The sequence below is a fragment of the Dama dama genome, unplaced genomic scaffold, assembly GCF_033118175.1.
Source record: "Dama dama isolate Ldn47 unplaced genomic scaffold, ASM3311817v1 ptg000082l, whole genome shotgun sequence".
Lineage (NCBI taxonomy): Eukaryota > Metazoa > Chordata > Mammalia > Artiodactyla > Cervidae > Dama > Dama dama.
Window position 1 is genome coordinate 1,476,231 of NW_026870900.1, and position 72,089 is coordinate 1,548,319.

Consider the following 72,089-nt stretch of genomic DNA (forward strand, 5'->3'; position numbering starts at 1 on the left):
CTTCATATTTTTCACACCTTTTCAGGCTCTTCATGTTTTTGAACACCATTTCATGCTCTTCCTATTTTTCAGACCGTTTAATGCTCCTCATATTTTTGACACCTTTTGAAGCTCTTCATATTTTTCACACCTTTTCAGACTCTTCATAATTTTCAACACCGCTTCATGCTCCTCCTATTTTTCTGACCGTTTCATGCTCATCTCATTTTTGACTCCTTTTGAAGCTCTTCATATTTTTCACACCTTTTGAAGCTCTTCTTATATTTCACACCTTTTCAGGCTCTTCATGTTTTTGAACAAAACTTCTTGCTTCTCCTATTTGTCAGACCGCTTAATGCTCCTCATGTATTTCACACCTTTTGAAGCTCTTCATATTTTTCACACCTTTTCAGGCTTTTCATGTTTTTGAACAGCGCTTCATGCTCCTCCTATTTTTCAGAAGGTTTCATGCTCATCTCACTTTTGACACCTTTTGAAGCTCTTCATGTTTTTCACACCTTTTCAGGCTCTTCATGTTTTTCAACACCGCTACATGAACCTCCTATTTTTCAGACCGTTTCCTGCTCCTCATATTTTTGACACCTTTTGAAGCTCTTCATATATTTCACACCGTTTCAGTTCTTCATGTTTTTCAACACCTCTTCATGCTTCTCCTATTTTTCAGACCGTTTCATGATGCTCATATTTTTGACACCTTTTGACGCTCTTCATATTTTTCACACCTTTTGAGGCTCTTCATGTTTTTGAACACCGCTTCATGCTCCTCCTATTTTTCAGACCATTCATTCTCCTCATGTAATTCACACCTTTTGATGCTCTTCCTATTTTTCACAACTTTTCAGGCTCTTCAGGTTTTTCAACACCGCTTCATGCTCCTCCTATTTTTCAGACTGTTTCATGCTCCGCATATTTTTCACACCTTTTGAAGCTCTTCATATTTTTCACACATTTTCAGGCTCTTCTTGTTTTTGAACACAGCTTCATGCTCATCCTATTTTTCAGACCGTTTCATGCTCCACATATTTTTGACACCTTTTGAAGCTCTTCATATATTTCACACCTTTTCAGGCTGTTCATGTTTTTAACACAGTTTCATGCTTCTCCTATTTTTTAGACCGTTTCATGCTCCGCATAATTTTCACACCTTTTGCGGCTCTTTATATTTTTCACACCTTTTCAGGCTCTTCATATTTTTGAACAATGCTTCATGCTCCTCCTAATTTTAGACCGTTTCTTGCTCCTCATATTTTGATACCTTTTGAAGCTCTTTGTATTTTACCCACCTTTTCAGTCTCTTCATGTTTTTGAACACCGCTTCATGCTCCTCCTATTATTCAGACCGTTTCATGCTCCTCATATATTTAACACCATTTGAAGCTCTTCATTTTTTTCATACCTTTTCAGGCTCTTCACGTTTTTCAACGCAGCTTCATACTCCTCCTATTTTTCAGACCGTTCATTCTCCTCATGTAATTCACAACTTTTGAAGCACTTCCTATTTTTCACAACTTTTCAGGCTCTGCATGTTTTTGAAAACCACTTCATTCTCCTCCTATTTTTCAGATCGTTTCATGATCCTCATATTTTTGACACCTTTTTATGCTCTTCATATATTTCACACCTTTTCAGGCTCTTCATGTTCTTTAACACCGATTCATGCTCCTCCTACTTTTCAGACCGTTTCATGCTCCTCATATTTTTGACACCTTTTGAAGCTCTTCATGTCTTTCACACCTTTTCGATCTCTTCCTGTTTTTCAACACCGTTTCATGCTCCTCCTATTTTTTAGAGCGTTTCATGCTCGTCGTATTTTTGACACCTTTTGAAGCTCTTCATATTTTTCACACCTTTTCAGGCTCTTCATGTTTTCAACACCGTTTCATGCTCCTCCTATTTTTAGACCGTATCATGCTCCTCATATTTTGACACCTTTTGAAGCTCTTCATATTTTTCTCAACTTTTCAGGATTTTCATGTTTTTGAACACAGTTTCATTCTCCTCATATTTTTCACACATTTTCATGCTCTTCATATTTTTCACACCTTTTCAGGCTCTTCATGTTTTTGAACACCGTTTCATGCTCCTCCTATTTTTCAGACCGTTTCATGCTCCTCATATTTTTGACACCTTTTGAAGCTCTTCATATTTTTCACACCTTTTCAGGCTCTTTATATTTTTCAACGCCGTATCATGCTCCTCCTATTTTTCAGACCGTTTCAAGCTCCTCATATCTTTGACACCTTTTGAAGCTCTTCATATTTTTCACACCATTTCAGGCTCTTCAAGTTTTTGAAAACGGCTTCATGCTCCTCCTAATTTTCAGACCGTTTCTTGCTCCTCATATTTCTGACACCTTTTGAAGCTCTTCATATTTTTCACACCTTTTCAGGCTCTTCATATTTTGGAACAATGCTTCATGCTCCTCCTAATTTTCAGACCGTTTCATGCTCCTCATATTTTTGACCCCTTTTGAAGCTCTTCATATTTTTCACAACTTTTCAGGCTCTTCATGTTTTTGAACACAGTTTCATGCTCCACATATTTTTCACACCTTTTCACGCTCTTCATATTTTTCACACCTTTTCAGGCTCTTCATGTTTCTCAACACCATTTCATGCTTCTCCTATTTTTCAGACCTTTTCATGCTCCTCATATTTTTGACAGCTTTTGAAGCTTTTCATATATTTCACACCTTTTCAGGCTTTTCATGTTTTTGAACACCGCTTCATGCCCCTCCTATTTTTCAGACCATTTCATGCTCCTCGTTTTTTTCACACCTTTTGAAGCTCTTCATATCTTTCACAGCTTTTCAGGCCCTTCATGTGTTTGAACACCGTTTCATGCTCCTCCTATATTTCAGACCGTTTCATGCTCCTCATATTTTTGACACCTTTTGAAGCTCTTCATATATTTCGCACCTTTACACGCTCTTCATGTTTTTCAAAACCGCTTCTTGCTCCTCCTCTTTTTCAGTCCGTTTCATGCTCTTCACATTTTTGACACCATTTGAAGCTCTTCATATTTTTTCACACCTTTTCAGGCTCGTCATATTTTTCAACAGGCTTCATGCTCCTCCTAATTTTAGACCGTTTCATGCTCCTCATATTTTTCCCACTCTTTCAGGCTCTTCATATTTTTGAAAACCACTTCATTCTCCTCCTATTTTTCAGATCGTTTCATGCTCCTCATATTTTTGACACCTTTTGAAGCTCTTCATATATTTCACACCTTTTCAGGCTCTTCATGTTCTTTAACACCGATTCATGCTCCTCCTACTTTTCAGACCGTTTCATGCTCCTCATATTTTTGACACCTTTTGAAGCTCTTCATGTCTTTCACACCTTTTCGGCCTCTTCCTGTTTTTCAACACCGTTTCATGCTCCTCCTATTTTTTAGAGCGTTTCATGCTCGTCGTATTTTTGCCACCTTTTGAAGCTCTTCATATTTTTCACACCTTTTTAGGCTCTTCATGTTTTCAACACCGTTTCATGCTCCTCCTATTTTTAGACCGTATCATGCTCCTCATATTTTGACACCTTTTGAAGCTCTTCATATTATTCACACCTTTTCAGGTTCTTCATGTTTTTGAACACCGCTTCAGGCTCCTTCTATTTTCAGACCGTTTCACGCTCCTCATTTTTTTGAAACCTTTTGAAGCTCTTCATATTTTTAACACCTTTTCAGGCTCTTCAAGTAATTCAACAACGTTTCATGCTCCTCCTAATTTTCAGAGAGTTTCATGCTCCTCTTTTTTTTTGACACATTTTGAATATTTTCATATTTTTCACTCCTTTTCATGCTGTTCATATTTTTCAACACGTTTTCATTCTCCTCCTGTTTTTCAGACCGTTTCATGCTCCTCATATTTTGACACCTTTTGATGCTCTTCATATTTTTCACGCCTTTTCATTCTCTTCATGTTTTTCAACACCGTTTCCTGCTCCTCCTATTTTTCAGACCGTTTCTTGCTCCTCATATTTTTGACAGCTTTTGAACCTCTTTATATTTTTCACACTTTTAATGCTCTTCATGTTTTTCAACACCGTTTCATGCTCCTCATATATTTGACACCTTTTGAAGCTCTTCATATTTTTCGCAGCTTTTCAGGCTTTTCATGTTTTTCAACACCGTTTCAAGCTCCTCATATTTTTGACTCCGCTTGAAGCTCTTAATATTTTTCACACCTTTTCAGACTCTTCATGTTTTTAACACCGTTTCATGCTCCTCCTATTTTTCAGACCGTTTCATGCTCCTCATACATTTGACACTTTTTGAAGCTCTTCATATTTTTCACACATTTTCAGGCTCTTCATATTTTTCAACATGGTTTCATGCTCCTCCTGTTTTTCAGACCGTTTCATGCTCCTCATATTTTTGACACCTTTTGAAGCTCTTCATGTTTTTCAACATCGTTTCATGATCGTCCTATTTTTTAGACCGTTTCATGGTCCTCATATTTTTCAGACCGTTTCATGCTTCTCATATTTTTGACACCTTTTGCAACTCTTCATATTTCTCACACCTTTTCAGGCTCTTCATGTTTTTCAACACCGTTTCAGGCTCCTCCTATTTTTCAGACCGTTTCATGCTCCTCATATATTTGACACCTTTGAAGCTCTTCATATGTTTCCAACGTTTTCAGCTTCTTCATGTTTTTACACCGTCTCATGCTCCTCCTATTTTTCAGACCGTTTCATGCTCCTCATATTTTGACACCTTTTGAAGCTCTTCATATTTTTCACACCTTTTCAGGCTCTTCATGTTTTTCAAAACCGCTTCATGCTCCTCCTATTATTCAGACCGTTTCGTGCTCCTAATGTATTTCACACCTTTTGAAGCTCTTCATATTTTTCACACCTTTTCAGGCTCTTCATATTTTTGAACACAGCTTCATGCTCGTCCTATTTTTCAGACCGTTTCATGCTCATCTCATTTTTGACACCTTTTGAAGCTTTTCATATTTTTCACAACTTTTTAGGCTCTTCATGTTTTTGAACACCGCTTCATGCTCCTCCTATTTTTCAGAGAGTTTCATGCTCCTAATGTATTTCACTCCTTTTGAAGCTCTTCATATTTTTCACACCTTTTCAGGCTGTACATATTTTTGAACACCACTTCATGCTCCTCCTATTTGTCAGACCGTTTCATGCTCATCTCTTTTTTGACACTTTTTGAAGCTCCTCATATTTTTCACATTTTTTCAGGCTCTTCATGTTTTTGAACACCGCTTCATGCTCCTCCTATTTTTCAGACCGTTTCATGCTGCTCGTATTTTTCAGACCGTTTCATGCTCCTCATAATTTTGACAATTTTATAAGCTCTTCATATTTTTCACACTTTTTCAGGCTCTTCATGTTTTTGAACACCGCTTCATGCTCCTCCTATTTTTCAAAACTTTTGAAGCTCTTCATGTTTTTCACACCTTTTCAGGCTCTCATGTTTTTGAACACAGCTTCATGCTCCTCCTAATTTTCAGACCGTTTCATGCTCCTCATATATTTCACACCGTTTTAAGCTCTTCCTAATTTTCACACCTTTTCAGGCTCTTCATGTTTTTGAACACCGTTTTATGCTGCCTCTAGTTTTCAGACCGTTTCATGCTCCTCATATATTTTAAACCTTTTGAATCTCTTCATATATTTAACACCTTTTCAGGCTGTTCATGTTTTTCAACAACGCTTCACGATCCTCCTATTTTTCAGAACGTTTCATGCTCCTCAAGTATTTCACACCTTTTGAAGCTCTTCATATTTTTCACACCTTTTCAGGCTCTTCATATTTTTGAACACAGCTTCATGCTCGTCCTATTTTTCAGACCGTTTCATGCTCATCTCATTTTTGACACGTTTTGAAGCTCTTCATATTTTTCACTTTTTTCCGGTTCTTCATGTTTTTGAACACCGTTTCATGCTCCTCCTATTTTTCAGACCGTTAATGCTCCTCATATTTTGACACCTTTTGAAGCTCTTCATATTTTTCACAACTTTTCAGGCACTTCATGTTTCTGAACACCGCTTCATGCTCCTCCTATTTTTCAGACCGTTTCATTCTCATCTCATTTTTGACACCTTTTGAAGCTCTTCATATTCTTCACACCTTTTGAAGCTCTTCATATTTTTCACACCTTTTGAAGCTCTTCATATTTCTCACACCTTTTCAGACTCTTCATGTTTTTCAACACCGCTTCTTGCTCTTCCTATTTTTCAGACCGTTTCATGCTCCTCATATTTTTGACACGTTTTGAAGTTCTTCATATTTTTCACACCTTTTCAGGCTCTTCATGTTTTTAAACAGCGATTCATGCTGCTCTTATTTTTCAGACCTTTTCATGCTCCTCATATTTTTCACATCTTTTGAAGCTCTTCACATTTTTCACACCTTTCCAGGCTCTTCATGTTTTTGAACACCGCTTCATGCTCCTCCTATTTTACATACCGTTTCATTCTCCTCATGTATTTCACACGTATTGAAGCTCTTCCAATTTTTCACAACTTTTCAGGCTCTTCATGTTTTTCAACACCGTTTCATGCTCCTCCTATTTTTCAGACTGCTTCATGCTCCTCATATTTTTCACACCTTCTGAAGCTCTTCATATTTTTCACACATTTTCAGGCTCTTCATGTTTTACAACACTGCATCATGCTCCTCCTATTTTTCAGACTGTTTCATGCTCCTCATATTTTTCACACGTTTTGAAGCTCTTCATATTTTTCACACCTTTTCATTCTCTTCATGTTTTTGAACACCGCATCAATCTCATCCTATATTTCAAACAGTTTCATGCTCCTCATGTATTTCACACCTTTTGAAGCTCTTCATATTTTTCACACCTTTTCAGGCTCTTCATGGTTTTCAACACCTTTGCTTGTTCCTCCTATTTTTCAGACGGCTTCATGCTCCTCATATTTTTGACACGTTTGAAGCTCTTCATATTTTCACAACTTTTGAAGCTCTTCATATTTTTCACTCGTTTTCAGGTTCTTCATGTTTTTCAACACCGCTTTTTGCTCCTCCGATTTTTCAGACCGTTTCATGCTCCACATGTATTTCACACCTTTTGAAGCTCTTCATATTTTCCACACCTTTTCAGGCTCTTCAGGTTTTTCAACACCGCTTCTTGCTCCTCCTATTTTTCAGACCGTTTCATGCTCCTTATATTTTTCACACCTTTTGAAGCTCTTCATGTTCTTCACACCTTTTCAAGCTCTTCATATTTTTCAAACCTTTTGAAGCTCTTCATATTTTTAACACTTTTTCAGGCTCTTCATGTTTTTGAACAACGCTTCATGCTCCTCCTCTATTTCAGACCGTTTCATACTACTCATGTAATTCACACCTTTTGAAGCTCTTCATATTTTTCACACCTTTTCAGGCTCTTCATGTTTTTGAACACCGCTTCATGCTACTCCTTTTTTCACACCGTTTCATGCTCTTAATATTTTTGAAACCTTTTGAAGCTCTTCATATTTTTCAGACTTTTTCAGGCTCTTCATGTTGTTGAACACCCTTCTTGCTCTTCCTATTTTTCAGACCGTTTCATGCTCCTCTTGTATTTCACACCTTTTGAAGTTCTTCATATTTTTCACACCTTTTAGGGCTCTTCATGTTTTTGAACACCACTTCATGCTCCTCATATTTGTCAGACCGTTCCATGCTCCTCATATTTTTGACACCTTTTGAAACTCTTCATGTTTTTCACACCTTTTCAGGCTTTTCATGTTTTTGAACACCGCTTCATGCTCCTCCTATTTTTCACACCTTTTGAAGCTCTTCATATTTTTCTCACCTTTTCAGGCTCTTTATGTTTTTGAACACCGTTTCATGTTGCTACTATTTTTCAGACTCTTTCATGCTCGTCATATTTTTGACACCTTTTGAAGCTCTTCGTATTTTTCACACCTTTTCAGGCTCTTCATGTTTTTGAAAACCGCTTCATGCTCCTAGTATTTTTCACACCTTTTGAAGCTCTTCATATTTTTCACACCTTTTCAGGCTCTTCATGTTTTTCAACTCCGCTCATGCTCCTCCTATTTTTCAGACCATTTCATGCTCCTCATATTTTTGACACGTTTTGAGGCTCTTCATATTTTTCACACCATTTCAGGCTCTTCTTGTTTTTGAACACCGTTTCATGCTCCTCCTATTTTTCAGACCGTTTCATGCTCCTCATGTATTTCACACCTTTTGAGGCTCTTCATAATTTTCACACCTTTTCAGGCTCTACATGTTTTTCAACACCACTTCATGCTTCTCTTATTTTTCAGACCGATTCATGTTCCTCATATTTTTGACACCTTTTCAAGCTCTTCATATTTTTCACACCTTTTCAGGCTCTTCATGTTTTTCAACGCCGCTTCATGCTCCTCATCTTTTTCAGACCGTTTCATGCTCCTCATATTTTTCACACCTTTTGAAGCTCTTCATATTTTTCACAACTTTTCAGGCTCTTCATGTTTTTGATCACCGTTTCATGCTCCTCCTATTTTTCAGACCGTTTCATGCTCCTCATATTTTGACACATTTTTAAGGTCTTCACATTTTTCACACCTTTTCAGGCTCTTCATGTTTTTCAAAACCGCTTCATGATCCTCCAATATTTCAGACCGTTTCATGCTCCTCATATTTTTCACACCTTTTGAAGCTCTTCGTATTTTTCACACCTTTTCAGACTCTTCATGTTTTTCAACACTGCTTCATGCTCCTCCTATTTTTCAGACCGTTACATGCTCATCTCTTTTTTGACACCTTTTGAAGCTCTTCATAGTTTTCATAGCTTTTGAAGCTCTTCATATTTTTCACACGTTTTCAGGCTCTTCATGTTTTTCATCACCGCTTCATGCTCCTCCTATTTTTCAGCCCGTTTCATGCTCCTCATATTTTTAACACGTTTTGAAGCTCTTCATATTTTTCACACCTTTTCAGGATCTTCATGTTTTTCAACACCGTTTCATGCTCCTCCTATTTTTCAGACGGTTTCATGCTCCTCATATTTTTGACACGTTTTGAAGCTCTTCATATTTTTCACACCTTTTCAGTCTCTTCATGTTCTTCAACACCGCTTCTTGCTCCTCCTATTTTTCAGACCGTTTAATCCTTCTAATATTTTTGACACCTTTTGAAACGCTTCATATTTTTCACACCTTTTCAGGCTCTTCATATTTTTGGACACCATTTCATGCTCCTCCTATTTTTCAGACCGTTTCATGCTCCTCATATTTTTGACACTTTTTCAAGCTCTTCATATTTTTCACACCTTTCAGGCTTTTCATGTTTTTGAACCCCGCATCATGCTCCTCCAATTTTTCACACCTTTTGAAGCTCTTCATATTTTTCACACCTTTTCAGGCTCTTCAGGTTTTTGAACACCGCTTCATGCTCCTCCGATTTTTCCGACCGTTTCATGCTCCTCATGTATTTCACACCTTTTGAAGCTCTTCATAATTTTCACACCTTTTCAGTCTCTTCATGTATTTGAACACCATTTCATGCTCCTCCTATTTTTCAGAACTTTTCATGCTCCTGATATTTTTGACACTTTTTGAAGCTCTTCATATTTTTCAAACCTTTTGAACCTCTTCATATTTTTCACGCCTTCTCAGCCTCTTCATGTTTTTCAACACCTTTGCATGCTCCTCCTATTTTTCAGACCGCTTCATGCTCCTCATATTTTTGACACGTTTGAAGCTCTTCATATTTTCACAACTTTTGAAGCTCTTCATATTTTTCACTCGTTTTCAGGTTCTTCATGTTTTTCAACACCGCTTCTTGCTCTTCCGATTTTTCAGACCGTTTCATGCTCCTCATGTATTTCACACATTTTGAAGCTCTTCATATTTTCCACACCTTTTCAGGCTCTTCAGGTTTTGCAACACCGCTTCTTGCTCCTCCTATTTTTCAGACCGTTTCATGCTCCTTATATTTTTCACACCTTTTGAAGCTCTTCATGTTCTTCACACCTTTTCAAGCTCTTCATATTTTTCAAACCTTTTGAAGCTCTTCATATTTTTCATACGTTTTCAGGCTCTCCATGTTTTTGAACACCGCTTCATGCTCCTCCTAATTTTGAGACCGTTTCATGCTCCTCATATTTTTGACACATTTTGAAGCGCTTCATATTTTTCACACCTTTTCAGACTCTTCATAATTTTCAACACCGCTTCATGCTCCTCCTATTTTTCTGACCGTTTCATGCTCATCTCATTTTTGACTCCTTTTGAAGCTCTTCATATTTTTCACACCTTTTGAAGCTCTTCTTATATTTCACACCTTTTCAGGCTCTTCATGTTTTTGAACAAAACTTCATGCTTCTCCTATTTGTCAGACCGCTTAATGCTCCTCATGTATTTCACACCTTTTGAAGCTCTTCATATTTTTCACACCTTTTCAGGCTTTTCATGTTTTTGAACAGCGCTTCATGCTCCTCCTATTTTTCAGAAGGTTTCATGCTCATCTCACTTTTGACACCTGTTGAAGCTCTTCATGTTTTTCACTCCTTTTCAGGCTCTTCATGTTTTTCAACACCGCTACATGAACCTCCTATTTTTCAGACCGTTTCCTGCTCCTCATATTTTTGACACCTTTTGAAGCTCTTCATATATTTCACACCTTTTCAGGCTCTTCACGTTTTTGAACACCGTTTCATGCTCCTCCTATTTTTCAGACCGTTTCATGCTCCTCATATTTTTGACACCTTTTGAAGCTCTTCATATTTTTCACACCTTTTCAGGCTCTTTATATTTTTCAACGCCGTATCATGCTCCTCCTATTTTTCAGACCGTTTCAAGCTCCTCATATCTTTGACACCTTTTGAAGCTCTTCATATTTTTCACACCATTTCAAGCTCTTCAAGTTTTTGAAAACGGCTTCATGCTCCTCCTAATTTTCAGACCGTTTCTTGCTCCTCATATTTCTGACACCTTTTGAAGCTCTTCATATTTTTCACACCTTTTCAGGCTCTTCATATTTTGGAACACCGTTTCATGTTCCTCCTAATTTTCAGACCGTTTCATGCTCCTCATATTTTTGACCCCTTTTGAAGCTCTTCATATTTTTCACAACTTTTCAGGCTCTTCATGTTTTTGAACACAGTTTCATGCTCCACATATTTTTCACACCTTTTCACGCTCTTCCTATTTTTCACACCTTTTCAGGCTCTTCATGTTTCTCAACACCATTTCATGCTTCTCCTATTTTTCAGACCTTTTCATGCTCCTCATATTTTTGACACCTTTTGAAGCTTTTCATATATTTCACACCTTTTCAGGCTTTTCATGTTTTTGAACACCGCTTCATGCTCCTCCTATTTTTCAGACCATTTCATGCTCCTCCATTTTTTCACACCTTTTGAAGCTCTTCATATTTTTCACAGCTTTTCAGGCCCTTCATGTGTTTGAACACCGTTTCATGCTCCTCCTATATTTCAGACCGTTTCATGCTCCTCATATTTTTGACACCTTTTGAAGCTCTTCATATATTTCGCACCTTTACACGCTCTTCATGTTTTTCAAAACCGCTTCTTGCTCCTCCTTTTTTCAGTCCGTTTAATGCTCTTCACATTTTTGACACCATATGAAGCTCTTCATATTTTTTCACACCTTTTCAGGCTCGTAATATTTTTCAACAGGCTTCATGCTCCTCCTAATTTTAGACCGTTTCATGCTCCTCATATTTTTCCCACTCTTTCAGGCTATTCATATTTTTGAAAACCACTTCATTCTCCTCCTATTTTTCAGATCGTTTCATGCTCCTCATATTTTTGACACCTTTTGAAGCTCTTCATATATTTCACACCTTTTCAGGCTCTTCATGTTCTTTAACACCGATTCATGCTCCTCCTACTTTTCAGACCGTTTCATGCTCCTCATATTTTTGACACCTTTTGAAGCTCTTCATGTCTTTCAAACCTTTTCGGCCTCTTCCTGTTGTTCAACACCGTTTCATGCTCCTCCTATTTTTTAGAGCGTTTCATGCTCGTCGTATTTTTGCCACCTTTTGAAGCTCTTCATATTTTTCACACCTTTTTAGGCTCTTCATGTTTTCAACACCGTTTCATGCTCCTCCTATTTTTAGACCGTATCATGCTCCTCATATTTTGACACCTTTTGAAGCTCTTCATATTATTCACACCTTTTCAGGTTCTTCATGTTTCTGAACACCGCTTCAGGCTCCTTCTATTTTCAGACTGTTTCATGCTCCTCATGTTTTTGAGAGGTTTTGAAGCTCTTCATATTTTTCACAAATTTTCAGGATTTTCATGTTTTTGAACACAGTTTCATTCTCCTCATATTTTTCACACATTTTCATGCTCTTCATATTTTTCACACCTTTTCAGGCTCTTCATGTTTTTGAACACCGTTTCATGCTCCTCCTATTTTTCAGACCGTTTCATGCTCCTCATATTTTTGACACCTTTTGAAGCTCTTCATATTTTTCACACCTTTTCAGGCTCTTTATGTTTTTCAACGCCGTATCATGCTCCTCCTATTTTTCAGACCGTTTCATGCTCCTCATATCTTTGACACCTTTTGAAGCTCTTCATATTTTTCACACCTTTTCAGGCTCTTCAAGTTTTTGAAAACGGCTTCATGCTCCTCCTAATTTTCAGACCGTTTCTTGCTCCTCATATTTCTGACACCTTTTGAAGCTCTTCATATTTTTCACACCTTTTCAGGCTCTTCATGTTTTTGAACACAGTTTCATGCTCCGCATATTTTTCACACCTTTTCATGCTCTTCATATTTTTCACAACTTTTCAGGCTCTTCATGTTTCTCAACACCGTTTCATGCTTCTCCTATTTTTCAGACCGTTTCATGCTCCTCATATTTTTGACACCTTTTGAAGCTCTTCATATTTTTCACACCTTTTCAGGCTCTTCATGTTTTTGAACATAGTTTCATGCTCCACATATTTTTCACACCTTTTCATGCTCTTCATATTTTTCACACCTTTTCAGGCTCTTCATGTTTTTGAACACCATTTCATGTCCTTCCTATTTTTCAGACCGTTTAATGCTCCTCATATTTTTGACACCTTTTGAAGCTCTTCATATTTTTCACACCTTTTCAGGCTCTTCATATTTTTGAATACCGTTTCATGTTCCTCATATTTTTGACACCTTCTGAAGCTCATCATATTTTTCACATGTTTTCATGCTCTTCATCTTTTTCAACACAACTTCATGCTCCTCCTCTTTTTCAGACCGTTTCATGCTTCTCATATTTTTGACACCTTTTGAATCTCTTCAAATTTTTCACACCTATTCAGCTTCTTCATATTTTTGAACACCACTTCATGCTCCTCCCATTTTTCAGACCGTTTGATGCTCCTCATATATTTGACACCTTTTGAAGCTCTTCATATTTTTCACACCTTTTCAGGCTCTTCATGTTTTTCTACACCGCTTCGTGCTCCTCCTATTTTTGATATCTTTTGAAGCTCTTCATATATTTCGCACCTTTTCAGGGTTTTCATGATTTTGAACACCATTTCATGCTCCTCATATTTTTCAGACCGTTTCATGCTCCTCATATTTTTGACACCTTTTGAAGCTCTTCATATTTTTCACACCTTTTCAGGCTCTTGATATTTTTGAACACCGTTTCATGCTCCTCCTATTTTTCAGACCGTCTCATGCTCCTCATATTTTTGACACCTTTTGTAACTCTTCATATTTTTCACAATTTGTCATGTTCCTCCTGTTTTTGAACACCGTTTCATGCTCCTCCTATTTTTCAGACCGTTTCCTTTTCCTCATATTTAGACACCTTTTGAAGCTCTTCATATTTTTCATACATTTTTATGCACTTCATGTTTTCAACACCACATCATGCTCCTTGTATTTTTCAAACCGTTTCATGCTCCTCATATTTTTGATATCTTTTAAAGCTCGTCATATATTTCACACCTTTTCTGGCTCTTCAGGTTTTCAACACAGTTTCATGCTCCTCCTATTTTTCAGATCGTTTCATGCTCCTCATATTTTTCACAGCTTTTGAAGCTCTTCATATTTTTCACAACTTTTCAGGCTTTTCATGTTTTTGAACACCGTTTCATGCTCCTCATATATTTGACACCTTTTGAAGCTCTTCATATTTTTCACACCTTTTAATGCTCTTCATATTTTTCAACACCATTTCATGCTCCTCCTGTTTTTCAGACGGTTTAATGCTTCCCATAATTTTGACACCTTTTGAAGCTCTTCATATTTTTCACACCTTTTCAGTCTCTTCGTCTTTTCAACACCGCTTCATGCTCCTCCTATTTTTCAGACCGCTTCATACTCATCTCATTTTTGACACCTTTTGAATCTCTTCATATTTTTCACACCTTTTCAGGCTCTTCATGATTTTGAACCACGATTCATTCTCTTCCTATTTTTCAGACTGTTTCATGCCTTTCATATTTTTGTCACCTTTTGAAGCTCTTCATATTTTTCACACCTTTCCAGGCTCTTCGTGTTTCTCAAAACCACTTTATGCTCCTCCTATATTTCAGATCTTTTCATGCTACTCATATTTATGACAACTTTTGAATGTCTTCGTATTTGTCACACCTTTTCAGGCTGTTCATGTTTTTGAAAACCGCCTCATGCTTCTCCTATTTTTCAGACGTTTCATGCTCCTCATATTTTTGACACCTTTTGAAGCTCTTCATATTTTTCACACCTTTTCAGGCTCTACATGTTTTTGAACACGGCTTCATGTTCCTCTTATTTTTCAGACGGTTTCATGCTCCTCATATTTTTGACACCTTTTGAAGCTCTTCATATTTTTCACACCTTTTCGGGCTCTTCATGTTTTTGAACACGCATTCATGTTCCTCCTACTTTCAGACCATTTCATGCTCCTCATATTTTTGACACCTTTTGAAGCTGCTCATATTTTTCACACATTTTGAGCTCTTCATATATTTCACACCTTTTCTGGCACTTCTTGTTCTTCAACACCACTTCATGCTCCTCCTATTTTTCATACCGTTGCATGCTTATCACATTTTTGACACCTTTTAAAGCTCTTCATATATTTCACACCTTTTCAGGCTCTTCATGTTTTTCAACACCGCTTCATGCTTCTCCTATTTTTCAGACCTTTTCATGCTCCTCATATTTTTGACACCTTTTGAAGTTCTTCATATTTTTAAAACCTTGTCAGGCTCTACATGTTTTTGAACACGGCTTCATGTTCCTCCTATTTTTCAGACGGTTTCATGCTCCTCATATTTTTGACACCTTTTGAAGCTGTTCATATTTTTCACACCATTTTGGGCTCTTCATGTTTTTGAACAACGCTTCATGCTCCTTCTATTTTTCAGATCGTTTCATGCTCCTCATATTTATGACACCTTTTGAAGATCTTCGTATTTTTCACACCTATTCAGGCTCTTCATGTATTTGAACAGCGCTTCATGCTCCTCCTATTTTTCAGACCTTTTCATGCTCCTCATGTGTTTCACACCTTTTGAAGCTCTTCATATTTTTCACACCTTTTCAGGCTCTTCATGATTTTGAACACCGATTCATTCTCCTCCTATTTTTCAGACCCTTTCATGCTCCTCATATTTTTGACACCTTTTGAAGTTCTTCATATTTTTCACACCTTTCCAGGCTCTTCGTGTTTCTCAACACCACTTCATGCTCCTCCTATTTTTCAGACCGTTTCATGCTCCTCTTATATTTGACACCTTTTGAAGCTCTTCATATATTTCACACCTTTTCAGGCTCTTCATGTTTTTCAACACCGCTTCATGCTCCTCATATTTTTCGGACCGTTTCATGCGCCTAATATTTTTGACACCTTTTGAAGCTCTTCATATTTTTCACACCTTTTCAGGCTCTACATATTTTTGAACACCGCTTCATATACCTCCTATTTTTCAGACGGTTGCATGCTCCTCATATTTTTGACACCTTTTGAAGCTCTTCATATTTTTCACACCTTTTCGGGCTCTTCATGTTTTTGAACACGGCTTCATGTTCCTCCTATTTTTCAGACCGTTTCATGCTCCTCATATTTTTGACACCTTTTGCAGCTCTTCATATTTTTCATACATTTTCATGCTGTTCATGTTTTTCAACACCGCTTCATGATCCTCCTATGTTTCAGACCGTTTCATGCTGCTCATATTTTTGACACCTTTTGAAGCTCTTCATATTTTTAACACATTTTCAATCTCTTCATGTTTTTCAACAACGCTTCGTACTCCTCCTATTTTTCACACCTTTTGCAGCTCTTCATATTTTTCATACATTTTCATGCTGTTCCTGTTTTTCAACACCGCTTCATGATCCTCCTATGTTTCAGACCGTTTCATGCTGCTCATATTTTTGACACCTTTTGAAGCTCTTCATATTTTTAACACATTTTCAATCTCTTCATGTTTTTCAACAACGCTTCGTACTCCTCCTATTTTTCACACCTTTTGAAGCTCTTCATATTTTTCACACCTTTTCAGGCTCTTCATATTTTTGAACACCGTTTCATGCTCCCCCTATATTTCAGAGCGTTTCATGCTCATCTCATTTTTGACACCTTTTGAAGCTCTTCATATTTTCACACTTTTTGAAGCTCTTCATTTTTTTCACACCTTTTCAGGCTCTTCATGTTTTTGAACACCCCTTCATGCTCCTCCTGTTTTTCAGATCGTATCATGCTCCTCATATATTTGACACCTTTTGCAGCTCTTCATATATTTCAAACCTTTTCAGGTTCTTCATGTTTTTCAACACCGCTTCATGCTCCTCTTATTTTTCAGACCGTTTCATGCTCCTCATATTTTTCACACGTTTTGAAGCTCTTCATATATTTCACTCCTTTCAGGCTCTTCATGTTTTAAACACTGCTTCATGCTCCTCCTATATTTCAGACCGTTTCATTCTCCTCATTTTTTTTGCCACATATTGATGCTTTTCCTATTTTCACAAATTTTGAGACTCTTCATGTTTTTGAACACCATTTCATGCTTCTCCTATTTTTCAGATCGTTTCATGCTCTTCATATTTTTGACACCTTTTGAAGCTCTTCACATTTTTCACACCTTTTAAGGCTCTTCATGTTTTTCAACACGACTTCATGCTCCTCCTATTTTTCAGACCGTTTCATGCTCCTCATATTTTTGACACCTTTAGAAGCTTTTCATATTTTTTCACAACTTCTGAAGCTCTTCATATTTTTCACACCTTTTCAGGTTCTTCATGATTTCCAACACGACTTCATGCTCCTCATATTATTCAGAACGTTTCATGCTAATCTCATTTTTGACACCTAATGAAGTTGTTCATATTTTTCACACCTTTTGAAGCTCTTCATATTTTTCACATTTTTGAAGCTCTTCATATTTTGCACACATTTTCAGGCTCTTCATGTTTTTCAAAACCACTTCATGCTCCTCGTATTTTTCAGGCCGTTTCATGCTCCTCATATTTTTGACACCTTTAGAAGCTCTTCATATTTTTCACACCATTTCAGGCTCTTCATGTTTTTGAACACCGCTTCATGCTCCTCGTATTTTTCAGAACGTTTCATGCTCCTCATATTTTTCACACCTTTTGAAGCTCTTCATATTTTTCCCACCATTTCAGGCTCTTCATGTTTTTGAATACAGCTTCATGCTCCTCCAATTTTTCAGACCGTTTCAGGCTCCTCATACTTTGACAGGTTTTGAAGCTCCTCCTATTTTTCACACCCATTCAGGCTCTTCATGTTTTTCAACACCACTTCATGCTCCTCCTATTTTTCAGACCGTTTCATGCTCCTCCAATTTTTCAGACCGTTTCATGCTCCTCCTATTTTTCAGACCGTTTCATGCTCATCTCATTTTTTACACCTTTTGAAGCTCTTCATATTTTTCACACCTTTTGAAACTCTTCATATTTTTCACACCTTTTCAGGCTCTTCATGTTTTTCAACACCGCTTCATGTTCCTCCTATTTTTCAGACCGTTTCATGCTCCTCATATATTTGACACGTTTTGAGGCTCTTCATATTTTTCACACCTTTCCAGGCTCTTCATGTTTTTGAACACCGTTTCAAGCTCCTCGTATTTTTTAGTCCGTATCATGCTCCTCATATTTTTGACAATTTTTGAAGCTCTTCATATTTTTCACACCTTTTCAGGCTCTTGAAATTTTTGAACACCGCTTCATGCTCCTCCTAATTTTCAGACCATTTCATGCTCCTCATATTTTTCACCCCTTTTGAAGCTCTTCATACTTTTCACACATTTTCAGGCTATTCATGTTTTTGAGCACAGCTTAATGCTCCTCCTATTTTTCAGAAATTTTCATGCTCCTCATATTTTTACACCTTTTAAACTATTCACATTTTTCACAGCTTTTCAGGCTCTTCATGTTTTTGAACACCGCTTCATGCTCCTCCTTTTTTTCCGACCACTTGATGTTCCTTCTATTTTTCAGACCGTTTCATGCTCCTCATATGTTTGACAATTTTGGAAGCTCTTCATATTTTTCACACCTTTTCATGCTCTACATGTTTTTGAACACCGTTTCATGCCCCTCCTAATTTTCAGACTGTTTCATGCTCCTCATGTTTTTGAAAGCTTTTGAAGCTTTTAATATTTTTCACACCTTTTCAGGCTCTTCATGATTTTGAACACCGCTTCATGCTTCTCCTAATTTTCAGGCCTTTTCATGTTCCTCATGTTTTTGAAACCTTTTGAAGCTCTTCATATTTTTCACACCTTTTCAGGCTCTTCATATTTTTGAACACACCTTCATGCTCCTCCTATTTATCAGACCGTTTCATGTTCCTCATGTATTTCACACCTTTTGAAGTTTTTCATATTTTTCACACCTTTTCAGTCTCTTCATGTATTTGAACACGATTTCATGCTCCTCCTATTTTTCAGACCGTTTCATGCTCCTCATATTTTTGAAACCTTTTGAAGCTGTTCATATTTTTCACAACTTTTCAGGCTCATCATGTTTTTCAACACCGCTTCATGCTCCTCCTATTTATCAGACCGTTTCATGCTCATCTCATTTTTGACACCTTTTGAAGATCTTCATATTTTTCACACATTTTCAGGCTCTTCATGTTTTTCAACACCGCTTCATGCTCCTCCTATTTTTCAGACCATTTCATGCACTTCATATTTTTCACACCTTTTGAAGCTCTTCATATTTTTCACACCTTTTCATGCTCTTCATCTTTTTCAGAACCATTTCTGCTCTTCCAATTTTCAGGCTGTTTCATGCTCCTCATAGTTTTGACACCTTTTGAAGCTCTTCATATATTTCATACCTTTTCAGGCTGTTCATGTTTTTCAAGACCGCTTCATGCTCCTCCTATTTTTCAGACCATTTCATGCACCTCATATTTTTCACACCTTTTGAAGCTCTTCATATATTGCAAACCTTTTCAGGCTTTTCATGTTTTTCAACACCGCTTCATGCTCCTCCTATTTTTCAGTCGTTTCATACTTCTCATATTTTTGACACCTTTTGAAGCTCTTCATAATTTTCACACCTTTTCATGCTATTCATCTTTTTCAAAATCGTAACATGCTCTTCCTATTTTTGAGGCTGTTTCATGCTCCTCATATTTTTGTCACCTTTTGAAGCTCTTCATATTTTTCACACCTTTTCAGGCTCTTCATGTTTTTGACCACGGCTTCATGCTGCTCCTATTTTTCAGACCGTTTCATGCTCCTCATATTTTTGATAACTTTTGAAGCTCTTCATATTTTTCACACCTTTTCAGGCTCTTCATGTTTTTGAAGACCGCTTCATGCTCCTCCTATTTTTCAGAACGTTTCAAGCTCCTCATCATTTTGAGACTTTTGAATCTCTTCATATTTTTCACACCTTTTCAGGCTCTTCATGTTTTTGACCACGGCTTCATGCTGCTCCTATTTTTCAGACCGTTTCATGCTCCTCATATTTTTGATACCTTTTGAAGCTCTTCCTATTTTTCACACCTTTTCAGGCTCTTCATGTTTTTGAAGACCGCTTCATGCTCCTCCTATTTTTCAGAACGTTTCATGCTCCTCATCTTTTTGAGACTTTTGAAGCTCTTCATATTTTTCACACCTTTTCAGGCTTTTCATGTTTTTCAACACCTCTTCATGCTCCTCGTATTTTTCAGACCGTTCCATGCTCCTCATATTTTTGACACGTTTGAAGCTCTTCATATACTTCAAACCTTTTCAGGCTCTTCATGTTTTTCAACACCGCTTCATGCTCCTCCTATTTTTCAATCGTTTCATGCTTCTCATATTTTTGAAACGTTTTGAAGCTCTTCATATTTTTCATATCTTTTCATGCTCTTCATCATTTTCAAAACCGTTTCATGCTCTTCCAATTTTCAGGCTGTTTCATGCTCCTCATATTTTTGACACCTTTTGAAGCTCTTCATATTTTTCACACCTTTTCAGGCTTTTCATGTTTTTCAACACCGCTTCATGCTCCTCCTATTTTTCAGACCGTTTCATGCTACTCATATTATTGAAACCTTTTGAAGCTCTTCATATTTTCACACCTTTTCAGAATCTTCATGTTTTTGATGACTGCTTCATGTCCCTCCTATTTTCAGACCGTTTCATGCTCCTCATTTTATTGACACCTTTTGAAGCTCTTCATATTTTCACACATTTTCAGGATCTTCATGTTTTTGACGACTGCTTCATGTCCCTCCTTCTTTTCAGACCGTTTCATGCTCCTCATATTTTTGACACGTTTGAAGCTCTTCATATATTTCAAACCTTTTCAGGCTTTTCATGTTTTTCAAAACCACTTCATGCTCCTCCTATTTTTCAGACCATATCATGCTCCTCATATTTTTGAGAATTTTTGAAGCTCTTCATATTTTTCACACATTTTCAGGATCTTCATGTTTTTGACGACTGCTTCATGTCCCTCCTACTTTTCAGACCGTCTCATGCTCCTCATATTTTTGACACCTTTTGAAGCTCTTCATATTTCTCACACCTTTTCAAGCTCTTCATGTTTTTCAACACCGTTTCATGCTCCTCATATTTTTGACACCTTTGAAGCTCTTCATATTTTTCCCATCTTTTCAGGCTCTTCATGTTTTTGAACACAGCCTCATGCTACTCCTATTTTTCACATTGTTTCATGCTCTTCATATTTTTGACACCTTTGAAGCTCTTCATATATTGCAAACCTTTTCAGGCTTTTCATGTTTTTCAACACCGCTTCATGCTCCTCCTATTTTTCAGTCGTTTCATACTTCTCATATTTTTGACACCTTTTGAAGCTCTTCATAATTTTCACACCTTTTCATGCTATTCATCTTTTTCAAAATCGTAACATGCTCTTCCTATTTTTGAGGCTGTTTCATGCTCCTCATATTTTTGACACATTTGAAGCTCTTCATATTTTTCACACCTTTTCAGGCTCTTCATGTTTTTGACCACGGCTTCATGCTGCTCCTATTTTTCAGACCGTTTCATGCTCCTCATATTTTTGATACCTTTTGAAGCTCTTCATATTTTTCACACCTTTTCAGGCTCTTCATGTTTTTGAAGACCGCTTCATACTCCTCCTGTTTTTCAGACCGTTTCATGCTCCTCATCTTTTTGAGACTTTTGAAGCTCTTCATATTTTCACACCTTTTCAGGCTTTTCATGTTTTTCAACACCTCTTCATGCTCCTCGTATTTTTCAGACCGTTCCATGCTCCTCATATTTTTGACACGTTTGAAGCTCTTCATATACTTCAAACCTTTTCAGGCTCTTCATGTTTTTCAACACCGCTTCATGCACCTCCTGTTTTTCAGTCGTTTCATGCTTCTCATATTTTTGAAACCTTTTGAAGCTCTTCATATTTTTCACACCTTTTCTTGCTCGTCATCATTTTCACAACAGTTTCATGCTCTTCCAATTTTCAGGCTGTTTCATGCTTCTCATATTTTTGACACCTTTTGAAGCTCTTCATATTTTTCACACCTTTTCAGGCTCTTCATGTTTTTCAACACCGCTTCATGCTCTTCCTATTTTTCAGACCGGTTCATGCTCCTCATATTTTTGACACCCTTGAAGCTCTTCATATTTTTCACACCTTTTCAGGCTCTACATGTTTTTCAAAACCACTTCATGCTCCTCCTATTTTTCAGACCATATCATGCTCCTCATATTTTTGAGAATTTTTGAAGCTCTTCATATTTTTCACACATTTTCAGGCTCTTCATGTTTTTGACCACCGCTTCATGCTGCTCCTATTTTTCAGACCGTCTCATGCTCCTCATATTTTTGACACCTTTTGAAGCTCTTCATATTTTTCACACCTTTTCAGGCACTTCATGTTTTTGAAGACCGCTTCATGCTCCTCGTATTTTTCAGACCGTTTCATGCTCCTCATATTTTTGAGACTTTTGAAGCTCTTCATATTTTTCACACCTTTTCAAGCTTTTCATGTTTTTCAACACCGCTTCATGCTCCTGGTATTTTTCAGACCATTTCATGCTCCTCATATATTTGACACGTTTGAAGCTCTTCATATATTTCAAACCTTCTCAGGCTCTTCCTGTTTTTCAACACCGCTTCATGCTCCTCGTATTTTTCAGTTGTTTCATGCTACTCATATTTTTGAAACCTTTTGAAGCTCTTCATATTTTTTACAACTTTTCATGCTCTTCATCTTTTTCAAAACCGTTTCATGCTCTTCCAATTTTCAGGCTATTTCATGCTCCTCATATTTTTGACACCTTTTGAAGCTCTTCATATTTTTCACACCTTTTCAGGCTCTTCAAGTTTTTCAACACCGCTTCATGCTCTTCCTATTTTTCAGACCGTTTCATGCTCCTCATATTTTTGACTCCCTTGAAGCTCTTTATATTTTTCACACCTTTTCAGGCTCTTCATGTTTTTCAACACCACTTCATGCTCCCCGTATTTTTTAGACCGTTTCATGCTCCTCATATTTTTGACACGTTTGAAGCTCTTCATATATTTCAAACCTTTTCAGGCTTTTCATGTTTTTCAACACCGCTTCATGCTCCTCCTATTTTTCAGTCCTTTCATACTTCTCATATTTTTGACACCTTTTCAAGCTCTTCATAGTTTTCACACCTTTTCATGCTATTCATCTTTTTCAAAATCGTATCATGCTCATCCTATTTTTCAGGCTCTTTCATGCTCCTCATATTTCTGACACCTTTTGAAGCTCTTCATATTTTTCACACCTTTATAGGCTTTTCATGTTTTTCAACACCTCTTCATGCTCCTCGTATTTTTGAGACTTTTGAAGCTCTTCATATTTTTCACACCTTTTCAAGCTTTTCATGTTTTCCAACACCGCTTCATGCTCCTGGTATTTTTCAGACCATTTCATGCTCCTCATATATTTGACACGTTTGAAGCTCTCCATATATTTCAAACCTTTTCAGGCTCTTCCTGTTTTTCAACACCCCTTCATGCTCCTCGTATTTTTCAGTTGTTTCATGCTTCTCATATATTTGAAACCTTTTGAAGCTCTTCATATTTTTCACAACTTTTCATGCTCTTCATCTTTTTCAAAACCGTTTCATGCTCTTCCAATTTTCAGGCTGTTTCATGCTCCTCATATTTTTGACACCTATTGAAGCTCTTCATATATTTCAAACCTTTTCAGGCTCTTCAAGTTTTTCAACACCGCTTCATGCTCTTCCTATTTTTCAAACCGTTTCATGCTCCTCATATTTTTGACTCCCTTGAAGCTCTTTATATTTTTCACACCTTTTCAGGCTCTTCATGTTTTTCACCACGGCTTCATGCTGCTCCTATTTTTCAGACGGTTTCATGCTCCTCATCTTTTTGACACCTTTTGAAGCTCGTCATATTTTTCACACCTTTTCAGGCTTTTCATGTTTTTCAACACCTCTTCATGCTCCTCGTATTTTTGAGACTTTTGAAGCTCTTCATATTTTTCACACCTTTTCAAGCTTTTCATGTTTTTCAACACCGCTTCATGCTCCTGGTATTTTTCAGACCATTTCATGCTCCTCATATATTTGACACGTTTGGAGCTCTTCATATATTTCAAACCTTTTCAGGCTCTTCCTGTTTTTCAACACCGCTTCATGCTCCTCGTATTTTTCAGTTGTTTCATGCTTCTCATATTTTTGAAACCTTTTGAAGCTCTTCATATTTTTCACAACTTTTCATGCTCTTCATCTTTTTCAAAACCGTTTCATGCTCTTCCGATTTTCAGGCTGTTTCATGCTCCTCATATTTTGACACCTTTTGAAGCTCTTCATATATTTCACACCTTTTCAGGCTCTTCAAGTTTTTCAACACCGCTTCATGCTCTTCCTATTTTTCAGACCGTTTCATGCTCCTCATATTTTTGACTCCCTTGAAGCTCTTTATATTTTTCACACCTTTTCAGGCTCTTCATGTTTTTCAACACCACTTCATGCTCCCCGTATTTTTTAGACCGTTTCATGCTCCTCATATTTTTGACACGTTTGAAGCTCTTCATATATTTCAAACCTTTTCAGGCTTTTCATGTTTTTCAACACCGCTTCATGCTCCTCCTATTTTTCAGTCCTTTCATACTTCTCATATTTTTGACACCTTTTCAAGCTCTTCATAGTTTTCACACCTTTTCATGCTATTCATCTTTTTCAAAATCGTATCATGCTCATCCTATTTTTCAGGCTCTTTCATGCTCCTCATATTTCTGACACCTTTTGAAGCTCTTCATATTTTTCACACCTTTATAGGCTTTTCATGTTTTTCAACACCTCTTCATGCTCCTCGTATTTTTGAGACTTTTGAAGCTCTTCATATTTTTCACACCTTTTCAAGCTTTTCATGTTTTCCAACACCGCTTCATGCTCCTGGTATTTTTCAGACCATTTCATGCTCCTCATATATTTGACACGTTTGAAGCTCTTCATATATTTCAAACCTTTTCAGGCTTTTCATGTTTTTCAACACCGCTTCATCCTCCTCCTATTTTTAAGACCGTTTCATGCTCCTCATCTTTTTGAGACTTTTGAAGCTCTTCATATTTTCACACCTTTTCAGGCTTTTCATGTTTTTCAACACCTCTTCATGCTCCTCGTATTTTTCAGACCGTTCCATGCTCCTCATATTTTTGACACGTTTGAAGCTCTTCATATACTTCAAACCTTTTCAGGCTCTTCATGTTTTTCAACACCGCTTCATGCACCTCCTGTTTTTCAGTCGTTTCATGCTTCTCATATTTTTGAAACCTTTTGAAGCTCTTCATATTTTTCACACCTTTTCTTGCTCGTCATCATTTTCACAACAGTTTCATGCTCTTCCAATTTTCAGGCTGTTTCATGCTTCTCATATTTTTGACACCTTTTGAAGCTCTTCATATTTTTCACACCTTTTCAGGCTCTTCATGTTTTTCAACACCGCTTCATGCTCTTCCTATTTTTCAGACCGGTTCATGCTCCTCATATTTTTGACACCCTTGAAGCTCTTCATATTTTTCACACCTTTTCAGGCTCTACATGTTTTTCAAAACCACTTCATGCTCCTCCTATTTTTCAGACCATATCATGCTCCTCATATTTTTGAGAATTTTTGAAGCTCTTCATATTTTTCACACATTTTCAGGCTCTTCATGTTTTTGACCACCGCTTCATGCTGCTCCTATTTTTCAGACCGTCTCATGCTCCTCATATTTTTGACACCTTTTGAAGCTCTTCATATTTTTCACACCTTTTCAGGCACTTCATGTTTTTGAAGACCGCTTCATGCTCCTCGTATTTTTCAGACCGTTTCATGCTCCTCATATTTTTGAGACTTTTGAAGCTCTTCATATTTTTCACACCTTTTCAAGCTTTTCATGTTTTTCAACACCGCTTCATGCTCCTGGTATTTTTCAGACCATTTCATGCTCCTCATATATTTGACACGTTTGAAGCTCTTCATATATTTCAAACCTTCTCAGGCTCTTCCTGTTTTTCAACACCGCTTCATGCTCCTCGTATTTTTCAGTTGTTTCATGCTACTCATATTTTTGAAACCTTTTGAAGCTCTTCATATTTTTTACAACTTTTCATGCTCTTCATCTTTTTCAAAACCGTTTCATGCTCTTCCAATTTTCAGGCTATTTCATGCTCCTCATATTTTTGACACCTTTTGAAGCTCTTCATATTTTTCACACCTTTTCAGGCTCTTCAAGTTTTTCAACACCGCTTCATGCTCTTCCTATTTTTCAGACCGTTTCATGCTCCTCATATTTTTGACTCCCTTGAAGCTCTTTATATTTTTCACACCTTTTCAGGCTCTTCATGTTTTTCAACACCACTTCATGCTCCCCGTATTTTTTAGACCGTTTCATGCTCCTCATATTTTTGACACGTTTGAAGCTCTTCATATATTTCAAACCTTTTCAGGCTTTTCATGTTTTTCAACACCGCTTCATGCTCCTCCTATTTTTCAGTCCTTTCATACTTCTCATATTTTTGACACCTTTTCAAGCTCTTCATAGTTTTCACACCTTTTCATGCTATTCATCTTTTTCAAAATCGTATCATGCTCATCCTATTTTTCAGGCTCTTTCATGCTCCTCATATTTCTGACACCTTTTGAAGCTCTTCATATTTTTCACACCTTTATAGGCTTTTCATGTTTTTCAACACCTCTTCATGCTCCTCGTATTTTTGAGACTTTTGAAGCTCTTCATATTTTTCACACCTTTTCAAGCTTTTCATGTTTTCCAACACCGCTTCATGCTCCTGGTATTTTTCAGACCATTTCATGCTCCTCATATATTTGACACGTTTGAAGCTCTCCATATATTTCAAACCTTTTCAGGCTCTTCCTGTTTTTCAACACCCCTTCATGCTCCTCGTATTTTTCAGTTGTTTCATGCTTCTCATATATTTGAAACCTTTTGAAGCTCTTCATATTTTTCACAACTTTTCATGCTCTTCATCTTTTTCAAAACCGTTTCATGCTCTTCCTATTTTCAGGCTGTTTCATGCTCCTCATATTTTTGACACCTATTGAAGCTCTTCATATATTTCAAACCTTTTCAGGCTCTTCAAGTTTTTCAACACCGCTTCATGCTCTTCCTATTTTTCAAACCGTTTCATGCTCCTCATATTTTTGACTCCCTTGAAGCTCTTTATATTTTTCACACCTTTTCAGGCTCTTCATGTTTTTCACCACGGCTTCATGCTGCTCCTATTTTTCAGACGGTTTCATGCTCCTCATCTTTTTGACACCTTTTGAAGCTCGTCATATTTTTCACACCTTTTCAGGCTTTTCATGTTTTTCAACACCTCTTCATGCTCCTCGTATTTTTGAGACTTTTGAAGCTCTTCATATTTTTCACACCTTTTCAAGCTTTTCATGTTTTTCAACACCGCTTCATGCTCCTGGTATTTTTCAGACCATTTCATGCTCCTCATATATTTGACACGTTTGGAGCTCTTCATATATTTCAAACCTTTTCAGGCTCTTCCTGTTTTTCAACACCGCTTCATGCTCCTCGTATTTTTCAGTTGTTTCATGCTTCTCATATTTTTGAAACCTTTTGAAGCTCTTCATATTTTTCACAACTTTTCATGCTCTTCATCTTTTTCAAAACCGTTTCATGCTCTTCCGATTTTCAGGCTGTTTCATGCTCCTCATATTTTGACACCTTTTGAAGCTCTTCATATATTTCACACCTTTTCAGGCTCTTCAAGTTTTTCAACACCGCTTCATGCTCTTCCTATTTTTCAGACCGTTTCATGCTCCTCATATTTTTGACTCCCTTGAAGCTCTTTATATTTTTCACACCTTTTCAGGCTCTTCATGTTTTTCAACACCACTTCATGCTCCCCGTATTTTTTAGACCGTTTCATGCTCCTCATATTTTTGACACGTTTGAAGCTCTTCATATATTTCAAACCTTTTCAGGCTTTTCATGTTTTTCAACACCGCTTCATGCTCCTCCTATTTTTCAGTCCTTTCATACTTCTCATATTTTTGACACCTTTTCAAGCTCTTCATAGTTTTCACACCTTTTCATGCTATTCATCTTTTTCAAAATCGTATCATGCTCATCCTATTTTTCAGGCTCTTTCATGCTCCTCATATTTCTGACACCTTTTGAAGCTCTTCATATTTTTCACACCTTTATAGGCTTTTCATGTTTTTCAACACCTCTTCATGCTCCTCGTATTTTTGAGACTTTTGAAGCTCTTCATATTTTTCACACCTTTTCAAGCTTTTCATGTTTTCCAACACCGCTTCATGCTCCTGGTATTTTTCAGACCATTTCATGCTCCTCATATATTTGACACGTTTGAAGCTCTTCATATATTTCAAACCTTTTCAGGCTCTTCCTGTTTTTCAACACCCCTTCATGCTCCTCGTATTTTTCAGTTGTTTCATGCTTCTCATATATTTGAAACCTTTTGAAGCTCTTCATATTTTTCACAACTTTTCATGCTCTTCATCTTTTTCAAAACCGTTTCATGCTCTTCCAATTTTCAGGCTGTTTCATGCTCCTCATATTTTTGACACCTATTGAAGCTCTTCATATATTTCAAACCTTTTCAGGCTCTTCAAGTTTTTCAACACCGCTTCATGCTCTTCCTATTTTTCAAACCGTTTCATGCTCCTCATATTTTTGACTCCCTTGAAGCTCTTTATATTTTTCACACCTTTTCAGGCTCTTCATGTTTTTCACCACAGCTTCATGCTGCTCCTATTTTTCAGACCGTTTCATGCTCCTCATCTTTTTGACACCTTTTGAAGGTCGTCATATTTTTCACACCTTTTCAGGCTTTTCATGTTTTTCAACACCTCTTCATGCTCCTTGTATTTTTGAGACTTTTGAAGCTCTTCATATTTTTCACACCTTTTCAAGCTTTTCATGTTTTTCAACACCGCTTCATGCTCCTGGTATTTTTCAGACCATTTCATGCTCCTCATATATTTGACACGTTTGAAGCTCTTCATATATTTCAAACCTTTTCAGGCTCTTCCTGTTTTTCAACACCGCTTCATGCTCCTCGTATTTTTCAGTTGTTTCATGCTTCTCATATTTTTGAAACCTTTTGAAGCTCTTCATATTTTTCACAACTTTTCATGCTCTTCATCTTTTTCAAAACCGTTTCATGCTCTTCCGATTTTCAGGCTGTTTCATGCTCCTCATATTTTGACACCTTTTGAAGCTCTTCATATATTTCAAACCTTTTCAGGCTCTTCAAGTTTTTCAACACCGCTTCATGCTCTTCCTATTTTTCAGACCGTTTCATGCTCCTCATATTTTTGACTCCCTTGAAGCTCTTTATATTTTTCACACATTTTCAGGCTCTTCATGTTTTTCACCACGGCTTCATGCTGCTCCTATTTTTCAGTCCTTTCATACTTCTCATATTTTTGACACCTTCTGAAGCTCTTCATAGTTTTCACACCTTTTCATGCTATTCATCTTTTTCAAAATCGTATCATGCTCATCCTATTTTTCAGGCTCTTTCATGCTCCTCATATTTTTGACACCTTTTGAAGCTCTTCATATTTTTCACACCTTTATAGGCTTTTCATGTTTTTCAACACCTCTTCATGCTCCTCATATTTTTGAGACTTTTGAAGCTCTTCATATTTTTCACACCTTTTCAAGCTTTTCATGTTTTTCAACACCGCTTCATGCTCCTGGTATTTTTCAGACCATTTCATGCTCCTCATATATTTGACACGTTTGAAGCTCTTCATATATTTCAAACCTTTTCAGGCTCTTCCTGTTTTTCAACACCGCTTCATGCTCCTCGTATTTTTCAGTTGTTTCATGCTTCTCATATTTTTGAAACCTTTTGAAGCTCTTCATATTTTTCACAACTTTTCATGCTCTTCATCTTTTTCAAAACCGTTTCATGCTCTTCCAATTTTCAGGCTGTTTCATGCTCCTCATATTTTTGACACCTTTTGAAGCTCTTCATATATTTCAAACCTTTTCAGGCTCTTCAAGTTTTTCAACACCGCTTCATGCTCTTCCTATTTTTCAGAACGTTTCATGCTCCTCATATTTTTTACTCCCTTGAAGCTCTTTATATTTTTCACACATTTTCAGGCTCTTCATGTTTTTCACCACGGCTTCTTGCTGCTCCTATTTTTCAGACCGTTTCATGCTCCTCATCTTTTTGACACCTTTTGAAGCTCGTCATATTTTTCACACCTTTTCAGGCTTTCCATGTTTTTCAACACCTCTTCATGCTCCTCGTATTTTTCAGACCGTTTCATGCTCCTCATATTTTTGACACATTTGAAGCTCTTCATATACTTCAAACCTTTTCAGGCTCTTCATGTTTTTCAACACCGCTTCATGCTCCTCCTATTTTTCAATCGTTTCATGCTTCTCATATTTTTGAAACCTTTTGAAGCTCTTCATATTTTTCACACCTTTTCATGCTCTTCATCATTTTCAAAACCGTTTCATGCTCTTCCAATTTTCAGGCTGTTTCATGCTCCTCATATTTTTGACACCTTTTGAAGCTCTTCATATTTTTCACACCTTTTCAGGCTTTTCATGTTTTTCAACACCGCTTCATGCTCCTCCTATTTTTCAGACCGTTTCATGCTACTCATATTATTGACACCTTTTGAAGCTCTTCATATTTTCACACCTTTTCAGGATCTTCATGTTTTTGACGACTGCTTCATGTCCCTCCTATTTTTCAGACCGTTTCATGCTCCTCATATTTTTGACACCTTTTGAAGCTCTTCATATTTTTCACACATTATCAGGCTCTTCATATTTTTGACCACCGCTTCATGCTCCTCGTATTTTTCAGACCGTTTCATGCTCCTCATTTTATTGACACCTTTTGAAGCTCTTCATATTTTCACACATTTTCAGGATCTTCATGTTTTTGACGACTGCTTCATGTCCCTCCTACTTTTCAGACCGTCTCATGCTCCTCATATTTTTGACACCTTTTGAAGCTCTTCATATTTTTCACACCTTTTCAAGCTCTTCATGTTTTTCAACACGGTTTCATGGTCCTCATATTTTTGACACCTTTGAAGCTCTTCATATTTTTCCCATCATTTCAGGCTCTTCATGTTTTTGAACACAGCCTCATGCTACTCCTATTTTTCACATTGTTTCATGCTCCTCATATTTTTGACACCTTTTGAAGCTCTTCATATTTTTCACACCTTTTCAGGCTTTTCATGTTTTTCAACACCGGTTCATGCTCCTTGTATTTTTTAGACCGTTTCATGCTCCTCATATTTTTGACACGTTTGAAGCTCTTCATATATTGCAAACCTTTTCAGGCTTTTCATGTTTTTCAACACCGCTTCATGCTCCTCCTATTTTTCAGTCGTTTCATACTTCTCATATTTTTGACACCTTTTGAAGCTCTTCATAATTTTCACACCTTTTCATGCTATTCATCTTTTTCAAAATCGTAACATGCTCTTCCTATTTTTGAGGCTGTTTCATGCTCCTCATATTTTTGACACATTTGAAGCTCTTCATATTTTTCACACCTTTTAAGGCTCTTCATGTTTTTGACCACGGCTTCATGCTGCTCCTATTTTTCAGACCGTTTCATGCTCCTCATATTTTTGATACCTTTTGAAGCTCTTCATATTTTTCACACCTTTTCAGGCTCTTCATGTTTTTGAAGACCGCTTCATACTCCTCCTGTTTTTCAGACCGTTTCATGCTCCTCATCTTTTTGAGACTTTTGAAGCTCTTCATATTTTCACACCTTTTCAGGCTTTTCATGTTTTTCAACACCTCTTCATGCTCCTCGTATTTTTCAGACCGTTCCATGCTCCTCATATTTTTGACACGTTTGAAGCTCTTCATATACTTCAAACCTTTTCAGGCTCTTCATGTTTTTCAACACCGCTTCATGCACCTCCTGTTTTTCAGTCGTTTCATGCTTCTCATATTTTTGAAACCTTTTGAAGCTCTTCATATTTTTCACACCTTTTCTTACTCGTCATCATTTTCACAACAGTTTCATGCTCTTCCAATTTTCAGGCTGTTTCATGCTCCTCATATTTTTGACACCTTTTGAAGCTCTTCATATTTTTCACACCTTTTCAGGCTCTTCATGTTTTTCAACACCGCTTCATGCTCTTCCTATTTTTCAGACCGGTTCATGCTCCTCATATTTTTGACACCCTTGAAGCTCTTCATATTTTTCACACCTTTTCAGGCTCTACATGTTTTTCAAAACCACTTCATGCTCCTCCTATTTTTCAGACCATATCATGCTCCTCATATTTTTGAGAATTTTTGAAGCTCTTCATATTTTTCACACATTTTCAGGCTCTTCATGTTTTTGACCACCGCTTCATGCTGCTCCTATTTTTCAGACCGTCTCATGCTCCTCATATTTTTGACACCTTTTGAAGCTCTTCATATTTTTCACACCTTTTCAGGCACTTCATGTTTTTGAAGACCGCTTCATGCTCCTCGTATTTTTCAGACCGTTTCATGCTCCTCATATTTTTGAGACTTTTGAAGCTCTTCATATTTTTCACACCTTTTCAAGCTTTTCATGTTTTTCAACACCGCTTCATGCTCCTGGTATTTTTCAGACCATTTCATGCTCCTCATATATTTGACACGTTTGAAGCTCTTCATATATTTCAAACCTTCTCAGGCTCTTCCTGTTTTTCAACACCGCTTCATGCTCCTCGTATTTTTCAGTTGTTTCATGCTACTCATATTTTTGAAACCTTTTGAAGCTCTTCATATTTTTCACAACTTTTCATGCTCTTCATCTTTTTCAAAACCGTTTCATGCTCTTCCAATTTTCAGGCTATTTCATGCTCCTCATATTTTTGACACCTTTTGAAGCTCTTCATATTTTTCACACCTTTTCAGGCTCTTCAAGTTTTTCACCCCGCTTCATGCTCTTCCTATTTTTCAGACCGTTTCATGCTCCTCATATTTTTGACTCCCTTGAAGCTCTTTATATTTTTCACACCTTTTCAGGCTCTTCATGTTTTTCAACACCACTTCATGCTCCCCGTATTTTTTAGACCGTTTCATGCTCCTCATATTTTTGACACGTTTGAAGCTCTTCATATATTTCAAACCTTTTCAGGCTTTTCATGTTTTTCAACACCGCTTCATGCTCCTCCTATTTTTCAGTCCTTTCATACTTCTCATATTTTTGACACCTTTTCAAGCTCTTCATAGTTTTCACACCTTTTCATGCTATTCATCTTTTTCAAAATCGTATCATGCTCATCCTATTTTTCAGGCTCTTTCATGCTCCTCATATTTCTGACACCTTTTGAAGCTCTTCATATTTTTCACACCTTTATAGGCTTTTCATGTTTTTCAACACCTCTTCATGCTCCTCGTATTTTTGAGACTTTTGAAGCTCTTCATATTTTTCACACCTTTTCAAGCTTTTCATGTTTTCCAACACCGCTTCATGCTCCTGGTATTTTTCAGACCATTTCATGCTCCTCATATATTTGACACGTTTGAAGCTCTTCATATATTTCAAACCTTTTCAGGCTCTTCCTGTTTTTCAACACCCCTTCATGCTCCTCGTATTTTTCAGTTGTTTCATGCTTCTCATATATTTGAAACCTTTTGAAGCTCTTCATATTTTTCACAACTTTTCATGCTCTTCATCTTTTTCAAAACCGTTTCATGCTCTTCCAATTTTCAGGCTGTTTCATGCTCCTCATATTTTTGACACCTATTGAAGCTCTTCATATATTTCAAACCTTTTCAGGCTCTTCAAGTTTTTCAACACCGCTTCATGCTCTTCCTATTTTTCAAACCGTTTCATGCTCCTCATATTTTTGACTCCCTTGAAGCTCTTTATATTTTTCACACCTTTTCAGGCTCTTCATGTTTTTCACCACGGCTTCATGCTGCTCCTATTTTTCAGACCGTTTCATGCTCCTCATCTTTTTGACACCTTTTGAAGCTCGTCATATTTTTCACACCTTTTCAGGCTTTTCATGTTTTTCAACACCTCTTCATGCTCCTCGTATTTTTGAGACTTTTGAAGCTCTTCATATTTTTCACACCTTTTCAAGGTTTTCATGTTTTTCAACACCGCTTCATGCTCCTGGTATTTTTCAGACCATTTCATGCTCCTCATATATTTGACACGTTTGAAGCTCTTCATATATTTCAAACCTTTTCAGGCTCTTCCTGTTTTTCAACACCGCTTCATGCTCCTCGTATTTTTCAGTTGTTTCATGCTTCTCATATTTTTGAAACCTTTTGAAGCTCTTCATATTTTTCACAACTTTTCATGCTCTTCATCTTTTTCAAAACCGTTTCATGCTCTTCCGATTTTCAGGCTGTTTCATGCTCCTCATATTTTGACACCTTTTGAAGCTCTTCATATATTTCAAACCTTTTCAGGCTCTTCAAGTTTTTCAACACCGCTTCATGCTCTTCCTATTTTTCAGACCGTTTCATGCTCCTCATATTTTTGAGTCCCTTGAAGCTCTTTATATTTTTCACACATTTTCAGGCTCTTCATGTTTTTCACCACGGCTTCATGCTGCTCCTATTTTTCAGTCCTTTCATACTTCTCATATTTTTGACACCTTTTGAAGCTCTTCATAGTTTTCACACCTTTTCACGCTATTCATCTTTTTCAAAATCGTATCATGCTCATCCTATTTTTCAGGCTCTTTCATGCTCCTCATATTTTTGACACCTTTTGAAGCTCTTCATATTTTTCACACCTTTATAGGCTTTTCATGTTTTTCAACACCTCTTCATGCTCCTCATATTTTTGAGACTTTTGAAGCTCTTCATATTTTTCACACCTTTTCAAGCTTTTCATGTTTTTCAACACCGCTTCATGCTCCTGGTATTTTTCAGACCATTTCATGCTCCTCATATATTTGACACGTTTGAAGCTCTTCATATATTTCAAACCTTTTCAGGCTCTTCCTGTTTTTCAACACCGCTTCATGCTCCTCGTATTTTTCAGTTGTTTCATGCTTCTCATATTTTTGAAACCTTTTGAAGCTCTTCATATTTTTCACAACTTTTCATGCTCTTCATCTTTTTCAAAACCGTTTCATGCTCTTCCAATTTTCAGGCTGTTTGATGCTCCTCATATTTTTGACACCTTTTGAAGCTCTTCATATATTTCAAACCTTTTCAGGCTCTTCAAGTTTTTCAACACCGCTTCATGCTCTTCCTATTTTTCAGAACGTTTCATGCTCCTCATATTTTTGACTCCCTTGAAGCTCTTTATATTTTTCACACATTTTCAGGCTCTTCATGTTTTTCACCACGGCTTCATGCTGCTCCTATTTTTCAGACCGTTTCATGCTCCTCATCTTTTTGACACCTTTTGAAGCTCGTCATATTTTTCACACCTTTTCAGGCTTTCCATGTTTTTCAACACCTCTTCATGCTCCTCGTATTTTTCAGACCGTTTCATGCTCCTCATATTTTTGACACATTTGAAGCTCTTCATATACTTCAAACCTTTTCAGGCTCTTCATGTTTTTCAACACCGCTTCATGCTCCTCCTATTTTTCAATCGTTTCATGCTTCTCATATTTTTGAAACCTTTTGAAGCTCTTCATATTTTTCACACCTTTTCATGCTCTTCATCATTTTCAAAACCGTTTCATGCTCTTCCAATTTTCAGGCTGTTTCATGCTCCTCATATTTTTGACACCTTTTGAAGCTCTTCATATTTTTCACACCTTTTCAGGCTTTTCATGTTTTTCAACACCGCTTCATGCTCCTCCTATTTTTCAGACCGTTTCATGCTACTCATATTATTGACACCTTTTGAAGCTCTTCATATTTTCACACCTTTTCAGGATCTTCATGTTTTTGACGACTGCTTCATGTCCCTCCTATTTTTCAGACCGTTTCATGCTCCTCATATTTTTGACACCTTTTGAAGCTCTTCATATTTTTCACACATTATCAGGCTCTTCATATTTTTGACCACCGCTTCATGCTCCTCGTATTTTTCAGACCGTTTCATGCTCCTCATTTTATTGACACCTTTTGAAGCTCTTCATATTTTCACACATTTTCAGGATCTTCATGTTTTTGACGACTGCTTCATGTCCCTCCTACTTTTCAGACCGTCTCATGCTCCTCATATTTTTGACACCTTTTGAAGCTCTTCATATTTTTCACACCTTTTCAAGCTCTTCATGTTTTTCAACAGCGTTTCATGCTCCTCATATTTTTGACACCTTTGAAGCTCTTCATATTTTTCCCATCATTTCAGGCTCTTCATGTTTTTGAACACAGCCTCATGCTACTCCTATTTTTCACATTGTTTCATGCTCCTCATATTTTTGACACCTTTTGAAGCTCTTCATATTTTTCACACCTTTTCAGGCTTTTCATGTTTTTCAACACCGGTTCATGCTCCTTGTATTTTTTAGACCGTTTCATGCTCCTCATATTTTTGACACGTTTGAAGCTCTTCATATATTGCAAACCTTTTCAGGCTTTTCATGTTTTTGAACACCGCTTCATGCTCCTCCTATTTTTCAGTCGTTTCATACTTCTCATATTTTTGACACCTTTTGAAGCTCTTCATAATTTTCACACCTTTTCATGCTATTCATCTTTTTCAAAATCGTAACATGCTCTTCCTATTTTTGAGGCTGTTTCATGCTCCTCATATTTTTGACACATTTGAAGCTCTTCATATTTTTCACACCTTTTCAGGCTCTTCATGTTTTTGACCACGGCTTCATGCTGCTCCTATTTTTCAGACTGTTTCATGCTCCTCATATTTTTGATACCTTTTGAAGCTCTTCATATTTTTCACACCTTTTCAGGCTCTTCATGTTTTTGAAGACCGCTTCATACTCCTCCTGTTTTTCAGACCGTTTCATGCTCCTCATCTTTTTGAGACTTTTGAAGCTCTTCATATTTTCACACCTTTTCAGGCTTTTCATGTTTTTCAACACCTCTTCATGCTCCTCGTATTTTTCAGACCGTTCCATGCTCCTCATATTTTTGACACGTTTGAAGCTCTTCATATACTTCAAACCTTTTCAGGCTCTTCATGTTTTTCAACACCGCTTCATGCACCTCCTGTTTTTCAGTCGTTTCATGCTTCTCATATTTTTGAAACCTTTTGAAGCTCTTCATATTTTTCACACCTTTTCTTGCTCGTCATCATTTTCACAACAGTTTCATGCTCTTCCAATTTTCAGGCTGTTTCATGCTCCTCATATTTTTGACACCTTTTGAAGCTCTTCATATTTTTCACACCTTTTCAGGCTCTTCATGTTTTTCAACACCGCTTCATGCTCTTCCTATTTTTCAGACCGGTTCATGCTCCTCATATTTTTGACACCCTTGAAGCTCTTCATATTTTTCACACCTTTTCAGGCTCTACATGTTTTTCAAAACCACTTCATGCTCCTCCTATTTTTCAGACCATATCATGCTCCTCATATTTTTGAGAATTTTTGAAGCTCTTCATATTTTTCACACATTTTCAGGCTCTTCATGTTTTTGACCACCGCTTCATGCTGCTCCTATTTTTCAGACCGTCTCATGCTCCTCATATTTTTGACACCTTTTGAAGCTCTTCATATTTTTCACACCTTTTCAGGCTCTTCATGTTTTTGAAGACCGCTTCATGCTCCTCGTATTTTTCAGACCGTTTCATGCTCCTCATATTTTTGAGACTTTTGAAGCTCTTCATATTTTTCACACCTTTTCAAGCTTTTCATGTTTTTCAACACCGCTTCATGCTCCTGGTATTTTTCAGACCATTTCATGCTCCTCATATATTTGACACGTTTGAAGCTCTTCATATATTTCAAACCTTCTCAGGCTCTTCCTGTTTTTCAACACCGCTTCATGCTCCTCGTATTTTTCAGTTGTTTCATGCTACTCATATTTTTGAAACCTTTTGAAGCTCTTCATATTTTTCACAACTTTTCATGCTCTTCATCTTTTTCAAAACCGTTTCATGCTCTTCCAATTTTCAGGCTATTTCATGCTCCTCATATTTTTGACACCTTTTGAAGCTCTTCATATTTTTCACACCTTTTCAGGCTCTTCAAGTTTTTCAACACCGCTTCATGCTCTTCCTATTTTTCAGACCGTTTCATGCTCCTAATATTTTTGACTCCCTTGAAGCTCTTTATATTTTTCACACCTTTTCAGGCTCTTCATGTTTTTCAACACCACTTCATGCTCCCCGTATTTTTTAGACCGTTTCATGCTCGCTCCTCATATTTTTGACACGTTTGAAGCTCTTCATATATTTCAAACCTTTTCAGGCTTTTCATGTTTTTCAACACCGCTTCATGCTCCTCCTATTTTTCAGTCCTTTCATACTTCTCATATTTTTGACACCTTTTCAAGCTCTTCATAGTTTTCACACCTTTTCATGCTATTCATCTTTTTCAAAATCGTATCATGCTCATCCTATTTTTCAGGCTCTTTCATGCTCCTCATATTTCTGACACCTTTTGAAGCTCTTCATATTTTTCACACCTTTATAGGCTTTTCATGTTTTTCAACACCTCTTCATGCTCCTCGTATTTTTGAGACTTTTGAAGCTCTTCATATTTTTCACACCTTTTCAAGCTTTTCATGTTTTCCAACACCGCTTCATGCTCCTGGTATTTTTCAGACCATTTCATGCTCCTCATATATTTGACACGTTTGAAGCTCTTCATATATTTCAAACCTTTTCAGGCTCTTCCTGTTTTTCAACACCCCTTCATGCTCCTCGTATTTTTCAGTTGTTTCATGCTTCTCATATATTTGAAACCTTTTGAAGCTCTTCATATTTTTCACAACTTTTCATGCTCTTCATCTTTTTCAAAACCGTTTCATGCTCTTCCAATTTTCAGGCTGTTTGATGCTCCTCATATTTTTGACACATTTGAAGCTCTTCATATACTTCAAACCTTTTCAGGCTCTTCATGTTTTTCAACACCGCTTCATGCTCCTCCTATTTTTCAATCGTTTCATGCTTCTCATATTTTTGAAACCTTTTGAAGCTCTTCATATTTTTCACACCTTTTCATGCTTTTCATCATTTTCAAAACCGTTTCATGCTCTTCCAATTTTCAGGCTGTTTCATGCTCCTCATATTTTTGACACCTTTTGAAGCTCTTCATATTTTTCACACCTTTTCAGGCTTTTCATGTTTTTCAACACCGCTTCATGCTCCTCCTATTTTTCAGACCGTTTCATGCTACTCATATTATTGACACCTTTTGAAGCTCTTCATATTTTCACACCTTTTCAGGATCTTCATGTTTTTGACGACTGCTTCATGTCCCTCCTATTTTTCAGACCGTTTCATGCTCCTCATATTTTTGACACCTTTTGAAGCTCTTCATATTTTTCACACATTATCAGGCTCTTCATATTTTTGACCACCGCTTCATGCTCCTCGTATTTTTCAGACCGTTTCATGCTCCTCATTTTATTGACACCTTTTGAAGCTCTTCATATTTTCACACATTTTCAGGATCTTCATGTTTTTGACGACTGCTTCATGTCCCTCCTACTTTTCAGACCGTCTCATGCTCCTCATATTTTTGACACCTTTTGAAGCTCTTCATATTTTTCACACCTTTTCAAGCTCTTCATGTTTTTCAACACGGTTTCATGGTCCTCATATTTTTGACACCTTTGAAGCTCTTCATATTTTTCCCATCATTTCAGGCTCTTCATGTTTTTGAACACAGCCTCATGCTACTCCTATTTTTCACATTGTTTCATGCTCCTCATATTTTTGACACCTTTTGAAGCTCTTCATATTTTTCACACCTTTTCAGGCTTTTCATGTTTTTCAACACCGGTTCATGCTCCTTGTATTTTTTAGACCGTTTCATGCTCCTCATATTTTTGACACGTTTGAAGCTCTTCATATATTGCAAACCTTTTCAGGCTTTTCATGTTTTTCAACACCGCTTCATGCTCCTCCTATTTTTCAGTCGTTTCATACTTCTCATATTTTTGACACCTTTTGAAGCTCTTCATAATTTTCACACCTTTTCATGCTATTCATCTTTTTCAAAATCGTAACATGCTCTTCCTATTTTTGAGGCTGTTTCATGCTCCTCATATTTTTGACACATTTGAAGCTCTTCATATTTTTCACACCTTTTAAGGCTCTTCATGTTTTTGACCACGGCTTCATGCTGCTCCTATTTTTCAGACCGTTTCATGCTCCTCATATTTTTGATACCTTTTGAAGCTCTTCATATTTTTCACACCTTTTCAGGCTCTTCATGTTTTTGAAGACCGCTTCATACTCCTCCTGTTTTTCAGACCGTTTCATGCTCCTCATCTTTTTGAGACTTTTGAAGCTCTTCATATTTTCACACCTTTTCAGGCTTTTCATGTTTTTCAACACCTCTTCATGCTCCTCGTATTTTTCAGACCGTTCCATGCTCCTCATATTTTTGACACGTTTGAAGCTCTTCATATACTTCAAACCTTTTCAGGCTCTTCATGTTTTTCAACACCGCTTCATGCACCTCCTGTTTTTCAGTCGTTTCATGCTTCTCATATTTTTGAAACCTTTTGAAGCTCTTCATATTTTTCACACCTTTTCTTACTCGTCATCATTTTCACAACAGTTTCATGCTCTTCCAATTTTCAGGCTGTTTCATGCTCCTCATATTTTTGACACCTTTTGAAGCTCTTCATATTTTTCACACCTTTTCAGGCTCTTCATGTTTTTCAACACCGCTTCATGCTCTTCCTATTTTTCAGACCGGTTCATGCTCCTCATATTTTTGACACCCTTGAAGCTCTTCATATTTTTCACACCTTTTCAGGCTCTACATGTTTTTCAAAACCACTTCATGCTCCTCCTATTTTTCAGACCATATCATGCTCCTCATATTTTTGAGAATTTTTGAAGCTCTTCATATTTTTCACACATTTTCAGGCTCTTCATGTTTTTGACCACCGCTTCATGCTGCTCCTATTTTTCAGACCGTCTCATGCTCCTCATATTTTTGACACCTTTTGAAGCTCTTCATATTTTTCACACCTTTTCAGGCACTTCATGTTTTTGAAGACCGCTTCATGCTCCTCGTATTTTTCAGACCGTTTCATGCTCCTCATATTTTTGAGACTTTTGAAGCTCTTCATATTTTTCACACCTTTTCAAGCTTTTCATGTTTTTCAACACCGCTTCATGCTCCTGGTATTTTTCAGACCATTTCATGCTCCTCATATATTTGACACGTTTGAAGCTCTTCATATATTTCAAACCTTCTCAGGCTCTTCCTGTTTTTCAACACCGCTTCATGCTCCTCGTATTTTTCAGTTGTTTCATGCTACTCATATTTTTGAAACCTTTTGAAGCTCTTCATATTTTTCACAACTTTTCATGCTCTTCATCTTTTTCAAAACCGTTTCATGCTCTTCCAATTTTCAGGCTATTTCATGCTCCTCATATTTTTGACACCTTTTGAAGCTCTTCATATTTTTCACACCTTTTCAGGCTCTTCAAGTTTTTCACCCCGCTTCATGCTCTTCCTATTTTTCAGACCGTTTCATGCTCCTCATATTTTTGACTCCCTTGAAGCTCTTTATATTTTTCACACCTTTTCAGGCTCTTCATGTTTTTCAACACCACTTCATGCTCCCCGTATTTTTTAGACCGTTTCATGCTCCTCATATTTTTGACACGTTTGAAGCTCTTCATATATTTCAAACCTTTTCAGGCTTTTCATGTTTTTCAACACCGCTTCATGCTCCTCCTATTTTTCAGTCCTTTCATACTTCTCATATTTTTGACACCTTTTCAAGCTCTTCATAGTTTTCACACCTTTTCATGCTATTCATCTTTTTCAAAATCGTATCATGCTCATCCTATTTTTCAGGCTCTTTCATGCTCCTCATATTTCTGACACCTTTTGAAGCTCTTCATATTTTTCACACCTTTATAGGCTTTTCATGTTTTTCAACACCTCTTCATGCTCCTCGTATTTTTGAGACTTTTGAAGCTCTTCATATTTTTCACACCTTTTCAAGCTTTTCATGTTTTCCAACACCGCTTCATGCTCCTGGTATTTTTCAGACCATTTCATGCTCCTCATATATTTGACACGTTTGAAGCTCTTCATATATTTCAAACCTTTTCAGGCTCTTCCTGTTTTTCAACACCCCTTCATGCTCCTCGTATTTTTCAGTTGTTTCATGCTTCTCATATATTTGAAACCTTTTGAAGCTCTTCATATTTTTCACAACTTTTCATGCTCTTCATCTTTTTCAAAACCGTTTCATGCTCTTCCAATTTTCAGGCTGTTTCATGCTCCTCATATTTTTGACACCTATTGAAGCTCTTCATATATTTCAAACCTTTTCAGGCTCTTCAAGTTTTTCAACACCGCTTCATGCTCTTCCTATTTTTCAAACCGTTTCATGCTCCTCATATTTTTGACTCCCTTGAAGCTCTTTATATTTTTCACACCTTTTCAGGCTCTTCATGTTTTTCACCACGGCTTCATGCTGCTCCTATTTTTCAGACCGTTTCATGCTCCTCATCTTTTTGACACCTTTTGAAGCTCGTCATATTTTTCACACCTTTTCAGGCTTTTCATGTTTTTCAACACCTCTTCATGCTCCTCGTATTTTTGAGACTTTTGAAGCTCTTCATATTTTTCACACCTTTTCAAGGTTTTCATGTTTTTCAACACCGCTTCATGCTCCTGGTATTTTTCAGACCATTTCATGCTCCTCATATATTTGACACGTTTGAAGCTCTTCATATATTTCAAACCTTTTCAGGCTCTTCCTGTTTTTCAACACCGCTTCATGCTCCTCGTATTTTTCAGTTGTTTCATGCTTCTCATATTTTTGAAACCTTTTGAAGCTCTTCATATTTTTCACAACTTTTCATGCTCTTCATCTTTTTCAAAACCGTTTCATGCTCTTCCGATTTTCAGGCTGTTTCATGCTCCTCATATTTTGACACCTTTTGAAGCTCTTCATATATTTCAAACCTTTTCAGGCTCTTCAAGTTTTTCAACACCGCTTCATGCTCTTCCTATTTTTCAGACCGTTTCATGCTCCTCATATTTTTGAGTCCCTTGAAGCTCTTTATATTTTTCACACATTTTCAGGCTCTTCATGTTTTTCACCACGGCTTCATGCTGCTCCTATTTTTCAGTCCTTTCATACTTCTCATATTTTTGACACCTTTTGAAGCTCTTCATAGTTTTCACACCTTTTCACGCTATTCATCTTTTTCAAAATCGTATCATGCTCATCCTATTTTTCAGGCTCTTTCATGCTCCTCATATTTTTGACACCTTTTGAAGCTCTTCATATTTTTCACACCTTTATAGGCTTTTCATGTTTTTCAACACCTCTTCATGCTCCTCATATTTTTGAGACTTTTGAAGCTCTTCATATTTTTCACACCTTTTCAAGCTTTTCATGTTTTTCAACACCGCTTCATGCTCCTGGTATTTTTCAGACCATTTCATGCTCCTCATATATTTGACACGTTTGAAGCTCTTCATATATTTCAAACCTTTTCAGGCTCTTCCTGTTTTTCAACACCGCTTCATGCTCCTCGTATTTTTCAGTTGTTTCATGCTTCTCATATTTTTGAAACCTTTTGAAGCTCTTCATATTTTTCACAACTTTTCATGCTCTTCATCTTTTTCAAAACCGTTTCATGCTCTTCCAATTTTCAGGCTGTTTGATGCTCCTCATATTTTTGACACCTTTTGAAGCTCTTCATATATTTCAAACCTTTTCAGGCTCTTCAAGTTTTTCAACACCGCTTCATGCTCTTCCTATTTTTCAGAACGTTTCATGCTCCTCATATTTTTGACTCCCTTGAAGCTCTTTATATTTTTCACACATTTTCAGGCTCTTCATGTTTTTCACCACGGCTTCATGCTGCTCCTATTTTTCAGACCGTTTCATGCTCCTCATCTTTTTGACACCTTTTGAAGCTCGTCATATTTTTCACACCTTTTCAGGCTTTCCATGTTTTTCAACACCTCTTCATGCTCCTCGTATTTTTCAGACCGTTTCATGCTCCTCATATTTTTGACACATTTGAAGCTCTTCATATACTTCAAACCTTTTCAGGCTCTTCATGTTTTTCAACACCGCTTCATGCTCCTCCTATTTTTCAATCGTTTCATGCTTCTCATATTTTTGAAACCTTTTGAAGCTCTTCATATTTTTCACACCTTTTCATGCTCTTCATCATTTTCAAAACCGTTTCATGCTCTTCCAATTTTCAGGCTGTTTCATGCTCCTCATATTTTTGACACCTTTTGAAGCTCTTCATATTTTTCACACCTTTTCAGGCTTTTCATGTTTTTCAACACCGCTTCATGCTCCTCCTATTTTTCAGACCGTTTCATGCTACTCATATTATTGACACCTTTTGAAGCTCTTCATATTTTCACACCTTTTCAGGATCTTCATGTTTTTGACGACTGCTTCATGTCCCTCCTATTTTTCAGACCGTTTCATGCTCCTCATATTTTTGACACCTTTTGAAGCTCTTCATATTTTTCACACATTATCAGGCTCTTCATATTTTTGACCACCGCTTCATGCTCCTCGTATTTTTCAGACCGTTTCATGCTCCTCATTTTATTGACACCTTTTGAAGCTCTTCATATTTTCACACATTTTCAGGATCTTCATGTTTTTGACGACTGCTTCATGTCCCTCCTACTTTTCAGACCGTCTCATGCTCCTCATATTTTTGACACCTTTTGAAGCTCTTCATATTTTTCACACCTTTTCAAGCTCTTCATGTTTTTCAACAGCGTTTCATGCTCCTCATATTTTTGACACCTTTGAAGCTCTTCATATTTTTCCCATCATTTCAGGCTCTTCATGTTTTTGAACACAGCCTCATGCTACTCCTATTTTTCACATTGTTTCATGCTCCTCATATTTTTGACACCTTTTGAAGCTCTTCATATTTTTCACACCTTTTCAGGCTTTTCATGTTTTTCAACACCGGTTCATGCTCCTTGTATTTTTTAGACCGTTTCATGCTCCTCATATTTTTGACACGTTTGAAGCTCTTCATATATTGCAAACCTTGTCAGGCTTTTCATGTTTTTGAACACCGCTTCATGCTCCTCCTATTTTTCAGTCGTTTCATACTTCTCATATTTTTGACACCTTTTGAAGCTCTTCATAATTTTCACACCTTTTCATGCTATTCATCTTTTTCAAAATCGTAACATGCTCTTCCTATTTTTGAGGCTGTTTCATGCTCCTCATATTTTTGACACATTTGAAGCTCTTCATATTTTTCACACCTTTTCAGGCTCTTCATGTTTTTGACCACGGCTTCATGCTGCTCCTATTTTTCAGACTGTTTCATGCTCCTCATATTTTTGATACCTTTTGAAGCTCTTCATATTTTTCACACCTTTTCAGGCTCTTCATGTTTTTGAAGACCGCTTCATACTCCTCCTGTTTTTCAGACCGTTTCATGCTCCTCATCTTTTTGAGACTTTTGAAGCTCTTCATATTTTCACACCTTTTCAGGCTTTTCATGTTTTTCAACACCTCTTCATGCTCCTCGTATTTTTCAGACCGTTCCATGCTCCTCATATTTTTGACACGTTTGAAGCTCTTCATATACTTCAAACCTTTTCAGGCTCTTCATGTTTTTCAACACCGCTTCATGCACCTCCTGTTTTTCAGTCGTTTCATGCTTCTCATATTTTTGAAACCTTTTGAAGCTCTTCATATTTTTCACACCTTTTCTTGCTCGTCATCATTTTCACAACAGTTTCATGCTCTTCCAATTTTCAGGCTGTTTCATGCTCCTCATATTTTTGACACCTTTTGAAGCTCTTCATATTTTTCACACCTTTTCAGGCTCTTCATGTTTTTCAACACCGCTTCATGCTCTTCCTATTTTTCAGACCGGTTCATGCTCCTCATATTTTTGACACCCTTGAAGCTCTTCATATTTTTCACACCTTTTCAGGCTCTACATGTTTTTCAAAACCACTTCATGCTCCTCCTATTTTTCAGACCATATCATGCTCCTCATATTTTTGAGAATTTTTGAAGCTCTTCATATTTTTCACACATTTTCAGGCTCTTCATGTTTTTGACCACCGCTTCATGCTGCTCCTATTTTTCAGACCGTCTCATGCTCCTCATATTTTTGACACCTTTTGAAGCTCTTCATATTTTTCACACCTTTTCAGGCACTTCATGTTTTTGAAGACCGCTTCATGCTCCTCGTATTTTTCAGACCGTTTCATGCTCCTCATATTTTTGAGACTTTTGAAGCTCTTCATATTTTTCACACCTTTTCAAGCTTTTCATGTTTTTCAACACCGCTTCATGCTCCTGGTATTTTTCAGACCATTTCATGCTCCTCATATATTTGACACGTTTGAAGCTCTTCATATATTTCAAACCTTCTCAGGCTCTTCCTGTTTTTCAACACCGCTTCATGCTCCTCGTATTTTTCAGTTGTTTCATGCTACTCATATTTTTGAAACCTTTTGAAGCTCTTCATATTTTTTACAACTTTTCATGCTCTTCATCTTTTTCAAAACCGTTTCATGCTCTTCCAATTTTCAGGCTATTTCATGCTCCTCATATTTTTGACACCTTTTGAAGCTCTTCATATTTTTCACACCTTTTCAGGCTCTTCAAGTTTTTCAACACCGCTTCATGCTCTTCCTATTTTTCAGACCGTTTCATGCTCCTAATATTTTTGACTCCCTTGAAGCTCTTTATATTTTTCACACCTTTTCAGGCTCTTCATGTTTTTCAACACCACTTCATGCTCCCCGTATTTTTTAGACCGTTTCATGCTCGCTCCTCATATTTTTGACACGTTTGAAGCTCTTCATATATTTCAAACCTTTTCAGGCTTTTCATGTTTTTCAACACCGCTTCATGCTCCTCCTATTTTTCAGTCCTTTCATACTTCTCATATTTTTGACACCTTTTCAAGCTCTTCATAGTTTTCACACCTTTTCATGCTATTCATCTTTTTCAAAATCGTATCATGCTCATCCTATTTTTCAGGCTCTTTCATGCTCCTCATATTTCTGACACCTTTTGAAGCTCTTCATATTTTTCACACCTTTATAGGCTTTTCATGTTTTTCAACACCTCTTCATGCTCCTCGTATTTTTGAGACTTTTGAAGCTCTTCATATTTTTCACACCTTTTCAAGCTTTTCATGTTTTCCAACACCGCTTCATGCTCCTGGTATTTTTCAGACCATTTCATGCTCCTCATATATTTGACACGTTTGAAGCTCTTCATATATTTCAAACCTTTTCAGGCTCTTCCTGTTTTTCAACACCCCTTCATGCTCCTCGTATTTTTCAGTTGTTTCATGCTTCTCATATATTTGAAACCTTTTGAAGCTCTTCATATTTTTCACAACTTTTCATGCTCTTCATCTTTTTCAAAACCGTTTCATGCTCTTCCAATTTTCAGGCTGTTTCATGCTCCTCATATTTTTGACACCTATTGAAGCTCTTCATATATTTCAAACCTTTTCAGGCTCTTCAAGTTTTTCAACACCGCTTCATGCTCTTCCTATTTTTCAAACCGTTTCATGCTCCTCATATTTTTGACTCCCTTGAAGCTCTTTATATTTTTCACACCTTTTCAGGCTCTTCATGTTTTTCACCACGGCTTCATGCTGCTCCTATTTTTCAGACCGTTTCATGCTCCTCATCTTTTTGACACCTTTTGAAGCTCGTCATATTTTTCACACCTTTTCAGGCTTTTCATGTTTTTCAACACCTCTTCATGCTCCTCGTATTTTTGACACCTTTTGAAGCTCCTCCTATTTTTCAAACCTTATCAGGCTCTTTATGTTTTTGAACACCGTTTCATGCTCCTCCTCTTTTTCAGACAGTTTCATGCTCCTGCTATTTTTCAGACAGTTTCATGCTCCTCATATATTTGACAGCTTTTGAAGCTCTTCATAGATTTCACACCTTTTCAGGATCTTCATGTTTTTGAACATCGCTTAATGCTTTCTCTTTTTCAGACCATTTCATTCTCTCTCTTTTGAAGCTCTTCATATTTTTCATACCTTTTCAGGCTCTCCAAGTTTTTGTACACCGCTTCATGCTCCTCCTATTTTTCAGACCATTTCATGCTCCTCATGTATTTCACACCTTTAGTAACTCTCGTATTTTACACACCTTTTCAGGCTCTTCATGTTTTTGAACACTGCTTCATGCTCCTAGTATTTTTCAGACCGTTTCATGCTCCACATATTTTTCACACCTTTTGAAGCTATTCATATTTTTCACACCTTTTCAAGCTCTTCATGTTTTTGAACACCATTTCATGCTGCTCCTATTTTTCAGACCGTTTCATGTTCCTCATATTTTTGACACCTTTAGAAGCTCTTCATATTTTTCACACCTTTTCAGGCTCTTCATGTTTCTCAACACCGCTTCATGATCCTCGTATTTTTCAGACAGTTTCATGCTCCTCATATTTTTCACACCTTTTGAAGTTCTTCATATTTTTCACACCTTTTCAGGCTCTTCATGTTTTTGAACACCGTTTCATGCTCCTTCAGTTCTTCAGTCCGTTTCATGCTCCACATATTTTTGACACCTTTAGAAGCTCTTCATATTTTTAACCCCTTCTCAGGCTCTTAATGTTTTTGAGCACAGCTTCATGCTCCTCCTATTTTTCAGAACGTTTCATGCTCCTCATATATTTCACACCTTTAGAAGCTCTTGTATTTTTCACACCTTTTCAGGCTCTTCATGTTTTTCAACATCAAATCATGCTCCTCCTATTTTTCAGACCGTTTCATGCTCCTCATAATTTTCACACCATTTGAAGCTCTTCATATTTTTCACACCTTTTCAGGCTCTTCATGTTTTTGAACACTGCTTCATGCTCCTCCTCTTTTTCAGAACGTTTGATGCTCCTCATATTTTTGACCCGTTTTGTGGCTCTTCATATTTTTCACACCTTTCCAGGCTCTTCATGTTTTTCAACAACGTTTCATGGTCCTCCTATTTTTCAGAACGTTTAATGCTCCTCATATTTTTGACAACTTTTGAAGCTCTTCATATTTTTCACAACTTTTCAGGCTCTTCATGTTTTTCAACATCAAGTCATGCTCCTCCTATTTTTCTGACCGTTTCTTGCTCCTCTTATTTTTCACACCATTTGAAGCTCTTCATATTTTTCATACGTTTTCAGGCTCTTCATGTTTTTGACCACCGCTTCATGCTCTTCTTATTTTTCAGACCGCTTCATGCTCCTCATTTTTTTGACACCTTTTGAAGTTCTTCCTATTTTTCACACCTTTTCATGCTTTTCGTGTTTTTCAACATCGTTTCATGCTCCTCCTATTTTTAAGACCGTTTTTTGCTCCTCACATTTTTGACACCTTTTGAAGCTCCTCCTATTTTTCACACCTTTTCAAGCTCTTCATGTTTTTCAACACCGTTTCATGCTCCTCCTATTTTTCAGACCGCTTCATTCTCCTCCTATTTTTCAAACCGTTTCATGCTCCTCATATTTTTGACATCTTTGAAGCTCTTCATATTTTTCACACCTTTTCAGGCTCTTCATGTTTTTCAATACCACTTCATGCTCTTCGCATTTTTCAGACCGTTTCATGCTCCTCATATTTTTCTCACCTTTTGAAGCTCTTCATATTTTTCACACCTTCTCAGGCTCTTCATGTTTTGAGCACAGATTCATGCTCCTCCTATTTATCAGATCGTTTCATGCTCTTCATGTATTTCACACCTTTTGAAGCTGTTCATATTTTTCACACCTTTTCAGTCTCTTGATGTTTTTGAACACCATTTCATGCTGCTCCCTTTTTTCAGACCGTTTCATGCTCCTCATATTTTTGACACGTTTTAAACCTCTTCCTATTTTTCACACCTTTTCAGGCTCTTCATGTATTTGAACACCGTTTCATGCCCCTACTATTTTCAGACCGTTTCTTGCTCCTCATAATTTTGACACCTTTGAATGTCTTCATATTTTTCACACTTTTTGAAGCTCTTCATATATTTCACACGTTTTAAGTCTCTTCATGTTTTTCAACACCGCTTCATGCTCCTCCTATTTTGCAGACCGTTTCATGCTCCTCTTATTTTTGACACGTTTTGAGGCTCTTAATATATTTCACACCTTTCCAGGCTCTTCATGTTTTTGAACACCGTTTTATGCTCCTCCTATTTTTCAGACCGTTTCAGGCTCCTCATATTTGTGACACCTTTTGAAGCTCTTCATATTTTTCACACCTTTTCAGGCTCGTCATTTTTTGAACACCGCTTGATGCTCCTCCTATTTTTCAGACCGTTTCATGCTCCTCATGTATTTCACATCTTTTGAAGCTCTTCATATTTTTCACACCTTTTGAAGCTCTTTATATTTTTCACACCTTTTCAGGCTCTTCATGTTTTTCTACACCGTTTCATGCTCCTCCTATTTTTTAGACTGTTTCATGCTCCTCATATTTTTGACAGTTTTTGAATCTGTTCATATATTTCACACCTTTTCAGGCTCTTCATGTTTTTCAACACCACTTCATGCTCCTCCTACTTTTCAGACCATTTCATGCTCATCTCATTCTTGACACTTTTTGCAGCTCTTCATATTTTTCACACGTTTTCAGGCTCTTCATATTTTTCAACACCGCTTCATGATCCTCCTATTTTTCAGACCGTTTCATGCTCCTCATGTATTTCACACCTTTTGAAGCTCTTCATATTTTTCAGACCTTTTCAGACTCTTCATATTTTTGAACACGGTTTCATGCTCCTCCTATTTTTCAGAACGTTTCATGCTCCTCATATTTTTACACCTTTGGAAGCTCTTCACATTTTTCACACCTTTTCAGACTCTTCATGTTTTTCAACACCGCTTCTTGATCCTCCTATTTTTCAGACCGTTTCATGCTCCTCATATATTTCTCACCATTTGAAGCTCTTCATATTTTTCACACCTTTTGAAGCTCTTCATATATTTTACACCATTTCAGGCACTTCATGTTTTTCTACACCACTTCATGCTCCTCCTATTTTTCAGACCGTTTCATGCTCCTCATATTTTTGACAGCTTTGAATCTCGTCATATTTTTCATACCTTTTGAACCTCTTCATATTTTTTGCACCTTTTCTGTTTCGTCAAGTTTTTCAACACCGCTTCATGCTCCTCCTATTTTTCAGGCTGTTTCATGCTCCTCTTGTATTTCACACCTTTTGAAGCTCTTAATATTTTTCACACCTTTTCATGCTCTTCATGTTTTTGAACATCGCTAAAATCCTCCTCCTATTCTTCTGACCGTTTCATGCTCCTCATATTTTTCACACCTTTTGAAGCTCTTCATGTTTTTCACACCTTTTCTGTTTCGTCATGTTTTTCAACACCGCTTCATGCTCCTCCTATTTTTCAGGCTGTTTCATGCTCCACTTGTATTTCACACCTTTTGAAGCTCTTAATATTTTTCACACCTTTTCATGCTCTTCATGTATTTGAACATCGCTACAATCCTCCTCCTATTCTTCTGACCATTTCATTCTCCTCATATTTTTCACACCTTTTCAGGCTCTTCATATTTTTCAACACCGCTTCATGCTCCTCCGTTTTTTCAGTCCGTTTCATGCTCCTCATATTTTTGACACATTTTGAAGCTCCTCATATTTTTCACACTTTTTGAAGCTCTTCATATATTTCACACTTTTTCAGTATCTTCATGTTTTCAACACCACTTCATGCTCCTCCTATTTTTCAGACCGTTTCATGCTCCTCATATTTTTGACACCTTATGAATCTCTTCATATATTTCACAACTTTTCAGGCTCTTCATGTTTTTGAACACCACTTCATGCTCCTCCTATTTTTCAGACCGTTTCATGCTCCTCTTGTATTTCACACCTTTTGAAGCTCTTCATATTTTACACACCTTTTCATCTCTTCATGATTTTCAACACCACTTCATGCTCCTCCTATATTTCAGACTGTTTCATATTCCTCGTATTTTTGACACCTTTTGAAGCTCTTCATATTTTTCACACCTTTTCTGGCGCTACATGTTTTTTAACACCACTTCATGCTCCTCCTATTTTTCAGACCGTTTCATGCTCATCTCATTTTTGACAGCTTTTGAAGCTCTTCATATTTTTCACACCTTTTGAAGCTCTTCATATTTTTCACACATTTTCAGGCTCTTCATGTTTTTGAGCACCGTTTCATGCTCCTCCTATTTTTCAGACCGTTTCATGCTCCTCATATTTTGACACCTTTTGAAGCTCTTCATATTTTTCACACCTTTTCAGGCTCTTCATGTTTTGGAACACCGTTTCATGTTCCTCCTATTTTTCAGACCGTTTCATGCTCCTCATATTTTTGACACCTTTTGAAAGTCTTCATATTTTTCACACCTTTTCAGGCTCTTCATGTTTTTTACACCGCTTCATGCTTCTCCTATTTTTCAGACCGTTTCATGCTCACATATTTTGACACCTTTTGAAGCTCTTCATATTTTTCACAGCTTTTCATGCTCTTCATGTTTTTCAACACCGCTTCATGCTCCTCCTATTTTTCAGACCGTTTCAAGCTCCTCATGTATTTCACACCATTTTAAGCTCTTCATATTTTTCACAGCTTTTCAGGCTCTTAATGTTTTTGAACACCGTTTCATGTTCCGCCTATTTTTCAGACAGTTTCATGCTCCTCATATTTTTGACACATTTTGAAGCTCTTTATATTTTTCACACCTTTTCTGTTTCGTCATGTTTTTCAACACCGTTTCATGCTCCTCCTATTTTTCAGGCTGTTTCATGCTTCACTTGTATTTCACACCTTTTGAAACTCTTCACATTTTTCACACCTTTTCATGCTCTTCATGTTTTTGAACATCCCTACAATCCTCCTCCTATTCTTCAGACCGTTTCATGCTCCTCATATTTTTCACACCTTTTGAAGCTCTTCATATTTTTCACACCTTTTCAGTCTCTTCATATTATTCAACACCGCTTCATGCTCCTCCGTTTTTTAGACCGTTTCATGCTCCTCATATTTTTGACACATTTTGAAACTCTTCATATTTTTCACACCTTTTCCGGCTCTTCATGTTTTTGAACACCGCTTCATGATCCTCCAATTTTTCAGACCGTTACATGCTCCTCATATTTGTGACATCTTTTGAAGCTTTTCATATTTTTCACACCTTTTAGGCTCTTCATGTTTTTCACACCATTTCAGGCTTTTCATGTTTTTGAACACGGCTTCATGCTCCTCCTATTTTTCAGACCGTTTCATGCTCCTCATATTTTTGACACCTTTTGAAGCTCTTCATATTTTTCACACCTTTTCTGGCTCTGCATGTTTTTGAACACCGCTTCATGCTCCTCCTATTTTTCAGACCGTTTCATGCTCCTCATGTATTTCACACATTTTGCGGCTCTTCATATTTTACGCACATTTTTCAGTTTCTTCATGATTTTCAACACCACTTCATGCTCCTCCTATTTTTCAGACCGTTTCATGTTCCTTATATTTTTGACACATTTTGAAGCTCGTCATATTTTTTACACCCTTCCAGGCTCTTCATGTTTTTCAACACGGCTTCATGCTCTTTCTATTTTTCAGACCGTTTCATGATCCTCATATTTTTCACACCTTTTGAAGCTCTTCATATTTTTCACACCTTTTCAGGCTCTTCATGTTTTTCAACACCGCTTCATTCTCCTCCTATTTTTCAGACCGTTTCATGCTCCACATGTATTTCACACCTTTTGAAGCTCTTCATATTTTTCACACCTTTTCAGGCTCTTCATGTTTTTGAACACCGTTTCATGCTCCTCATATTTTTCAGACTGTTTGATGCTCCTCATATTTTTGACACCTTTTGAAGCTCTTCATATTTTTCACACCTTTTCAGGCTCTTCATGTTTTTCAACACCGCTTCATGATCCTCCTATTTTTCAGACCGTTTCATGCTCCTCATATTTTTGACACCTTTTGTAGCTCTTCATATTTTTCACACCTTTTCAGGCTCTTCATGTTTTTCAACACTGTTTGATGCTCCTCCTATTTTCAGACCGTTTCTTGCTCCTCATAATTTTGACACCTTTGAATGTCTTCATATCTTTTACACCTTTTGAAGCTGTTCATATTTTTCACACCTTTTCAGGCTCTTCATGTTTTTGAACACCGCTTCATGCTCCTCCTTTTTTTCAGACCGTTTCGTGCTCCTCATGTATTTCAATCCTTTTGAAGCTCTTCATATTTTTCATACCTTTTCTGGTTCTCATGTTTGTGAACACAGCTTCATACTCCTCCTATTTTTCAGACCGTTTCATGCTCCTCCTATTTTTGACACCTTTTGAAGCTCTTCATATATTTCACACCTTTTCAGGCTCTTCAGGTTTTTCAACACCGCTTCATGCTCCTCCTATTTTTCAGAACGTTTCATTCTCCTCCTATTTTTCACACCTTTTGAAGCTCTTCATATATTTCACACCTTTTCAGGCTCTTCATGTTTTTGAACACCGCTTGATGCTTCTCCTATTTTTCAGACCGTTTCATGCTCCTCATATTTTTCACACCTTTTGAAGCTCTACATACTTTTCACACTTTTTCAGGCTCTTCATGTTTTTCAACATCGATTCATGCTTCTCCTTTTTTTCAGACCGTTTCATGCTCCTCATATTTTTGACACCTTTTGAAGCTCTTCATATTTTTCTCAACTTTTCGTGCTCTTCATGTTTTTCAACATCGATTCATGCTTCTCCTTTTTTTCAGACCGTTTCATGCTCCTCCTGTTTTTCAGACCGTTTCATGCTCGTCATATTTTGACACTTTTTGAATTTCTTCATATATGTCATACCTTTTCAGGCACTTTATGTTTTTCAACACAGCTTCATGCTCCTCCTATTTTGCAGACCGTTTCATGCTCCTCCTATTTTTGACACCTTTTGAAGCTCTTCATATTTTTCACAACTTTTCAGGCTCTTCATGGTTTTGAACACCGCTTCATGCTCCTCCTATTTTTCAGACCGTTTCATGCTCCTCCAATTTTTACACCTTTTGAAGCTCTTCATATATTTCACACCTTTTCAGGATCTTCATGTTTTCAACAATGCTTCATGCTCCTCTTATTTTTCAGACCGTTTCATGCTCCTCATATATTTGACATTTTTGAAGCTCTTCATATTTTTCACACCTTTTCAGGCTCTTCATGTTTTTGAACACCGCTTCATGCTCCTCCTTGTTTTCAGACCGTTTCGTGCTCCTCATGTATTTCAATCCTTTTGAAGCTCTTCATATTGTTCACACCTTTTCAGGCTCTTCATGTTTTTGAACACGGCTTCATGCTCCTCCTATATTTCAGACCGTTTCATGCTCTTCATATATTTCACACCTTTTGAAGCTCTTCATATTTTTCACACCTTTTCAGGCTCTTCATGTTTTTCAACATCACTTCATGCTCCTCCTATTTTTCAGACCATTTCATGCTCCTCATATTTTTGGCACCTTTAGAATATCTTCATTTTTTTCACACCTTTTCTGACTCTTCATGTTTTTCAACAGCATTTCATGCTCCTCCTATTTTTCAGACCATTTCGTGCTCGTCATGTTTTTCAAACCTTTTGAAGCTCTTCATATTTTTCACACCATTTCATGCTCTTCTTCTTTTTCAACACCGCATCATGCTCCTCCTATTTTTCAGACCGTTTCATGCTCCTCATATATTTGACACCTTTTGAAGCTCTTCATATTTTTCACACTTTTTCAGGCTCTTCATGTTTTTCAACACCGCTTAATGCTTCTCCTATTTTTCAGACGATTTCTTGCTCCTCATATTTTTGACACATTTTGAAGCTCTTCATATTTTTCACACCTTTTCATGCTCTTCATGTTTTCCAACACCGCTTCATGCTTCTCCTTTTTTTCAGACCGTTTCATGCTCCTCATATTTTTGACACCTTTTGAAGCTCCTCATACTTCTCACACTTTTCATGCTCTTCATGTTTTCCAATACCGTGTCATGCTCCTCCTTTTTTTCAGACCATTTCATGCTCCTCATATTTTTGACACCTTTTGAAGCTCTTCATATATTTCACACCATTTGAGGCTCTTCAGGTTTTTCAACACCGCTTCTTGCTCCTCCTATTTTTCAGAACGTTTCATTCTCCTCCTATTTTTCACACCTTTTGAAGCTCTTCATATATTTCACACCTTTTCAGGCTCTTCATGTTTTTGAACACCGCTTGATGCTCCTCCTCTTTTTCAGACCGTTTCATGCTCCTCATATTTTTGAAACCATTTGAAGCTCTTCATATTTTTGACACCTTTTCATGCTCTTCATGTTTTTCAACACCGCTTCATGCTTCTCCTATTTTTCAGACGATTTCTTGCTCCTCATATTTTTGACACATTTTGAAGCTCTTCATATTTTTCACACCTTTTCAGGCTTTTCATTGATTCAACAGCGCTTCATGCTCCTCCTTTTTTTCAGACAGTTTCATTGTCCTCCTATTTTTGACACCTTTTGAAGCTCTTCATATATTTCACACCTTTTCAAGCTCTTCATGTTTTTGAACACTGCTTCATGCTCCTCCAATTTTTCAGACCGTTTCATGCTCCTCATATTTTGGACACCTTTTGAAGCTCTTCATATTTTTCACACCTTTTCAGGCTCTTCATGTTTTTGAACACCGCTTCATGGTCCTCCTATTGTTCAGACCGTTTCTTTTTCCTCATATTTTTCACACATTTTGAAGCTCTTCCTATTTTTCACAACTTTTCAGGCTCTTCATATTTTTCAACACCGCTTCATGCTCCTCCTATTTTTCACACCGTTTAATGCTCCTCATGTATTTCACACCTTTTGAAGCTCTTCATAATTTTCACATCTTTTCAGGCTCTTCATGTTTTTGAACAATGTTTCATGCTCCTCTTTTTTTTCAGACCGTTTCATGCTCATCTCATTTTTTACACCTTTAGAAGCTCTTCATATTTTTCACACCTTTTGAAGCTCTTCAAATTTTTCACATCATTTCAGGCTCTTCATGTTTTTGAACAATGTTTCATGCTCCTCCTATTTTTCAGACCGCTTCATGCTCCTCATATTTTTGACACCTTTTGAATCTCTTCATATATTTCACACCTTTTCAGGCTTTTCATCTTTTCAACACCACTTAATGCCCCTCCTATTTTTCAGACCGTATCATGCTCATCTCATTTTTTACACCTTATGAAGCTCTTCATATTTTTCACACCTTTTCAGGCTCTTCATGTTTTTCAATACCGCTTCATGCTCCTCCATTTTTCACACCGTTTCATGCTTCTCATGTATTTCACACCTTTTGAAACTCTTCATATTTTTCAAATCTTTTCAGGCTCTTCATGTTTTTGAACAAGGTTTCATGCTCCTCCCATTTTTCAGACCGTTTCATGCTCCTCATATTTTTGACACCTTTTGAAGCTCTTCATATTTTTCTCAACTTTTCGTGCTCTTCATGTTTTTCAACATCGATTCATGCTTCTCCTTTTTTTCAGACCGTTTCATGCTCCTCCTGTTTTTCAGACCGTTTCATGCTCGTCATATTTTGACACTTTTTGAAGTTCTTCATATATGTCATACCTTTTCAGGCACTTTATGTTTTTCAACACAGCTTCATGCTCCTCCTATTTTGCAGACCGTTTCATGCTCCTCCTATTTTTGACACCTTTTGAAGCTCTTCATATTTTTCACAACTTTTCAGGCTCTTCATGGTTTTGAACACCGCTTCATGCTCCTCCTATTTTTCAGACCGTTTCATGCTCCTCCAATTTTTACACCTTTTGAAGCTCTTCATATATTTCACAAATTTTCAGGATCTTCATGTTTTCAACAATGCTTCATGCTCCTCTTATTTTTCAGACCGTTTCATGCTCCTCATATATTTGACATTTTTGAAGCTCTTCATATTTTTCACACCTTTTCAGGCTCTTCATGTTTTTGAACACCGCTTCATGCTCCTCCTTGTTTTCAGACCGTTTCGTGCTCCTCATGTATTTCAATCCTTTTGAAGCTCTTCATATTGTTCACACCTTTTCAGGCTCTTCATGTTTTTGAACACGGCTTCATGCTCCTCCTATATTTCAGACCGTTTCATGCTCTTCATATATTTCACACCTTTTGAAGCTCTTCATATTTTTCACACCTTTTCAGGCTCTTCATGTTTTTCAACATCACTTCATGCTCCTCCTATTTTTCAGACCATTTCATGCTCCTCATATTTTTGGCACCTTTAGAATATCTTCATTTTTTTCACACCTTTTCTGACTCTTCATGTTTTTCAACAGCATTTCATGCTCCTCCTATTTTTCAGACCATTTCGTGCTCTTCATGTTTTTCAAACCTTTTGAAGCTCTTCATATTTTTCACACCATTTCATGCTCTTCTTCTTTTTCAACACCGCATCATGCTCCTCCAATTTTTCAGACCGTTTCATGCTCCTCATATATTTGACACCTTTTGAAGCTCTTCATATTTTTCACACTTTTTCAGGCTCTTCATGTTTTTCAACACCGCTTAATGCTTCTCCTATTTTTCAGACGATTTCTTGCTCCTCATATTTTTGACACATTTTGAAGCTCTTCATATTTTTCACACCTTTTCATGCTCTTCATGTTTTCCAACACCGCTTCATGCTTCTCCTTTTTTTCAGACCGTTTCATGCTCCTCATATTTTTGACACCTTTTGAAGCTCCTCATACTTCTCACACTTTTCATGCTCTTCATGTTTTCCAATACCGTGTCATGCTCCTCCTTTTTTTCAGACCATTTCATGCTCCTCATATTTTTGACACCTTTTGAAGCTCTTCATATATTTCACACCATTTGAGGCTCTTCAGGTTTTTCAACACCGCTTCTTGCTCCTCCTATTTTTCAGAACGTTTCATTCTCCTCCTATTTTTCACACCTTTTGAAGCTCTTCATATATTTCACACCTTTTCAGGCTCTTCATGTTTTTGAACACCGCTTGATGCTCCTCCTCTTTTTCAGACCGTTTCATGCTCCTCATATTTTTGAAACCATTTGAAGCTCTTCATATTTTTGACACCTTTTCATGCTCTTCATGTTTTTCAACACCGCTTCATGCTTCTCCTATTTTTCAGACGATTTCTTGCTCCTCATATTTTTGACACATTTTGAAGCTCTTCATATTTTTCACACCTTTTCAGGCTTTTCATTGATTCAACAGCGCTTCATGCTCCTCCTTTTTTTCAGACAGTTTCATTGTCCTCCTATTTTTGACACCTTTTGAAGCTCTTCATATATTTCACACCATTTCAAGCTCTTCATGTTTTTGAACACTGCTTCATGCTCCTCCAATTTTTCAGACCGTTTCATGCTCCTCATATTTTGGACACCTTTTGAAGCTCTTCATATTTTTCACACCTTTTCAGGCTCTTCATGTTTTTCAACAGCGCTTCCTGCTCCTCCTATTTTTCAGACCGTTTCATGCTCCTCGTATTTTTGACACGTTTTGAAGCTCTTCATTTATTTCACACCTTTTCAGGCTCTTCATGTTTTTCAACACCGCTTCATGCTCCTCCTATTTTTCAGACGGTTTCTTGCTCCTCATATTTTTGACACCTTTTGAAGCTCTTCATATTTTTCACACCTTTTCATGCTCTTCATGTTTTTCAACACCGATTCATGCTCCTCCTATTTTTCAGACCATTTCATGCTCCTCCTGTTTTTCAGACCGTTTCATGCTCCTCATATATTTTAAACCTTTTGAATCTCTTCATATATTTCACACCTTTTCAGGCTGTTCATGTTTTTCAACAACGCTTCATGATCCTCCTATTGTTCAGACCGTTTCATGCTCATCTCATTTTTTACACCTTTAGAAGCTCTTCATATTTTTCACACCTTTTGAAGCTCTTCATATTTTTCACACCTTTTCAGGCTCTTCATGTTTTTAAACACCATTTCATGGTCCTCCTATATTTCAGGCCGTTTCAGGCTCCTCATATTTTTGACAGTTTTTGAAGCTCTTCTTATTTTTCACACCTTTTCAGGCTCTTCATGTTTTTGAACACAGTTCATGCTCTTCCTATTTTTCAGACCGTTTCATGCTCCTCATGTATTTCACACCTTTTTAAGCTCTTAATATTTTTCACACCTTTTCACGCCCTTCATGTTTTTGAACACCGCTTCATGGTCCTCCTATTGTTCAGACCGTTTCTTTTTCCTCATATTTTTCACACATTTTGAAGCTCTTCCTATTTTTCACAACTTTTCAGGCTCTTCATATTTTTCAACACCGCTTCATGCTCCTCCTATTTTTCACACCGTTTAATGCTCCTCATGTATTTCACACCTTTTGAAGCTCTTCATAATTTTCACATCTTTTCAGGCTCTTCATGTTTTTGAACAATGTTTCATGCTCCTCTTTTTTTTCAGACCGTTTCATGCTCATCTCATTTTTTACACCTTTAGAAGCTCTTCATATTTTTCACACCTTTTGAAGCTCTTCAAATTTTTCACATCATTTCAGGCTCTTCAGGTTTTTGAACAATGTTTCATGCTCCTCTATTTTTCAGACCGCTTCATGCTCCTCATATTTTTGACACCTTTTGAATCTCTTCATATATTTCACACCTTTTCAGGCTTTTCATCTTTTTCAACACCACTTAATGCCCCTCCTATTTTTCAGACCGTATCATGCTCATCTCATTTTTTACACCTTATGAAGCTCTTCATATTTTTCACACCTTTTCAGGCTCTTCATGTTTTTCAATACCGCTTCATGCTCCTCCATTTTTCACACCGTTTCATGCTTCTCATGTATTTCACACTTTTTGAAAGTCTTCATATTTTTCAAATCTTTTCAGGCTCTTCATGTTTTTGAACAAGGTTTCATGCTCCTCCCATTTTTCAGACCGTTTCATGCTCCTCATATTTTTGACACGTTTTGAAGCTCTTCATATTTTTCACATTTTTCAGGCTCTTCATGTTTTTGAACACCGTTTCATGCTCCTCCTATTTTTCAGACCGTTCATGCTCTTCATATTTTGACACCTTTTGAAGCTCTTCATATTTTTCACATTTTTCAGGCTCTTCATGTTTTTGAACACCGCGTCATGCTCCTCCTATTGTTCAGACCGTTTCTTTTTCCTCATATTTTTCACACATTTTGAAGCTCTTCCTATTTTTCACAACTTTTCAGGCTCTTCATATTTTTCAACACCGCTTCATGCTCCTCCTATTTTTCACACCGTTTAATGCTCCTCATGTATTTCACACCTTTTGAAGCTCTTCATAATTTTCACATCTTTTCAGGCTCTTCATGTTTTTGAACAATGTTTCATGCTCCTCTTTTTTTTCAGACCGTTTCATGCTCATCTCATTTTTTACACCTTTAGAAGCTCTCATATTTTTCACACCTTTTGAAGCTCTTCAAATTTTTCACATCATTTCAGGCTCTTCATGTTTTTGAACAATGTTTCATGCTCCTCCTATTTTTCAGACCGCTTCATGCTCCTCATATTTTTGACACCTTTTGAATCTCTTCATATATTTCACACCTTTTCAGGCTTTTCATCTTTTCAACACCACTTAATGCCCCTCCTATTTTTCAGACCGTATCATGCTCATCTCATTTTTTACACCTTATGAAGCTCTTCATATTTTTCACACCTTTTCAGGCTCTTCATGTTTTTCAATACCGCTTCATGCTCCTCCATTTTTCACACCGTTTCATGCTTCTCATGTATTTCACACCTTTTGAAACTCTTCATATTTTTCAAATCTTTTCAGGCTCTTCATGTTTTTGAACAAGGTTTCATGCTCCTCCCATTTTTCAGACCGTTTCATGCTCCTCATATTTTTGACACGTTTTGAAGCTCTTCATATTTTTCACATTTTTCAGGCTCTTCATGTTTTTGAACACCGCTTCATGGTCCTCCTATTGTTCAGACCGTTTCTTTTTCCTCATATTTTTCACACATTTTGAAGCTCTTCCTATTTTTCACAACTTTTCAGGCTCTTCATATTTTTCAACACCGCTTCATGCTCCTCCTATTTTTCACACCGTTTAATGCTCCTCATGTATTTCACACCTTTTGAAGCTCTTCATAATTTTCACATCTTTTCAGGCTCTTCATGTTTTTGAACAATGTTTCATGCTCCTCTTTTTTTTCAGACCGTTTCATGCTCATCTCATTTTTTACACCTTTAGAAGCTCTTCATATTTTTCACACCTTTTGAAGCTCTTCATAATTTTCACATCTTTTCAGGCTCTTCATGTTTTTGAACAATGTTTCATGCTCCTCTATTTTTCAGACCGCTTCATGCTCCTCATATTTTTGACACCTTTTGAATCTCTTCATATATTTCACACCTTTTCAGGCTTTTCATCTTTTTCAACACCACTTAATGCCCCTCCTATTTTTCAGACCGTATCATGCTCATCACATTTTTTACACCTTATGAAGCTCTTCATATTTTTCACACCTTTTCAGGCTCTTCATGTTTTTCAATACCGCTTCATGCTCCTCCATTTTTCACACCGTTTCATGCTTCTCATGTATTTCACACCTTTTGAAAGTCTTCATATTTTTCAAATCTTTTCAGGCTCTTCATGTTTTTGAACAAGGTTTCATGCTCCTCCCATTTTTCAGACCGTTTCATGCTCCTCATATTTTTGACACGTTTTGAAGCTCTTCATATTTTTCACATTTTTCAGGCTCTTCATGTTTTTGAACACCGTTTCATGCTCCTCCTATTTTTCAGACCGTTCATGCTCTTCATATTTTGACACCTTTTGAAGCTCTTCATATTTTTCACATTTTTCAGGCTCTTCATGTTTTTGAACACCGCGTCATGCTCCTCCTATTGTTCAGACCGTTTCTTTTTCCTCATATTTTTCACACATTTTGAAGCTCTTCCTATTTTTCACAACTTTTCAGGCTCTTCATATTTTTCAACACCGCTTCATGCTCCTCCTATTTTTCACACCGTTTAATGCTCCTCATGTATTTCACACCTTTTGAAGCTCTTCATAATTTTCACATCTTTTCAGGCTCTTCATGTTTTTGAACAATGTTTCATGCTCCTCTTTTTTTTCAGACCGTTTCATGCTCATCTCATTTTTTACACCTTATGAAGCTCTTCATATTTTTCACACCTTTTCAGGCTCTTCATGTTTTTCAATACCGCTTCATGCTCCTCCATTTTTCACACCGTTTCATGCTTCTCATGTATTTCACACCTTTTGAAACTCTTCATATTTTTCACATTTTTCAGGCTCTTCATGTTTTTGAACACCGCTTCATGGTCCTCCTATTGTTCAGACCGTTTCTTTTTCCTCATATTTTTCACACATTTTGAAGCTCTTCCTATTTTTCACAACTTTTCAGGCTCTTCATATTTTTCAACACCGCTTCATGCTCCTCCTATTTTTCACACCGTTTAATGCTCCTCATGTATTTCACACCTTTTGAAGCTCTTCATAATTTTCACATCTTTTCAGGCTCTTCATGTTTTTGAACAATGTTTCATGCTCCTCTTTTTTTTCAGACCGTTTCATGCTCATCTCATTTTTTACACCTTTAGAAGCTCTTCATATTTTTCACACCTTTTGAAGCTCTTCAAATTTTTCACATCATTTCAGGCTCTTCATGTTTTTGAACAATGTTTCATGCTCCTCCTATTTTTCAGACCGCTTCATGCTCCTCATATTTTTGACACCTTTTGAATCTCTTCATATATTTCACACCTTTTCAGGCTTTTCATCTTTTCAACACCACTTAATGCCCCTCCTATTTTTCAGACCGTATCATGCTCATCTCATTTTTTACACCTTATGAAGCTCTTCATATTTTTCACACCTTTTCAGGCTCTTCATGTTTTTCAATACCGCTTCATGCTCCTCCATTTTTCACACCGTTTCATGCTTCTCATGTATTTCACACCTTTTGAAACTCTTCATATTTTTCAAATCTTTTCAGGCTCTTCATGTTTTTGAACAAGGTTTCATGCTCCTCCCATTTTTCAGACCGTTTCATGCTCCTCATATTTTTGACACGTTTTGAAGCTCTTCATATTTTTCACATTTTTCAGGCTCTTCATGTTTTTGAACACCGCTTCATGGTCCTCCTATTGTTCAGACCGTTTCTTTTTCCTCATATTTTTCACACATTTTGAAGCTCTTCCTATTTTTCACAACTTTTCAGGCTCTTCATATTTTTCAACACCGCTTCATGCTCCTCCTATTTTTCACACCGTTTAATGCTCCTCATGTATTTCACACCTTTTGAAGCTCTTCATAATTTTCACATCTTTTCAGGCTCTTCATGTTTTTGAACAATGTTTCATGCTCCTCTTTTTTTTCAGACCGTTTCATGCTCATCTCATTTTTTACACCTTTAGAAGCTCTTCATATTTTTCACACCTTTTGAAGCTCTTCATAATTTTCACATCTTTTCAGGCTCTTCATGTTTTTGAACAATGTTTCATGCTCCTCTATTTTTCAGACCGCTTCATGCTCCTCATATTTTTGACACCTTTTGAATCTCTTCATATATTTCACACCTTTTCAGGCTTTTCATCTTTTTCAACACCACTTAATGCCCCTCCTATTTTTCAGACCGTATCATGCTCATCTCATTTTTTACACCTTATGAAGCTCTTCATATTTTTCACACCTTTTCAGGCTCTTCATGTTTTTCAATACCGCTTCATGCTCCTCCATTTTTCACACCGTTTCATGCTTCTCATGTATTTCACACCTTTTGAAAGTCTTCATATTTTTCAAATCTTTTCAGGCTCTTCATGTTTTTGAACAAGGTTTCATGCTCCTCCCATTTTTCAGACCGTTTCATGCTCCTCATATTTTTGACACGTTTTGAAGCTCTTCATATTTTTCACATTTTTCAGGCTCTTCATGTTTTTGAACACCGTTTCATGCTCCTCCTATTTTTCAGACCGTTCATGCTCTTCATATTTTGACACCTTTTGAAGCTCTTCATATTTTTCACATTTTTCAGGCTCTTCATGTTTTTGAACACCGCGTCATGCTCCTCCTATTGTTCAGACCGTTTCTTTTTCCTCATATTTTTCACACATTTTGAAGCTCTTCCTATTTTTCACAACTTTTCAGGCTCTTCATATTTTTCAACACCGCTTCATGCTCCTCCTATTTTTCACACCGTTTAATGCTCCTCATGTATTTCACACCTTTTGAAGCTCTTCATAATTTTCACATCTTTTCAGGCTCTTCATGTTTTTGAACAATGTTTCATGCTCCTCTTTTTTTTCAGACCGTTTCATGCTCATCTCATTTTTTACACCTTTAGAAGCTCTTCATATTTTTCACACCTTTTGAAGCTCTTCAAATTTTTCACATCATTTCAGGCTCTTCATGTTTTTGAACAATGTTTCATGCTCCTCCTATTTTTCAGACCGCTTCATGCTCCTCATATTTTTGACACCTTTTGAATCTCTTCATATATTTCACACCTTTTCAGGCTTTTCATCTTTTCAACACCACTTAATGCCCCTCCTATTTTTCAGACCGTATCATGCTCATCTCATTTTTTACACCTTATGAAGCTCTTCATATTTTTCACACCTTTTCAGGCTCTTCATGTTTTTCAATACCGCTTCATGCTCCTCCATTTTTCACACCGTTTCATGCTTCTCATGTATTTCACACCTTTTGAAACTCTTCATATTTTTCAAATCTTTTCAGGCTCTTCATGTTTTTGAACAAGGTTTCATGCTCCTCCCATTTTTCAGACCGTTTCATGCTCCTCATATTTTTGACACGTTTTGAAGCTCTTCATATTTTTCACATTTTTCAGGCTCTTCATGTTTTTGAACACCGCTTCATGGTCCTCCTATTGTTCAGACCGTTTCTTTTTCCTCATATTTTTCACACATTTTGAAGCTCTTCCTATTTTTCACAACTTTTCAGGCTCTTCATATTTTTCAACACCGCTTCATGCTCCTCCTATTTTTCACACCGTTTAATGCTCCTCATGTATTTCACACCTTTTGAAGCTCTTCATAATTTTCACATCTTTTCAGGCTCTTCATGTTTTTGAACAATGTTTCATGCTCCTCTTTTTTTTCAGACCGTTTCATGCTCATCTCATTTTTTACACCTTTAGAAGCTCTTCATATTTTTCACACCTTTTGAAGCTCTTCATAATTTTCACATCTTTTCAGGCTCTTCATGTTTTTGAACAATGTTTCATGCTCCTCTATTTTTCAGACCGCTTCATGCTCCTCATATTTTTGACACCTTTTGAATCTCTTCATATATTTCACACCTTTTCAGGCTTTTCATCTTTTTCAACACCACTTAATGCCCCTCCTATTTTTCAGACCGTATCATGCTCATCTCATTTTTTACACCTTATGAAGCTCTTCATATTTTTCACACCTTTTCAGGCTCTTCATGTTTTTCAATACCGCTTCATGCTCCTCCATTTTTCACACCGTTTCATGCTTCTCATGTATTTCACACCTTTTGAAAGTCTTCATATTTTTCAAATCTTTTCAGGCTCTTCATGTTTTTGAACAAGGTTTCATGCTCCTCCCATTTTTCAGACCGTTTCATGCTCCTCATATTTTTGACACGTTTTGAAGCTCTTCATATTTTTCACATTTTTCAGGCTCTTCATGTTTTTGAACACCGTTTCATGCTCCTCCTATTTTTCAGACCGTTCATGCTCTTCATATTTTGACACCTTTTGAAGCTCTTCATATTTTTCACATTTTTCAGGCTCTTCATGTTTTTGAACACCGCGTCATGCTCCTCCTATTGTTCAGACCGTTTCTTTTTCCTCATATTTTTCACACATTTTGAAGCTCTTCCTATTTTTCACAACTTTTCAGGCTCTTCATATTTTTCAACACCGCTTCATGCTCCTCCTATTTTTCACACCGTTTAATGCTCCTCATGTATTTCACACCTTTTGAAGCTCTTCATAATTTTCACATCTTTTCAGGCTCTTCATGTTTTTGAACAATGTTTCATGCTCCTCTTTTTTTTCAGACCGTTTCATGCTCATCTCATTTTTTACACCTTTAGAAGCTCTTCATATTTTTCACACCTTTTGAAGCTCTTCAAATTTTTCACATCATTTCAGGCTCTTCATGTTTTTGAACAATGTTTCATGCTCCTCCTATTTTTCAGACCGCTTCATGCTCCTCATATTTTTGACACCTTTTGAATCTCTTCATATATTTCACACCTTTTCAGGCTTTTCATCTTTTCAACACCACTTAATGCCCCTCCTATTTTTCAGACCGTATCATGCTCATCTCATTTTTTACACCTTATGAGGTTCTTCATATTTTTCACACCTTTTCAGGCTCTTCATGTTTTTCAATACCGCTTCATGCTCCTCCATTTTTCACACCGTTTCATGCTTCTCATGTATTTCACACCTTTTGAAACTCTTCATATTTTTCAAATCTTTTCAGGCTCTTCATGTTTTTGAACAAGGTTTCATGCTCCTCCCATTTTTCAGACCGTTTCATGCTCCTCATATTTTTGACACGTTTTGAAGCTCTTCATATTTTTCACATTTTTCAGGCTCTTCATGTTTTTGAACACCGCTTCATGGTCCTCCTATTGTTCAGACCGTTTCTTTTTCTTCATATTTTTCACACATTTTGAAGCTCTTCCTATTTTTCACAACTTTTCAGGCTCTTCATATTTTTCAACACCGCTTCATGCTCCTCCTATTTTTCACACCGTTTAATGCTCCTCATGTATTTCACACCTTTTGAAGCTCTTCATAATTTTCACATCTTTTCAGGCTCTTCATGTTTTTGAACAATGTTTCATGCTCCTCTTTTTTTTCAGACCGTTTCATGCTCATCTCATTTTTTACACCTTTAGAAGCTCTTCATATTTTTCACACCTTTTGAAGCTCTTCATAATTTTCACATCTTTTCAGGCTCTTCATGTTTTTGAACAATGTTTCATGCTCCTCTATTTTTCAGACCGCTTCATGCTCCTCATATTTTTGACACCTTTTGAATCTCTTCATATATTTCACACCTTTTCAGGCTTTTCATCTTTTTCAACACCACTTAATGCCCCTCCTATTTTTCAGACCGTATCATGCTCATCTCATTTTTTACACCTTATGAAGCTCTTCATATTTTTCACACCTTTTCAGGCTCTTCATGTTTTTCAATACCGCTTCATGCTCCTCCATTTTTCACACCGTTTCATGCTTCTCATGTATTTCACACTTTTTGAAAGTCTTCATATTTTTCAAATCTTTTCAGGCTCTTCATGTTTTTGAACAAGGTTTCATGCTCCTCCCATTTTTCAGACCGTTTCATGCTCCTCATATTTTTGACACGTTTTGAAGCTCTTCATATTTTTCACATTTTTCAGGCTCTTCATGTTTTTGAACACAGTTTAATGCTCCTCCTATTTTTCAGACCGTTCATGCTCTTCATATTTTGACACCTTTTGAAGCTCTTCATATTTTTCACATTTTTCAGGCTCTTCATGTTTTTGAACACCGCGTCATGCTCCTCCTATTGTTCAGACCGTTTCTTTTTCCTCATATTTTTCACACATTTTGAAGCTCTTCCTATTTTTCACAACTTTTCAGGCTCTTCATATTTTTCAACACCGCTTCATGCTCCTCCTATTTTTCACACCGTTTAATGCTCCTCATGTATTTCACACCTTTTGAAGCTCTTCATAATTTTCACATCTTTTCAGGCTCTTCATGTTTTTGAACAATGTTTCATGCTCCTCTTTTTTTTCAGACCGTTTCATGCTCATCTCATTTTTTACACCTTTAGAAGCTCTTCATATTTTTCACACCTTTTGAAGCTCTTCATAATTTTCACATCTTTTCAGGCTCTTCATGTTTTTGAACAATGTTTCATGCTCCTCTATTTTTCAGACCGCTTCATGCTCCTCATATTTTTGACACCTTTTGAATCTCTTCATATATTTCACACCTTTTCAGGCTTTTCATCTTTTTCAACACCACTTAATGCCCCTCCTATTTTTCAGACCGTATCATGCTCATCACATTTTTTACACCTTATGAAGCTCTTCATATTTTTCACACCTTTTCAGGCTCTTCATGTTTTTCAATACCGCTTCATGCTCCTCCATTTTTCACACCGTTTCATGCTTCTCATGTATTTCACACCTTTTGAAAGTCTTCATATTTTTCAAATCTTTTCAGGCTCTTCATGTTTTTGAACAAGGTTTCATGCTCCTCCCATTTTTCAGACCGTTTCATGCTCCTCATATTTTTGACACGTTTTGAAGCTCTTCATATTTTTCACATTTTTCAGGCTCTTCATGTTTTTGAACACCGTTTCATGCTCCTCCTATTTTTCAGACCGTTCATGCTCTTCATATTTTGACACCTTTTGAAGCTCTTCATATTTTTCACATTTTTCAGGCTCTTCATGTTTTTGAACACCGCGTCATGCTCCTCCTATTGTTCAGACCGTTTCTTTTTCCTCATATTTTTCACACATTTTGAAGCTCTTCCTATTTTTCACAACTTTTCAGGCTCTTCATATTTTTCAACACCGCTTCATGCTCCTCCTATTTTTCACACCGTTTAATGCTCCTCATGTATTTCACACCTTTTGAAGCTCTTCATAATTTTCACATCTTTTCAGGCTCTTCATGTTTTTGAACAATGTTTCATGCTCCTCTTTTTTTTCAGACCGTTTCATGCTCATCTCATTTTTTACACCTTTAGAAGCTCTTCATATTTTTCACACCTTTTGAAGCTCTTCAAATTTTTCACATCATTTCAGGCTCTTCATGTTTTTGAACAATGTTTCATGCTCCTCCTATTTTTCAGACCGCTTCATGCTCCTCATATTTTTGACACCTTTTGAATCTCTTCATATATTTCACACCTTTTCAGGCTTTTCATCTTTTCAACACCACTTAATGCCCCTCCTATTTTTCAGACCGTATCATGCTCATCTCATTTTTTACACCTTATGAAGCTCTTCATATTTTTCACACCTTTTCAGGCTCTTCATGTTTTTCAATACCGCTTCATGCTCCTCCATTTTTCACACCGTTTCATGCTTCTCATGTATTTCACACCTTTTGAAACTCTTCATATTTTTCAAATCTTTTCAGGCTCTTCATGTTTTTGAACAAGGTTTCATGCTCCTCCCATTTTTCAGACCGTTTCATGCTCCTCATATTTTTGACACGTTTTGAAGCTCTTCATATTTTTCACATTTTTCAGGCTCTTCATGTTTTTGAACACCGCTTCATGGTCCTCCTATTGTTCAGACCGTTTCTTTTTCCTCATATTTTTCACACATTTTGAAGCTCTTCCTATTTTTCACAACTTTTCAGGCTCTTCATATTTTTCAACACCGCTTCATGCTCCTCCTATTTTTCACACCGTTTAATGCTCCTCATGTATTTCACACCTTTTGAAGCTCTTCATAATTTTCACATCTTTTCAGGCTCTTCATGTTTTTGAACAATGTTTCATGCTCCTCTTTTTTTTCAGACCGTTTCATGCTCATCTCATTTTTTACACCTTTAGAAGCTCTTCATATTTTTCACACCTTTTGAAGCTCTTCATAATTTTCACATCTTTTCAGGCTCTTCATGTTTTTGAACAATGTTTCATGCTCCTCTATTTTTCAGACCGCTTCATGCTCCTCATATTTTTGACACCTTTTGAATCTCTTCATATATTTCACACCTTTTCAGGCTTTTCATCTTTTTCAACACCACTTAATGCCCCTCCTATTTTTCAGACCGTATCATGCTCATCTCATTTTTTACACCTTATGAAGCTCTTCATATTTTTCACACCTTTTCAGGCTCTTCATGTTTTTCAATACCGCTTCATGCTCCTCCATTTTTCACACCGTTTCATGCTTCTCATGTATTTCACACCTTTTGAAAGTCTTCATATTTTTCAAATCTTTTCAGGCTCTTCATGTTTTTGAACAAGGTTTCATGCTCCTCCCATTTTTCAGACCGTTTCATGCTCCTCATATTTTTGACACGTTTTGAAGCTCTTCATATTTTTCACATTTTTCAGGCTCTTCATGTTTTTGAACACCGTTTCATGCTCCTCCTATTTTTCAGACCGTTCATGCTCTTCATATTTTGACACCTTTTGAAGCTCTTCATATTTTTCACATTTTTCAGGCTCTTCATGTTTTTGAACACCGCGTCATGCTCCTCCTATTGTTCAGACCGTTTCTTTTTCCTCATATTTTTCACACATTTTGAAGCTCTTCCTATTTTTCACAACTTTTCAGGCTCTTCATATTTTTCAACACCGCTTCATGCTCCTCCTATTTTTCACACCGTTTAATGCTCCTCATGTATTTCACACCTTTTGAAGCTCTTCATAATTTTCACATCTTTTCAGGCTCTTCATGTTTTTGAACAATGTTTCATGCTCCTCTTTTTTTTCAGACCGTTTCATGCTCATCTCATTTTTTACACCTTTAGAAGCTCTTCATATTTTTCACACCTTTTGAAGCTCTTCAAATTTTTCACATCATTTCAGGCTCTTCATGTTTTTGAACAATGTTTCATGCTCCTCCTATTTTTCAGACCGCTTCATGCTCCTCATATTTTTGACACCTTTTGAATCTCTTCATATATTTCACACCTTTTCAGGCTTTTCATCTTTTCAACACCACTTAATGCCCCTCCTATTTTTCAGACCGTATCATGCTCATCTCATTTTTTACACCTTATGAAGCTCTTCATATTTTTCACACCTTTTCAGGCTCTTCATGTTTTTCAATACCGCTTCATGCTCCTCCATTTTTCACACCGTTTCATGCTTCTCATGTATTTCACACCTTTTGAAACTCTTCATATTTTTCAAATCTTTTCAGGCTCTTCATGTTTTTGAACAAGGTTTCATGCTCCTCCCATTTTTCAGACCGTTTCATGCTCCTCATATTTTTGACACGTTTTGAAGCTCTTCATATTTTTCACATTTTTCAGGCTCTTCATGTTTTTGAACACCGCTTCATGGTCCTCCTATTGTTCAGACCGTTTCTTTTTCCTCATATTTTTCACACATTTTGAAGCTCTTCCTATTTTTCACAACTTTTCAGGCTCTTCATATTTTTCAACACCGCTTCATGCTCCTCCTATTTTTCACACCGTTTAATGCTCCTCATGTATTTCACACCTTTTGAAGCTCTTCATAATTTTCACATCTTTTCAGGCTCTT